The sequence below is a fragment of the Nuphar pumila genome, chromosome 16 (genome assembly GCF_984573655.1).
Source record: "Nuphar pumila chromosome 16, dmNupPumi1.hap1.1, whole genome shotgun sequence".
Classification (NCBI taxonomy): domain Eukaryota; kingdom Viridiplantae; phylum Streptophyta; class Magnoliopsida; order Nymphaeales; family Nymphaeaceae; genus Nuphar; species Nuphar pumila.
The window spans coordinates 25,909,013-25,981,101 of record NC_143264.1 but is presented as its reverse complement, the minus strand read 5'-3'; the positions used below and the strand labels follow the sequence as shown (position 1 = coordinate 25,981,101).

At 36.9% G+C, this 72,089-nt stretch overlaps 1 protein-coding gene across 1 annotated transcript; it reads left to right on the top strand.

Moving 5' to 3' along the window:
• The first annotated feature begins 23,446 nt into the window (after positions 1–23,446).
• ATSPO11-1 (Spo11/DNA topoisomerase VI, subunit A protein) lies at positions 23,447–69,532 on the top strand. Its single transcript, XM_089992490.1, has 15 exons — positions 23,447–23,501; positions 23,614–23,719; positions 33,068–33,138; positions 33,306–33,407; positions 58,669–58,742; positions 61,117–61,133; positions 67,209–67,278; positions 67,352–67,388; positions 68,096–68,143; positions 68,245–68,303; positions 68,382–68,413; positions 68,495–68,600; positions 68,915–69,035; positions 69,127–69,190; positions 69,395–69,532. Exons 1-15 carry the CDS (start codon positions 23,447–23,449, stop codon positions 69,519–69,521), a joined length of 1,089 nt encoding a protein of 362 aa, XP_089848616.1. The 3' UTR covers positions 69,522–69,532.
• Positions 69,533–72,089: the final 2,557 nt, after the last annotated feature.

Genomic DNA, 72,089 nt, shown 5'->3' with positions numbered 1-72,089 from the left:
AAAGAGTTAATCGAGGAGATGACACCAGTCACATTCTTTGTGAACATTGAGGACAACAACAATGGCAAAAGCAAAAGGGGTGGCAGAAAAAATCATACTGGCAAATCAGAAAACCCAAATCCAGACAAAGAGGACCACACAGGTCAAAGGGATAAAATGGACAAGCAGAATGCCTGACCTCTCAAGTCCAGTCCCCAGCATAAAGGGAAAGATCAGGAAAAACCAAAACATAAAGACTAGAGCACTGATCGAAAGTTCACCCCTTTGGATCAGAAGCTCAAGATTGTTTTAGAAAATTTGCTCGCAAAAGACATAGTTCATTTACCAAGAGTTGTCGATCCCTCGACAATCATGGGTAGATTCAAAGAACAATTTTGCAAGTTTCACCGTGCAATAGGACACAATACAGAAAATTGTCTTGTTCTCAAGAATGTCGTTCAGGATCGCATTTATAAGGATATTCTGGGGGGAAATAAAATAGCAGACCAACCGACTGTCCTAGCTAAACCCCTTTAATCCTGCTCACAGCAGAAAACAAGCATTCAAAAGAAGCCAAAGCATGAAGGTTGGGAGCGTGACCGCAGGCTCACTCCTCTAGATCAGCCCCTCGAAAAGGTCCCTGAATATATGTTGAGCAAAGGAATGGTTAAGCTTCCAAGAATTGTTAATCCTTTGGTCTCCCTAGGAAAATGAAAAGATCGCTTCTGCAAATTTCACCGAGCTACGGAGCATGATACTGAGCGATGCTTCATCTTTTAAAATATTGTTCAAGACTGTGTTGACAAGAATCTCCCTGTTAAAGAGGAAGACCAGTCAACCGTTTTGACCGAGCATTTTCCTGATCATTCATGAAGATGACAAATGTCAATGCTTTCTCATTTCTATCATTTCTGCTTTTGCTTCTTTGAATAAACGTAGTCCCCAATTGTTTTCTTTAAATTTGTCATCCTTCCTCCAAGACATAAATAAAACCATCAGTTTTCCTTATATTTGGATGTCATTTTTTTCATAATGTTATCCCATGCAATATGCCATTTGTGATGAATGTTTTTCCCTGAAAAAATTCTTCTTGTCATCTTTCTGAGATAATCTCTCAAGTTCACTGGGAAGCTCATTACCAATTATGCATTACTTTGTTATATTCCTTCAAAAAGGTCTTTTTCTTTGTGGTTAAACGACCTCGCCTAGGTAACAAGGCATATCTCGGTTGTTTATTTCCTCTCATGGAATAACAACGCAATTGTCGTGATCTCAGTGATAATCCAATCCCTAGTAAAGGGATATCCTTCAAATTGTCAACCTAATTTCAGATCTTCATCCATTATTTTCCTTCTATTGTCAAAGTTATTGCCTTCACGAATTTTTTCGTCACTCTGATTATCCCTTTGTCCTACAGTAAATTTTGGCATTGAAGAATGGTTTAGACCAGATCTGAGAAGAAAACAGCATCGCCTCAGCACCCTAGCAGTGGCAGAGAAGAAGAAATGGATTCGCCACGATCTGCCAGGAAACAAAATCAACAAGCCAATGATGATGTTGATTCTCAAATGTATGCCGTGTTTCAAAAGATGATGAATAAGATGATGGCAGAGCAAGCGAGGGCTAGTTTCAACAAGATTTTCTACCAAGAAAAAGGTCAAGGGTCGAACACCGAAAAAGCAAGTAAAAATATCTAAGAAGCGTATTCAACACGATAATACATCTGATGAAGCAGAATCAAGAAGTGATACCGATGAGGAGTGTGAGGCTCAACAAGCTTCTCAGAAGATGACTCAGGGGCAGGGGTCAGCCATTAAGTCCAAGGATCAGTTTGTCGATGACCCTGATCAGCCACAACTCAGAGACGTTGTCTAAATGGTTAAGGATCTGCAAGCCCGCGACAAGGGCAAAAGGATTTTCACAAGCGAAGATTTTTATGATGGTTTAGACGGGGATAACAACCTAGAGGATCTCCCCCAAAAATTTGTCAAAATTGATGGGACTGGTGATCTCAAGGCTCACCTGGCTATGTTCTTTGCGGAGTACAATTGATTCAAGAGAGACAATCATGCTTTGTTCATATGTTTTCCTCGCAGTCTGGAGGGCACCGCCGCAAAGTGGTACTCTGAGCATATCAATCCAATCGAGCTGAAAGAGTTCGACAAGGTGGTCAATCTGTTCATTGAATGATTCTTTTTCAACACCGAAGCGCTGTCAATGCTGAACCACCTCTATAATACAAAGCAAAGAGATAATAAGAAAGCTAGAAACTTTATCTGTAGATGGAGGGGCACTTGCAACAAAATGAGAAATCCCATCTCAGAGGAGCACACACTCCAGATTATTCTGAACAATTTCTCACAACCTTTGAGAGGTCTTATCTCCACCTCGCCTTCCAAATCTTTCATTAAGCTTATCGAATGTGCCAAGTGACTTGAGATGGGAATGAAGAATGGGGTTTATGATGGCATCACTCTCATCAAGAATAATCAAGATTCAAAGAAGAAGGCAAATTCCACATTCTCCGTCAATGCCAGCCACAGTAACTGCAAAGATAGCAAGGGCAACCATACAGGTCAGAAAGAAAAGTCTTCAAAGAAGAATGAAAAATTGAGTCAACAGAAAGAAAAGAAAAAACAGAATGGTTGGGGTGACGATCGTCAGTTTACTCCTCTTGAGCAGCCTCTCGATGAAATCCTTGAATATATGTTGACCAAAGAAATGGTAAAGCTCCCAAGAGCCACAGATATTCCCACGATCATGGAAAGATTCATGGACCAGTTCTGCAAATTCCATCGGGCAGTAGGACACGATACTGACCACTGTTTCGACTTCAAGAACATTGTTCATGACTGCATTGATAAGAATCTCCTCGTTGAAGATGAAATGAAGGACTAGTCATCCTGACTGACCTTTTTCCTCAAGAAGCTGATAGTGCCAATATTTTCCCATTTCTCATCTTGCTTTATCATTTTAAATGGATGATGTAATCCCATTTGTCTTTCCTTAATTTGTCATTTTTCCTTTAATGCGTCAATAAAATTATCAATTTTTTTCATAAGCTTGATGTCACATTTTTATTCTTCTCTGCAAAATGTTCTTTCATGAGAAATGACCCTTTTTAGAGTCTCTTCTAAATCAATTAAAAGTCAGTAGCTTTGTCACCTTAAGAGAGCATTCTTCGAACATCAATTATCTTTCTTTTATCCAAAATTTCCTTCCCCTACTACACTGGGGCAGTATTTTAAAATTTGTCTTCAAAACATCCTGTATGCAGATAGGATCAAACAAATCTCTCATTTTGCATGCATGTGCACCCATTTTGCATTCATTTGCATACATTTACATTTGTATGCATTCATTTGCATCAAATTCATTTTCTCCTTCAGGTTAAGGGATAAACCTGAGTTGTCCATTCAGGATAAGGGATAAATCCTGAGACTCCGACAGTCATCCCAGTCGTCGCGAGGGTGAAGATTGAAAATCTCTCATAGCGACCAACAAACACTTTTCAAAACCTAATTCGCACTGATCTAGTTTTCCTCCAGGATTTGAGTTCTGACTCGAATTTCTTTTTCTTCCAATTTGATCTAGTTTTTCTTCAGGATTCGAGTTCCGCCTCGAACTTCCTTTCCTTTAAATTCGAATGGGTCTAGTTTTCCTTCAAAGATTTGAGTTTTGACTCGAATTTTCTTTTTCTTCAAAACCAAACTTTCTAGTTCTCCTTTAAAGACTTGAGTTTCGAATCAAATTTTTCAGTTTACTTACAGAATCTGAGTTTCGACTCAGTCATTCCTTCAAAACCTACCTCTGAGTTGGACTTACCTTCAAAATCCATCATTGTGCTAGGACTTACCTTCAGAATTCCAATTTTGTATTGGATTTACCTTTAGAATTCAGGTTTGAGTTAGACTTTCATCAAGAATCCCACTAATGTGTCAACTCGGATATCAAGTAATTTCTTTCACCAAAGATTCCAAGAATATTTTGCCAATTTATCATAAAGTACAATTGTTGATCTCAAAACTTTATTGCATAAAGAATTACCTTAAAATTATCTTCATTATTACTTCCAAAAGGACAAAGCTTTTGCAAAAAAGGATTCAAAATTCAAAATTCAAAATCATTCTATGAGCCAACCAAAAGGATGAAGAATAAATCTCTGATATGGCCAACAAAGAATATTCAATGTTGTCTCAAAGCCACAAGTGATTGATATTGATCACATTCAATGGCACATCTTTAAAGACCATACTTGTGGGAAATGAGGCAGTGAAAATATCCTGAAGGATAAAAAAAAATCCACTCAATTTTCATATCTCCTTAATCATTTAAGCTGCAATTAAATATCTGCAAAAGGGATCTCTCAATCATTGTCAAGTTGAAGATTGGTAAATGAGTTAGACCCCCGGAGCCAAATAAGATTTGGATCATCTCCAAGATGAAGGAGTTTGTGATGGATCCTTCCAGGAAAAGTTCATATCACCGCCAAGTTGAAGGCGAATGCGATGAGCCTTCTGACAAACCCTAAAAGATATTTAATTCCTGCTATCATCAAAAGATTTCCTACAAAAGAGTCAATATCATCAGTATAATTCCTGAGACGAAGAAGGATCAAAACATCTCCAAGTTAAAGGAGTTTATGACATACCCTTCCAAAAAAAAGAGAAGAGAGAAAAAAAGTTAGGACATCTATAAAATGAAGGATGATGTAATAAACTCTTCAAAAAACCAAAAAGGCTCAATGTCACAAAAAGAATGCAAAAAGATCATCATAAGAAAAATCAAAGATATCAAACTGTAGAATCTGCCAAGAATCTTCTTTAATTTTGTGAAATTCTTTTATCAATATTCTTTCACCAATCGCTTTCACAATATCAATAATACTCTCCTTTCTGTTCATATCAAGGAAATTGATAGCTTTCTTGATGAAAGCCAATTGCAAGTAATTTGAATTTGAATTTAGATTCTACAGAGTTAGCCCAATTGGAAATAATACTTTGGGTAGAAAAGAGGAAATATTTTTATACCAATATACATTAGTTTCAAGTATTTTGAATCAGCAAACAATTTTTAATATTTTGGCAATATTTTCTAGTTATCCTGATGAAGTAAAAAGCTCGATGCCCATCTTGACATGTTCTGGCATCACCTTTTGCCTCCTTGAAAGGATAACCTTTGTCGTCTTTCGCGTTGTTGAAAGATTAGTCTTCTCTCTGAAAGGATAGCCTTTGTCATCTTTCGCGTTGTTGAAAGATTAGCCTTCTCTCTGAAAGGCTAGCCTTGGTCGTATTTTGCATTGTTGAAAGATTAACCTTGTCTCCAAAAGGATAGCCTTTGTTGTCTTTTGCGTTGTTGAAAGATTAGTCTTCTCTCCGAAAGGATAGCCTTTATCGTCTTTCGCGTTGTTGAAAGATTAATCTTCTCTCCGAAAGGATAGCCTTTGTCATCTTTCACGTTGTCAAAAGAATCGCCTTGCTCCTTCAGATTGCCTTTGTCATCTTTCGCGTTGTCAAAAGAATTCATCTTTTACGTTGTCGAAAGAATTGCCTTGCTTCATTGGATCACCTTATTCATCTTTCACGTTATCGAAAGAATTGCCTTGTTCTTTTGGATCGCCTTTGTCATCTTTCACGTTGTTGAAAGATTAGCCTCTCTCCGAAAGGATAGCCTTTGTCATCTTTCGCGTTGTTGGAAGATTAACCTCTCTCCGAAAGGATAGTCTTTGTCATCTTTCGCGTTGTTGAAAGATTAGCCTTCTCTCCGAAAGGATAGCATTTGTCGTCTTTTGCGTTGTTGAAAGATTAGCCTTCTCTCAGAAAGGATAGCCTTTATTGTCTTTCGTGTTGTTGAAAGATTAGCCTTCTCTCCGAAAGGATAGCCTTTGTCGTCTTTCATGTTATTGAAAGATTAGCCTTCTCTCTGAAAGGATAGCCTTTGTCGTCTTTCGCGTTGTTGAAAGATTAGCCTTCTCTCTGAAAGGATAGCCTTTGTCCTTTTTCGCGTTGTTGAAAGATTAGCCTTCTATCCGAAAGGATAACCTTTGTCGTCTTTCGCGTTGTTGAAAGATTAACCTTCTCTCCAAAAGGATAGCCTTTATCATCTTTCGCGTTGTTGAAAGATTAGCCTTTTCTCCGAAAGTATAGCCTTTATCGTCTTTCACGTTGTTGAAAGATTAGCCTTCTCTCCGAAAGGATAGCCTTTGTCATCTTTCACATTGCTGAAAGATTAGCCTTCTCTCCGAAAGGATAGCCTTTGTCGTCTTTCGCGTTGTTGAAACATTAGCCTTCTCTCCGAAAGGATAGCCTTAGTCATCCTTCGCGTTGTCGAAAGAATCACCATGTTCCTTTGGATCGCTTTTGTCATCTTTGGCGTTGTCGAAAGAATTCATCTTTCATGTTGTCGAAAGAATCACCCCGCTCCTTTGGATCGCCTTATTCATCTTTTGCGTTGTCGAAAGAATCGCCCTGCTTCTTTGGATCGCCTTTGTCATCTTTTGCATTGTCGAAAGAATTCATCTTTCGCGTTGTCGAAAGAATCGCTCCGCTTCTTTGGATCACCTTATTCATCTTTCACGTTGTTGAAAGAATTGCCTTGTTCCTTTGGATCACCTTTATCATATTTCGCGTTGTCGAAAGAATCACCCTGCTCCTTTGGATTGCCTTTGTCATCTTTCGCGTTGTCGAAAGAATCACCCTGCTCTTTTGGATCGCCTTTGTCATCTTTTGCGTTGTCGAAAGAATTCATCTTTCGCGTTGACGAAAGAATCGCCTTGACCCTTTGGGTCGCCTTTGTCATCTTTCGCGTTGTCGAAAGAATTCATCTTTCGCGTTGTCGATAGAATAGTCATGCTCCTTTGGATCGTCTTGTTCGTCTTTCACATTGTTGAAAGAGTTGCCTTATTTTTCTTCAAAAAAGTTGTCTTATTCGCCATCCAACTTATCATTCTCATTTCTTGATCAGGTTAAGAGATAAACCTGAGCCCCATTTGGATGAGGTATTTCATTTCCCGATCAGGTTAAGGGTCAAGTCTAAGCCTCGTTTCTATATGAGATATTTCTCGTCCCATCCATGTTAAGTGCAAAACCTGAACTTTATTTCTACAAAATGAATCTTTCTTCTTCATTCTCCATTCCATATCTACCATTTTCATTAGAGCAAATTCTTTCATACCCGGTTAGATTCTTCTAACTGGGGCATTTTTTTGTATATAGCCCAAATTTATTGTGTTTTCTTTGCCACTAAGCTTGGCCCTATATTGGCTTATTAGCAAAGAGGGGCATCTGTAAACACCCCAAAATTTTCACCCTCATCCAGTGTTTACATTTCATATATCACTGCATATCATTGCATGCATTCGACATATCATTTCATTGCATTGCATATCATTTTATCTTATTATCGAGATCCAGAATTCCCATTTTCAAAATATTAAATCCAGATTCAAGTTTTAAAAACCTTTCTTTCGAAATCAATTTCAAAACCTGGGTTTTAAATCAACATTTTTGCCAATTGCCAACCCCCAGAATCTTATATTTCGAAACATTTTTCTCAAAAAATAATATGGATTCATTTGAAACTCAATTTCAATTGATCTTAATTCATAGATGAGGCCCATTTAAGTGGTGTCACTTCTGGATTCTTTCATTCGTTAAAAATCTAAAAAAATTTAGAGTCCTAGTTAGATCAAGACTCTATCTTTTTATCTTTTTAAATCTTTTAAAAACTCCATTCTGATTTTTAACCAATTGTGGTCATATTTTAGCACATTTCTGTCATTTTTGTCAAAATTTTAGAGTCTTAGTTAGATTAGGACTCTTTTTTCAAAGTCCTAGTCCGATCAGAATTCTATCTTTTACTACCCTTTTTACCTGTTTTTGAGAAAACCGATCAAAATATTTTGTTTTGGCTGAAATCCCAGAGTCCTAGTTAGAGTAAAGCTCTTGTTCCAGAATCTCAGTCGGATTAGGACTCTTCTTTAGAGTTTCAGTCGGATTAGGACTCTATCTTTCGTTGTTATTTTTACTTGTTTTCAACCAAATCTTTCGAAATGAGTTAAAAACTCAGAGTTCTAGTTGAACCTGGACTCTATTCAGAGAGTCCTAGTTGGATCAGACTCTAACCCTGGTTTCAATTTTGAGAGAATCTTTCAAAAATCTTTCTATCTATCAAAATTGTTATACCTTTATCATGGAATTTCAAAATTCTGGGATTTTATCCCAGAGTCCTGATCAAATCAGGACTCTATCCAATGTTTGTTTTCTCACTTCATTTTCATTGGTTTTCAAAAGCTTTGTTTAAATCTCACCATTAACTTCTTAGAAAACCAAAAAAATTCAGAGTTCTAGTCGAATTAGGACTCCTCTTTAGAGTCCTAATCAGGTCAGGACTTTGAACCAGACTTCAATTTTATCTTATTTTAACCTATTTTTCAAAATCCTTTCATTTGTTTTCTCAGAAAATCTAAAATTCTGAGATTCCTAGTCTAATTAGGACTCTGTCACCAGAGTCCCAATTGGATCAGAACTTTGTTTTGATTTCAATACTTATTGCTATTTTTACTGTTTTCACAAATTCTTTCATCTGTTTTTCAGAAAATACCAAAAAAAAATCTAGAGTTTCAGTTCCATCAGGACTCTGTCCCAGAGTCCTAATCCAGTTAGAATTCTATTCTAAAGTTTATTTTTACTTCCATTTTTATCATTTCAATTTGTTTTTCAAAAATTAGGTAATTTTGTAGAGTCCCAATTGATTCAGAACTATTTTTCAGAGTTTCGACTAAGTTAGGACTCTAACTCTGACTGTATTTTCTGACTTATTTTTCCAGTTTTGATAAAATCTTTCAAAAACTCCTTCATTTGGGTTTTAAAATCTAAAACCTCAGAGTCCTAATTGGTTTAGGACTTTGGTCCAGAGTTTTAGTTCGCTTACAACTCCATTTTCAAACCTTTGAATTTCATCTGTTGATTTTAATCCCTTTTCAAAGCCATTTTCAGTCTTTAATTCAAAATTTTCAAAATCCTGTGCGGGGCCCACTCAGTTGGCACCACATCTGAAAGAGTTTTGATTCCGTCAAAACTCTATTTGGTTTAAAAACATTCAATTTCAATTTTATTTTTAACCTTATTTTGAAAACCTTTGTTTTTCAAGTTTTAAAATCGTTTTTGAACATTCAAGTGGGGCCCACTCTATGTGGTACCACATTTGATAAAGTCAGGGTTAGACTAAGGTTAGTCGGTGTCCTAGTTAGATTAGGGGTTTAGAAGAGTCAAAGTTGATTTTAAAAAAATACATCTTTGCTTTGGTTTTTAACTATTGATTTTTAAATGTTTTAAATTATAGTTTTAAAAACCAAATGTGGGTCCACACTAGGTGGTATCACATTTGGACTTTCTAGGATTTAAATATGTGTTAATTAGGGTTTAGTTAGTGTCCATTTAGGTTATAAGCCTCTAGGAAAATCATTGCCCCCTAGTGGATTTATTAGAAAGAGTTCTAAAAAAAAAGGAAACCTCTTAATTAACCCTAATTAAGTGACTTTTTGAAAACCTATAAAAGGGGGACTTCAAGAGGCTTTTAGAGGTTCTTTTTCTCTCCCAATTTTGTGGCCTCTCGCTCCTCTCCAGCACCTCCTCCTTCCTTCATTGCAGCTGCATCCCCCAAGGTAATTTTTTTATACTTTATTTTGTGTTTTTTTATTTTATTTTTTTATGATTTTTTAATAGATTTCACCATGGAAGCCTCTTGTTTCATGGATTTAACCATAGAATCCATCCAAGAATCTCAAAAATGACCTAAGAAGATGATCTAACTCTATTTAAGGGTGATTTCTAGGATTCTAATCCATTAGAATCGATGAGAGGTACGTCTTCTATGTTCTTAACCGACGAAAGATGCGATTTACCCATTAAAATGACTAAATCCATCCTTTCAAAGGGTAAATTAATTTCAACCATGGATTCCCTGTATTTTTTTTATTTTATTGTCATATTAATGTTAATTTCATGTATTCTATCATCAAAATAGATTTCGTTATGTTATTTAGATTATTCTTATTGTTTTCCATGTTTAAATCATTGTTTTTAATGTTTTCTTAGATTTTCGTATATTCTAATTTTAGATCTATAGAAATCATATTGTTTCGTATTTAAACCTTTGTTAGAAATTTCTGATTTTTTTATATGAGGTCTAAAGACGTGTCAGTGAGTTCCTGTAAAAAAATGAGAGGTTTTGGGATTCAGAAACCCTGTTAGAAAAATACAAAGTTGAATTGTGATTCCTGTTGGTTAAAATTGTTGCTAATATTCAAGTACAACTTGTAGTTGTATTATTTTTATCATCCGAGATCCGATTCAGGATCCGTCAATTGCAATAGCTTCATATTAAAGTCTATTATTTACTATAAAACTTTAAGAATTTTATATCATTTTTTGGTATTTTTTCTTTGTCAGAGAGTCAGATCAACTTTTTAGAACTTGTTATGCTTATTTCAAACCCTAATTCAACTTGTGTTGATCGTATTTCTCTAACTGGGGATCCGATCAATGATTTGTAAAAAGGTAAGTTCATTATCCATATGTTTGTTATTCACTACTGAAATTTTAGATTTTTTTGATATGTTTTGATATTTTACCCTGTATTTTCAACTAAAAGTATTTGTTTTGAAATATTTCATGTTCATTAAATTCAAGTCCAGATTGTCGGAACGATACCTTCCTCATTGAAGTGGATTTTTCGAATATATAAAAAGGATAATCTTTATTTTTCTACCTATTATGGCTCTATAAAATTTTATGAATTTTCATGGTGGACTGCCCCCTGATTCAGGTCTGACACTGAAACTGATTCATGCTCGCAGGTAAAAATAGCATATTAGAGGGTTTTAATGCAATTTTTGAATTGAAATAAGGTCAAAAATAGGTTTTCATGATTCCAATTTAATTTTAGGGTTATAAGAAGTTCATATGTTGATTTTTACTGATTTTGGATATCATTTGATTCTTGGATGAGTTAAATTGCAAAACAGGGTGCTAGCAGGATCCCGAAACACTGCCAAAATCATAATTTTCATGATATTTCTGATTTTTTGGGTATAAGTTCATGTTTTTAGGGTTTGTTCATGTTTAGAATCATGCTAGGGCACCTCATGTTCGATTTAGTTGTTATTTGATCTTATTTAAACCCTAAATCCCAAGTGTTTACCAAAATATTTTTTAAAAACCCTGATTTTAAGGCCATAGTCTTGGTATCAGGGACAATTTGGTCATTTGACCTTAATTTCAAAATTCCTAACTTGGATTTTCTTATTTTCAATCATATCATGTCATCTTGTGCTCGATTTATTGTCATTTAAATTTTAAAATTTGTATTTTACAAAATATCTTTCTGAAAACCCTGATTTCAAGGCCATAGTCTTGTTTTCAGGGGTATTTTTATCATTTTTCACAAAATTTTAAATTTCAAAGTTGTTTATCTTTATTATTTATTCTATTTTATTTCATATTTTATTATGTTTATCTTATAGAATCATGGAAAAAGGCTTATGTCTAGATAAATCCAGCAATTTTCATATATTGCTGGATAAATCTAGAAAAGCTGATATATATTCACTAACAAGCTTTTCTAGTTTTGCAGGGACATTCCAAGGCTGTATTTTTCTTTATTTTCCTGTATTTAAATTCAATTAGTGTTGTAAATTAATTACGTTTGGAATAAGAATTTCAATTCCTACTTAGAATAGGATGCATTGCATATAGTTTGCATTTACAATTTCAATATCTGATAAATGCATCATTCATGCACATATTACAAATCCACCATGGTCTACACGAATGACACGTGCACAATATCTTAGGGAGTTGGCAATCTCGGTGGAATTCGTATTCATGGTCGTAGTCAGAATACGAATGAGACCCATATTTGTGATCTTCGTATTAGCCACATTCAGCCTACACTCTTAGGCTAACTTCAAAATGCACTGCATTTCTAAAAAATACTAAAGAATTTTCTCAATTCTTCAAAAACAATGTCTTTCAAATCCATATTCATTTATTTTATTCAATTTGCAAATTCTAATTTCAATTCAGAGAAATCAATTTTCTCAAAATTTTCTAAGTCTTACTCAGAAATTGATTTTCTCAAAACTCTGAGCTTTCAAGTGATATTTCAAGTATTTCTCAACTTCAAATCACGATTTTCCAAGTCATAATATCTTCAATTTCAAAGTTTGAATTCAGAGAAATCAAGTTTTTCCAAAGTTATATAAAATTCCTCAAAAATCGATTTTCACAAAGGACTTGCGTTTCTTCATAAATGTTCTCACAACAAGGATCACGATTTTCAAAGTGTTATCTTTTCCAAGTATTTCAAATCTCAGAAGCATACATCATGTTTTCAATCTGCATTTTCAGAAAATTCATAACACATGCCTAATTCTTTGTGCATTTAAGAAATAGAACACAATTTAGACAAGTTGAACAAAGCTAAACACACTTTTGATCCTTGGTTCGATTACCCCTGGTAAAGGCGCCAGGAATGGTTGAACCTCGTACCAATAGACGAGTCCCATTCCTCATAATTATCTTGCATTTTAAAAACGGAGGTGAGTTATTTTCAAAATCTTTTTCAAAGGTCAGTTTGACTTGCAAAAGTAAAATTTTGTGATGATAACACTTGGTAAGTTTGATTCGCCAATCACTCTCTCTCAGGTATTTGTTGATTTATGTTATGATATATATCATATGTATTCTGAAAGTAATATCTGACCCTAGTCCTTAGTTTACAACTTCTGAGACACTTTATTGTTCACACACATCTTCTTGCGAATATCGTTGAATATATTATGATAACAATTTCTATATGTTACGGTATATATGTATTTGAGATTGTCGTTTGCGTCGAACAATGTCAAGGCTCTTGCTTTCTGTGTATTATATATGTAAGATTGTCATCACGTCGAACGATGTCAAGGATCATGCTTTCTGTAATTAACATTATACTTTTGATATTGTCGTTACATCAAACGATACCAAGGGTCATACTTTCTACAATTTACATTATGCTTTTAAGATTGTTATCATTTCAAATGATGCTAAGGCTCTTTCTTTCTACAATTTATATTATGCTTTTAAGATTATCGTTACGTCGAACTATGACAAGGCTCTTGCTTTCTGGAAATATATATGTATTTGTTTTCTGCAAGTTATTTAGTTCAGTTTTTTCTGCCTAACATTAAATATGTCTTCATTTATGTCACCGCACTATAAAGCACAGGCTTCTGCTTATATTACATATAGTGCACATAAATGAGTGTTCAAATGAAGATCAACACCAAATCGTCGATGTGATTTCATATGCCGCTCCTTGATCAAGATTTTACTTGATGAATGAAGCCCCTATTGGAAAGACTTTGCTTTTACGTAAAATCGTTTTTTTGTAAAAACCTAAGTCACTTATGCATGGCCTGGCTAAGGCTAAGGCCTAAGGTTCTAACGAACCTCGATGGATGTAAAGTATGCACAACAGTGTATATATTTTCCCGAGTTATATGTAGCATTCATCCGTCATAGAGAGGAAGTGTTGTTGAAATTTCTGAAAAGATGTTCACCAAGCTTTTAAAAAATGCACACTTTCTCTGTCAAAGAGAGGGAGTGCTGCCAAAATTTCTGAAGAAGCTCAAAAAAGAACGTAGCATGTTACTCCGTGATACAAAGGAGGTGCTATCGAATTTCTGTCAAGTACTTTCTATAAAATAGAAAGGGTCGTTATACTTCTGTCATCAAAGTAGGGAAAGTGTTGTCGAAATGGTTGATAAAAGAATTGCCTGAACCGGTTGAATGACACGAGGATGCCCTATTGTCGAAACGTTGCCAGAATGGCTTGTTCCCATGTTCGCTTGTAAGGGCACTTTACTCGTAAGGGTCAAAGAGCCAGAGTAATTGTTGTTCCTTGACTAGGCCAAGTGCTTGTTGCAGTGATATATGCTGAGCAGTCAATCCGTTGAGATCGTGTCATATACATGCTCATGGAAAATACTGTTGCACAACTAGACTCGTAAAGGCCAGAGAGCCAGAGTTTTATGTTCACCCAAAAAAGGTGAGGTGCTCATGATGGTCATAGATGTCGCGAGTAGAGTCAAGCATGCATATGAATAAAACTTAATGTCACGGGAACCCCATGGTTGGATCGTGCTTGAAAATATGGAATGGGGTCGGGTACATATTTCTTCAATGTGGGATGCGCTGGCTTGCCCGAACGGCATTTGAATATCCAACAAGTAATGGTTAGACCGTCAGACGCCTTCAGAACTATTTTTCATTATAAAAGACAGTGATGGTACAACCATGATTGACATATATTTATCATGAACCAAAGAGTTTAAGAGGCCTCCTATCACTCAGGAGGTTGTGGTTATCCTTAAATATCTAAAGATTGAACCCAACTACTGCAGTAGAGAATGCATCTAAAATGACTTGTTAGGGTTATCCCGGTATGAGTTCTACCATCCTATCATGAACAGGGTCAACAGGCCTCTATGGTATACTAGAACTTAATATTTTATTTGGAATATATTTATGTTACTCAAAAACTCCTTTTATAAAACTCTGAATTTCTAAAACAAAGCTAAGTTGAAAATTTCATGGATTTCTTCTATTTTTCTTTTGCAGTGAAACTTAGAAAAGGTTTTAGCAGCAAAAATAAACGACAATGAGTCATCAATTTTAGAAAACTCTGAGCAAGTCACAGGTATGTAGCAAAGCACTCATTGACCACAATGGCAGATCTAGTCATATTCACGAAATCAGACCTGAGCCATCCAATTAGAGTGAATCGATGCAAGTCGACGTTTGTGAACAGTTTATATATATATATATATATATATATATATATATATCAGCTGAGTGATCTGATTGATCGTCCATTGACCATATCAGATCACGTTGGTTTAGTTGGTCATGAGTTTTTGGAGGTTAACATGGTCTGGTACATTTACCAGTTCACATGTGTCAGCCAAATATCGCAGACCAGCGTGGGCTGATGCAGCCTGTCATACATTCGGACCCCAACTCGTGTAGTATGAAAATATTTTTTTGAAACCCGACGTGCTGTCAACCGAGTATACTATTCAACATTTATGTGCAAACTTGTTCGATCGACGCTCGCTTGACCCCAAGTTTGTTGAGCCAATAGAGGACCCCGAGTCTATTATTAGGAGAGCCCGTTGATCCAGTCCCATAGAAGAGGATCAACAGTTAACTTGTCCCATCCAGAAGCATTTCATTACCAATGAATACACTCCTACCTCTTGCATCACTAGACCCACTATAGGAGCGAACCAGCTCGAGATCAAGGCCAATATTATCCAGATGTTACCCTCATTTATTGCCTTAGTAACAAGGACCCCTAACGTCATCTCGATGAGTTTATCAAAATATGCTCTATAATGCGAATCAATAATTTTGAAGATAATGCATTGAGGTTAACCTTGTTTCCATTCTCTTTCAAGGATAAAGCCAAGCACTGACTTAAGTCTTTAGATACGGTTCAGATTACCGCTTGGAAACATATGTAAAGAGAGTTTCTCAAGAAATACTTCCCAATTGGTCAGATGAACTAGTTTTGAAAGACTATCACAAGTTTTTCTCATATTGAGGAAGCACAATTTCACGAGACCTAGGATAGGTTGAAAGACCTAATTATGAAGTGCCCCCATCACCAGGTGCCCGATGACAGCTGATGTAGTACTTTTATAATGGTCTGACTGAGAAAAATAGGTAAATGGTTGATTTTTTTTGTGAGAGCACATTCATGCTCAAGAGTGAGGATGAGGCATGAGCCTTATTCAAAATGTTGAGTGAAAACTCTATGCACCATGCCTTGTCCTCGATATTTGATATGACCATATTTGCTCCTAGTGGTCCTAAAAATGGAGAGACTTTTAATGTTGGGTCCAACTAAGAATTGCAAATCAAAGTAGACCAGTTGACTAGAAAAGTTGACCAACTGCTAGCCAACCAACTTCAATAAATCAAGTGAGTAAAGTGTGTAAGCTATATGCTAGCCTTGCACACTATGTCTCTGACTGGCTGACAGTATCGCTCTACCTTAATTCGTTTATGAGAAGTTGAATGCTGCCCAAAGTTTTGCCATATTGGTGCATGATTCGTGTGCACCTACTTATAACCCGAGATGACGAAATTACCCTAATTTTGCATAAAAAAATCCACACAACCCATCATCCATTCCATTCTTGCTACAAATTAGACGGGGTAACTTTCCAAAAAGTTACCCAATGCCCACATTCCCATAGGCCCCTTTCCATCTTAACTTGTCTCCTCCTCAAGAACCCATATCGTGTTAATCCTTTCAGGAGAAGCTTCTCGAGCCTTTTTTGACATAAAGGCCAACCTTAATTCTCATACTCAGTCAATAGCCAAGCTAGAGACTCAGATGTGACAGTTGACAGAGGCCTTGAGTAGGCATCATGAAGGGAGCCTTCCTAGTCAGCCTGTTGTCAACCCGAGGGACAAGGAACCCATGCATTCTGGTTTGCACATGACTAACTCACACCACAAGCAGATCCATGCTATTACTAACCTTAGGAGCGAGAAAGAATTCCATAGAACCAGAGAGACTACAAAATAAAAAGAGAGTGAGAGATTATTGAGCAATCAGTCCCTATTAAGACATCTTAGGAAAGTGAGAGGGCTCCTCCATCTGAGCCTTATAGATCATATATATCAAAGGCCCCCTTTCTTGAGGCTTTAAAGAGACCAACAATTTTTAGCAAGCAAGGAGCAAGAATGCAAGAAATGCTTGAGATATTCAAGCATATTCACAAAAACCTCCCTGTGCTCGACATCATCCAACAAGTACATTCCTATGCAAACTTCCTTAAAGAACTTTGCACCCAAAAAAAAAATCAAGATTGTTGCCTAAGAAGATCTTTCTAACTATGCAGATGAGCTCGATGTTTCGGCACTAAGCCCCACCTAAACTGAAGATCCAAGGGTACCAATCATCTTTTATATAATTGGAAACATGACCATTGAGCATACTTTACTCGATCTTGGGGCTAGTTTAGCATATTCTCGGGTTTCCTTTATGACATTTTTGAGATTGAGGACTTAAAACCTACAATGACCATCCTATAGTTGGCTGACAGGTCTACCAAGATTCCTCAAGGAATATTGAAAGATGTGTTAGTCAAGATTGAAGAATTTTATTTCTTTATTGATTTTCTTGTTCTAGATATGGAAGGTACTAATGTTGCTCATCGAACCCCCATCATTCTCAACAGACCATTCTTGGCCATTATCAATGCGTGTATTGACTATCGTACTAGGGAGATGGATGCTTCTTTTGGTTATAAGTGATTGCAGATAGACATATTTGATATTGCCATGAAAATGACAGGAAATAATGAATGCTATCATATAGAGGATATTCATCCTCAATGGAAGCAATCAGATCCATCACAGTTGGAGAGAAACATGGATAATACTTCGGTTAGTGGCTCATTATTTGAAAAGTGTCCCCACAAATGTCCAAAAGATTTTCAAATATGTGTGGAGGCTAATCTCGTTCATAGCAGAAAAAAACGCTATTTCAGGGTCCAGGAGGGTAGACTTTTAGGATACATATTGGACAGGGCAAAGACTGAAACCATATACCTCAGACCTCTCGATTGAGCATAACCTTCAATCTATTGATCTCATGAATGATAAAGGATAACCAGAGATCCGTTTGGCTGGGGATGTAAAATTTAGCGCTTTATAGGAGACATCCCATATTATTGTTGTAATTTTAGTAATCTAGTAGTTTTTGCTTTTTTTTTTATTTATTTTCTAAGCATGGATGATAGATCATATGTATATTTCATTCTTTTTTTTTTATGATTTATGAGTTACAGGTAATAGGACAACTTCCATAGCATGGAACAATGACTTCTACTCCTTTCCTTGCATGTCTTTGGTTTCATAATGTGTATTCATCTAGTTTCATGTAAGCATGAGAGAGTGTCATTAAGGACGATGTCATTCAAGCACGGAAGAGGGTGTAGTTTGCATACCCAAAATTTTTCTTTATGTTTGTATATTTGCATTGATAAAAACTCATAAAAATTAGGCTTTTAAGGAATGAGTTTTAACATATATGAATGCTTTACACAATCTAACATTTTAGAGAATTTTTTTAATCCTATAAAAAAATTATTTTGACACTAATCTAGAAAAACGTAGTTGCTTACATGAAATTCAAAGAAAAAATGGTAGATACATGTTAGAGTTTATTTTGAATCACAAGTATGAATATGCACGGGTTACTTTTAAAAACTAAGCAAATGAACAACATTGAAAATAAGAGCTCAAAAAATGAAAAAGAGCATATGTTTAGTTGTTTGATCTCTTTGTATTCCCTAGTAGCTGGGCTCCGACAGAAGTTGAAGTGTTTGATTTCTATGTCAAAAAGGATAATGAAAGAAATTACTTCTTTATCTAAGTTGATATATGTGGCCTATTTGGTTCAAGCGAGTAGAGTCTGAGGGGTGTTTACACCTAGTGCCATAAAGCCATCTAGTTTGAGAGCCACCAACCCAAAAGCCCGTTACAGGGACTTTGTAAAGAGCCTAATAGATGTTGACATTGCACATGATAAAGAAGAAAACTATATGTAAAATTATGAAAATTAAAGATCTACTGACTCGAGCAATTAAGTCTGAGGGATACTTTATATCTGATGCCCTAGGTTGTCTGGCCTGAGAGTCATTGACTCAAAGCTTGTTACATGGGTTCCGAAACCAGAAAAATTGATATAGTGTTCAACTAAAAGAAGAAAAAGTGTGGAAAATGAAAAATTAAAAAAATAAATAATTAAAAGAGAAAGAAAATCAAGAGCATAAAGATAAAGTTCACTGCTTAAGAATAATTTTTAAGAAACAAATGTAGAAAACATATAAGTAAAGACAAATAAATAATGACGTGTGTATTTGATTTTTTAAGAATAAAGCATAAATGATTATGGTTTTTCTTAGAAAAGTAAAAGAAAAAGAAAAAGTTTTACTCGGTGGTGGCATGTAAAAGGCTCTAATTATGTTTTGAAAATAATAATAGCATGAAGTATTTGTTTGAATAAACTCCTTGACGGCCTAATGCTTATTGAAGTTAAATCTTTATGTATGCATGACAGAGATGTTTGTGGGTAGCATCATTGCAAACCCTCATGTGACCTTACTAGTCCACTGGGGTAACTTAGGTGTTTAAAGAGCTTGTTGCATACACTAAATGCAATCGTGATTCCTACGAAAGTGAGTTAGGTTTTTGCTTTTGTTTTGTTATTCAAGATTAATTTGCTCAAGGACTAGCAAACGATAAGCATGAGATAATTTAATCATGCATAAATTATATATATATATATATACATGATCCATCAAAAGAATGCATTAAAAATTCATTCTTATCAATGTTTTTGATAAACTGTTTTGAAATTCAAAATAAAGATAAAATCACATATTTAAATCCTTCCTTGTGTTTTTTAGTATTTTAAGTAGTTTAGGACTTTTTAATTTGTAGTTTAATTAATTTAAGAATTGTCAACTAATATTTTAGTTGGTTTAGAAGTGTTCTTTTCTAGAAACACGTTTTTCTAAAAGTGCTCAATTAAAATTTTTGAAAATTAATTGGGGTTTTTAGGAAAAATCATGTAACCTAAATCTTTAGTATAAAAACTTAGTTTTCAGTAGAGAAGGGCGTCTCTCTCTTGAGAAAAAAATGCCAGCCTCCTCTCCCTCTTCCTCTTCTTTTTCGTTCCCAACCGATTCTCCCTTTTACTCTTCATCTTTCTCCCCCTTTGTTCTTCTCACTTTTAACCCATTCTGACACTAGTTTCTTTTTTTTCCCATCATTGGAGGCACGTGCAACTCAGAGGAAATATCACTTCTTCTTCTCAACCCCTTTGTCGAAAGTGGATCATGAGGTTTGCTTTTTGTCTCCTGTGTCTCTCTATAATTTATTATTTAAATTAGCTTTTATTTATTTTGTAGAATACATGCATAATGTTTCATTATGGCATATAACATAGTTTAATCTTCGTATATTTGTTGCATTTAGTTTAGATCGTTTGCTCTTATTTATTAGAAAAAAAATATATATCGTGTTTAACATAGCATAGAATTAATTGTGTTCATATTTATTCTTTATTTTGTTTTTGTTATTTTTTTTAGGATGCACGATACACTGCGGTTCACATATATATTTTTATACCAAACCTCTCATCATTGACAAATCTAGTCATATTCACGAAATCAGACCCGAGCCATTCAATTAGAGTGAATCAGTGCAGGTCGACCGATGTGAACAAATTTTTTTTTATATATATATATCAGTTGAGTGATCTGATCGGTCATCCATTGACCAGATTAGATAACGTTAGTTTAGTTGGTCATAAGTTTTTGGAGGATAACATGGTCTGGTACATTTACCAGTTCATGTGTGTCAGCCAAATATCGCAGACCAGCGTGGGCTGCTGCAGTCGATCATACATTCGGACCCCAGCTCATGTAGTATGAAAATATTTTTTTGAAACCCGACTTGCTGCTAGCCAAGTACTCTATTCAATGTTTATGTGCAGACTTGGTCGGCCGACCCTATTCAGCCAGCTGTGTGGATCATTATTTTTATTGATTTAAACTTTTTGTTTTAGAGTAATGTTGTGTTACAATTAGTTAGCCATATTTTAAGTTGCAATTCCTTTTATGTATTAGTTAGTCATTTAGTTAATTTAACATTAGGCTAATCAGTTTTGTTAACATCATGTGTTTTTAGTTTAATCAATTAAGTTAGATTCATTTACTTTATAGTTTTGATTGATAGTTTTTAAGTTCACATTTTTTCTTGAATCAAAATTAGTTAGTTTGTTTTAGTTTGTGCCAAGATTAGTTAGTTATAGTTTGTTGCATGTCAAGTTGTTTGTTTTGAATCAATTAGTTTTATATTTATTGCAGAGTAGTTAGTTTGTTATTTAGTTAGTTTGTTACACATTAGTTATTTGTTACAAGTTTATTATAGTTGTTAGATTAGTTTGTTAGAGTCTTGTTTTAGCAATTTTTCATCAAACTAACCTTAGATTCTGGCATTGTTTTTTTGGTTTTTGTTTTTGTCATTTTGTTTTACAGAGAAGCGGTTATGTGTGTGACAGACCCTCAAAAGTATCTTTGAAGAGCCCTCTGAGGTCCCCTAAAAAGGCCCTTCGAGCCCCTCAGAATAAAATATTAGTAGCTTTTATAATCTTGTTGGTCAAAAGGGAAGCAGTGAAGATCAAAAGGACTAGAGCGCAAGCAACTGAAACCCCTTTTTTTTTTAGTTTAGGTTTACTTATTCATTTTTTGATTTGAGTTTGTAACAAGACCATTTATTATTTTTGAGCCTTCTGCAAGAGGGTAATTCATTGTAATAGTTAGTTACTTTTATTTATTTATTTTTAAGGCAATAAAACTTGCAATTTGTGTGGAATACAAAGTTTATTATTTTGTTCCCTGAGTTCAACCTGGATTTCACCCTAGTGTGAGCCAATTATTATTATTTGGTGTCTGCCTTTCACAAAATATTTTTATCAAAAACATATCTTTAAAATTTTATTTCATAAAACTTACACCATAGTAGATTTGGTATTTGTCAAGGTATCGCTTATCAAGAGTGTATTTTGATTCGAAAATAAAAGAAATTTGAGTATTTAATTTGTCGGTCTCTTTGAAATCCTGAAGCGAATTGGTAAAGAAATGTGTGTGGCATTACCTCTTCAATACATACAAATTCACAATGTCTGCCATATATTAATATTGAGAAAATACATTCATGATCCGTCACATGTCATTCAATACGAGGATGCAGATATTTTGGAAGACCTGATAATGGAGGAGAAGCCAAAGAAGATTATTGAGAGAAGAAAATAGTTGTTGAGATACAAGACCATTCATCTCATCAAGCTTCATTGGCAACATTATGGTATTGATGAATGTACATGGGAGTTTGAGGTTAGTATGAAAGAGAAATACCTCAGTTTGCTTGAGTAGTATTTGTATTGAATTTTGAAGACAAAATTATTTTAAGAGGAGAAATATGTAACTTTTGAGATTTTTCGACAATTTTATAAGGAATAAAGACAAAATTCATGTTTCAATTTATTTTTTAAATTTTAATTTGAATAGTTGCAATTTAGAACCTGAATCTAGAAATAGATCTCAAATAGTGTAACTAGGACTCAGGGGTGAGACAACCCATTAGATGTAGATCCACTTGGAATAAGAGTCCAAGATAAGTAGGACTCAAGCCAAGTCAAATTCCCACCCAAGCTGGGACGTCCCTATCTTCCTTTCTCTCATACTTAGCTTATTTAATTATCTAGATTATTTTCTTAATTAATGAGAAATCCTAATTAGCTAGGATTGATAGATTGTTTTCTTATTCAATTAGAAGTCCTAATTAACAGGGTTTCCTTATTAAATTAAGGGTCTTCTTGAGAAATGTTATTTAGAGATAAGCTATTTCCTTCTCTCCTACAAGTTTTTCCCTCTCACATGCCCCTCTCTCTTCTTCTCTCTCCTACATGTTTTTTCTCTTCTTCCTCCCTCGTGCCCCTCTTTGAGAAAAATCCCTCATAAATGCCTGAGAGGGTGTAGCTGCATCTCCATTGATTGTGTAATTGTGGAAAGAAAGAAGTTGATCAACAAAGACAAATTTTGGGAAGTGTTCGTAGGATCCAATGATCGGATGTAGGTTCACCAAAACTTTATACTTATGTATGATGCTAAGGATACAAGAGCATGTCGTGGAATGATCCTTGGATACATATCAATATACATGTTAGCCAACATTCACATAGGAATTGATATTGTTTTATGCTTAAAAAATTTAAAACCAGGACTTTTTTTTATAAAAAAAATATTTTTATTAATAGTATAAAGCAAACGTGTTTTTGTTTTGAAAAATACTTGATTTTGGGTTAAAATTTTGGTTCTCATTGCTGTTTTATAAGTAGTATAAATACAAATATTAGCTGTTTGGAAGGTGATAGTTGTTAAGGAGATGCCAACTCTAACCAGTTGCTAAATACTCGGCTTCGAAAGTGTTGACAAATCCCAAGGCTCTCAATTCATAGATTTTGGATATCCAGGAGTTGGCGTTTCAATGCGTTTCAATGATATCCAGGATACCCAAACGCGAGGATGTGCAAAAATGGATGAAAATCACGAGCATTTTGACTAATTAAAGGTATAAGTGGATAGTTTTAGGACCCGTCTTTGAAACATAAGAGGGGGGGGGGGGGGGGGGGGCTATTGTAACAATCAAAATGTTGAACATATTTTTGTTAATTACTGATAAGTTAGGCAGTTTTTTGTAATTTACCCAAGAAACAGCGAGCACTCTAAATACCGCTCGTTTCGTTGCAGGAAAAGGAGGGAAGAGGAAGAGAGATGGAGGAAAGAGCTCCAAATTCAAATCGCTCCAGATTCCTTCGTGATATCAAAGGTTCGATCTCCCCTCACGCTCTTCGGATTCTTCGTTCCGATTTCATTCTGTTAGCGACTCTAGATGTTTTCGATCTTCATATTATCTCGTATCCTCTTCGTTTTCTCTCCAGAATTCACCCGGAATCTGGTGGAAAACCTCAGCGGAGGAAGTCTTCCCGTGGTTGCCCTAGATCGCTACCGGAGCTACTGCAATCTAACTGATCCTACGGATTCCTGGTATGAATCTGGACGAGTTCACTTTTTTCCCTTTTTTTTTGTAATGATCGTGAATTTTCGTCCCGTAAAAAATAATTCTGTAAAATTTATCGTATCCGAGGAAGAGGAATTTAGGAGTATTGTTTTTGGAAAATCGTGATGGGATTGATTTAGAAAATTTGATTTCTTTCAGTTTTTTTGTTTGTTTCGGTGAGCCTTCATTTTTCTAATTTCTTCCTGTTATAGTGGAAATGCTTGAATTATTTCAGTTTCGCTTGTTGATTTACGATGTTGAACAATGGAAACCAACTTATGATGATTAAATGCGTATTATCCCTATCATCCACCATAGAATTAACTAATTCGATATGCAATTCGCTGAAAATTTGAAATTCGTGATATACATCGAGTGTGGATGGCTTATTGTTAAAGACAAGCTTTGACTGTATAAAATATCTGCAACGATGAGACAAAACTTTGATCTTGACGTGGGTTCCTTGAGAACTGGTTGCATCATGTTAGTTCGAAAAGAAGTGGGCTCTTTTAGGATGAGTTTGAATCCCTCGGATCTTATATTCGAGTCGTTGGATTTGGTGTGGGCACAAGGCCAAATCCAAGTGATTAAAATGCTGAATCTCATATTACTCATTGTTCGAGAATCTGATACTCGCTTTTTAGTGTAAATTCAGAAATCTCAGGTAAAGTACTTGATGATGTGGTGGTACATGTTCCTGAATGATTTCAGGGCATGTTATACTGCTCAGTAGCAAAGCTTCAATTATCCATTATAGATAATCTGTGTGCCTGGTGATTGATCAAACAAAGATCTTAAACGACTGCAATTTTAGAGAGCTTGCCAACAAACTGGACCAATACCCTGCCCTTCTTCTGAAAATCATTCCTTCATCAACCTTTTCCCTTTGAGTCCTGCTGCATTTAGAAACATGTATATTAGGAGTTATTAAAAAAGAAAAGAGAGACAAAAACACTTGGTATTGTTGTATATGGCTTTGGGAGCATAGACAAGGTGTTTGTTGAAGTTTATTGAGCCTAAGTAGGGATGGCAGTGGTGTAATGAAATATGCGGAAAAGCAAAGAGTGCACTAAGCACTTACAACATCTACTAATGAACAAACAAAGAAGGGCTAATACCCAAACCCACAAGAGACAACACAACATAAAAATATAAATGTCTCTTATTGAAAGAGAGAGAGCTCTCAAGAGTGAGGAATACAAGAGGGGTTCACCCCTATTTATACACAAGAGAAGGAGAGGGAGAGGGCCAAGAGGCCTTAAAAGGAGAGCCACCTAGGGGGCTCCCCATGTAGTCGTTGGGAGCCCCCAACGGTCACAAATGTGACCATTGGGGGCCCCATCGACTACATGGTGGGGCCCCTTTTGTGTGAGCAAAAAACAAAAAACAAAAAATAGATTTTACAAAAAATAAAGAGAAAAAATAAAATAAGAAAAACAAGTACCCCTATCGGGTACTTGTGAAATGACAAAAATACCCCTATCGGGTATTTTATATATATATATATATATATATGAATTACATATATTTTAACACCCTCCCTCAAGCTTTACGGGGATATAACCGAAAGCTTGTTAAGGAGAAACAAAAACTGAGGAGCCGCAAGAGCCTTAGTGAAGAAGTCCGCCAACTGGTACTCTGATGTGACGTAAGGTAGTGCTATAGTTCCTCTTAGGTATTCATCCCGAACGTAATGGCAGTCCATCTCAATATGTTTGGTACGCTCATGGAAGGTGTGATTGCTTGCAATATAGATTGCGCTTTTGTTGTCACAACACATCTTCGAAGGAGTAGAGATGACAATGCCCATATCACTGAGGAGGCTTCTTAGCCACACAAGTTCCATGGTTGTAGTGGCCATAGCACGATATTCTGCTTCCGTCGAGGACAATGATACTTTGTGTTGCTTCTTGCATCTCCACGAAATCATAGAGTCACCTAAGAAAACACAAAAACCGGTAGTTGAGACTCGGTCATTGGGATTTCCTCCCCAATTTGCATCAGTATAAGCAATTAAGTCAAGTGACGAGGCAGAAGAAATAAAAACTCCCTTAGTTATGGTATTTTTGATATATCTGACGATCCTTAAGACTGCACTCATGTGCACAGTTGTAGGTGCATGTTGAAACTGACTGACAGAGTGGACGGCATGAGCTATGTCTGGCCGTGTGATGGATAGGTAGGTTAGAGACCCAACAAGTTGCCGGTAGGGAGTAGGATCCTCGAGAGGTGTTCCATCTTCCAACCTTAATTTTGCATTGATGACTTCTGGGGTTTCTGTCTTCTTATCATCGGAGATACCCGATTTGGAACAGATGTCAGCAGCAAGTTTCATCTGAGAGAGAATGTACCCTCGAGGAGAGTACGCCACTTCAATTCCTAAAAAATATCTTAAGAAACCAAGGTCAGACATATCAAAATTTTCTTTCAAAACCTTTTTAATATCCTTAATGCCTTGCTCATCACTTCCTGTGATGATCATATCATCAACATAAAGTAGTAAAATAACTACTGAAGACCCTGCACTTTTCACAAATAAAGCAGTGTCAGTATGACATGAACGAAAATTTAAACTTGTCATTACATTACTAAATCTATCATGCCAAGCCTTTGGAGCTTGTTTTAAACCATATAATGCCTTTTTAAGTTTAAGAATTTTATTTTTACCAATACATACTCCTGGTGGGGGATCCATGTAAACTTCTTCATTTAATTCGCCATTTAGAAATGCATTCTTAACATCGAGTTGATAGATAGGCCATTTCTTCACAGACGCAATAGCAATAAGAGTCCTAACACTAGTCATTCTAGCAACAGGTGCGAAGGTTTCTTCATAATCTATACCATATTCCTGAGCATATCCTTTAGCTACTAACCGTGCTTTATAACGTTCTAATGAACCATCACTCTTGGTTTTAATTTTGAAGACCCATCTACATCCTATTGATTTCTTTCCAATGGGTAACGAAGTTATTTCCCAAGTTTTAGCTTTTTCAAGGGCACTAAGCTCTAAGTTCATGGCTTCAACCCATTGGGGAGTATTTTTGGCCTCATTATAGTGTGAAGGTTCATGAAATGAATGCAACGCAATTAGACATGCTCTATATCTAGGAGTTAGGGACTCATAGGAAACAAACCTATTTGGAGGATTGGAGATCCGACTGGATCTCCTTAAAGATGTTTCTTCAATGTCGGATCCTTGAGAGTATTTTTCTAAGGCACTTATCTGAGTTTGTTGACCACGCCTAACATATGTTTGGATTGGTCTATTATTCTCATCTATAGCATTATCAAGAGGAATTTCCTCTAGGTCATTCAAAGACTCATTAGAGATTTCCTCTTCTTGAGGAGTCTCATCTTCTTGAGATAGAAGATCAAATAAAAAAGTATATTCACTTTCGTCAATATCTTTAGTTTTCACAAAACCATTTTCATTTTCCAAAAATGTTACATCTTTGGATACATAGAGTTTGTTATTTTTCAAGTCAAAACATCTAAAACCCTTTTGATTTTCTCCATAACCCAAGAAAACACATTCAATAGCTTTAGGAGATAATTTGTCCCGTTTATGAGTAAGGACAAAACATTTACATCCAAAAACTCTTAATCTATTGAAGTCTGATGTTCTTTCAAATAGTTTTTCGTATGAAGATGTATTTTGTAAGGAAGAAGATATCATTCTATTTATTAAATAAGTTGAGGTTAAGGCCGCTTCGGCCCAAAAATTCTTTGGAATTTCTTTGGAAATAAGGAGTGTCCTAGTGGTTTCCATGATATGTCTATGCTTTCTTTCGGCCAAGCCGTTTTGTTGGGGAGTCCTAGGAAACGATCTTTGATGACAAATTCCATTTACTTCTAAATAGTTTTGAAATTCATTTGATAAATATTCTCCACCCGAATCGGATCTAAGAGTAGAGATATTACTTGAAAATTGATTTTTAACTATCATATGAAATTTTTTGAAAAAATCAAAGACTTCAGATTTTAAATTGAGAAAGTAGATCCATACATACCTAGTGTAGTCATCGATGAAAGTGACATAATAGGAGTACCCTCCTTTAGACATGACAGGGGAAGGACCCCAAACATCCGAATGGACTAACTCAAAAGGTCTTTTGGACACAAAAGTTCGGTTTGGAAAAGGAGTAGATTTCATTTTGCCAAAAATACAATTCTTACAAACAAAATGTTTCTCATTACAAAATTTCTTTCCAAATGGAAAGGAGTACATTTTTGAGAAACTTGGATGTCCAAGTCTTTGATGCCAAATATCAATATTTTTATCTTGGACATGGTTACAAAAAGAGTTAATGGGGAGTTTCAAGTTGCTCATGTAATAGAGATCTCCCCTTCTATGGCCTTGCTCAATCAGCTTCCCGGACCGGAGATCCTGTATAGAGCAATCCTTAGTTGAGAAGGAGATTTTACATCCATGATCGCATATTTGAGCAACAGAGAGGAGATTTAAATTAAGTTGAGGTACAACTCTCACGTTTGGCACAAAGAAGTCTTTTGAAAAGTTTAAGGTTCCAAAATTTTTTACTTGTAAAGATGTACCATCGGCAGTTGAAACATAGGAGTTTTTATAATTATTACATAAATCGGAAAGCTCATTTTCAAGGGGGGTCATATGAAAGGAAGCTCCAGAGTCAAGGATCCAAGACGACATACCTGGAGGAGAGGAGGAAGCTACGGCGGCACCCGAAGTTGATGGAATCTTGAGTAGAGTTTGTAGTGCCTCCGATAGTTGAGCAAGAGAAAAAGAGTCCGTTCCTTTGATTGCTTCCTCTTTCTTTTGAGTAGCTTCTTCAACGGAAGCAACTTTATTTTTTGGTGCTTCATTCAACTTAGGGCAATTAGCTCTTATATGACCCGGTTCTTGACAATGATGGCAAATGACTTTTCTATAGTTGCCATTATAGTTATTTTGCCTTCCAAAATGTGGAGGTTTGTAGGTTTTCATATGGTTGCCGGGTTTTGATACGGCCAAGACATCATTTCCTCCTTTAATCATGCCAAGACGGGTTTCTTCTTGGCATATTTCGGCTATGGCATCTTCCAAGGGAAGAGGCTTTGATCTATGTAGGAGGGAGGATCTAACTTGTTCATATTCGGGCCTAAGCCCATGTAAAAATTGGAAAAAGTGTTCTTTTTCCATTTGTTCTCTCCTTAATTCCACATCTATACTAGAAACCCATTTTGGTTCTAGTAAGGATAGCTCATCCCATAGAGGGCCAAGAGTGCTAAAGTAGTCCCTAACACTCATTTCTCCTTGCTTGATAGTCCGGATTTTTTCTTGAAAAAAGAATTGACGAGCAAGGTCTTTTTGTGTAAATATACCTTTCATGAAGAACCATGCTTCATTTGCCATCCGAAATTTGGCAATGTTGGCGCAAATCTTGAGCTCCACATTGTTCATGAACCAAGCAAGAATCTTGGCATGCTTACTTTCCCAATCTTCTATTTTAGATTGGTGATCTTCAATGGCCTTCATGCGGGCATCTCCTTCAAGAGCTTTTTCTTGATCGCCTTCCATCTTAGTTAGTTGGAGTTGTGGTTTCGGAATGGTGCCCATAACGTATCCCCAAAGCTTTTTCCCTTTGAGGTTGTTTTCCATGGCGGCGGCCCACATCATGTAGTTGGAGCCATTGAGCTTGAAGGAGAGATCAATCTTTTGTTCTCCTTCCATAATAACCACTCACAAGAGGATACCAAGGAGAGAGAAAAACAAAAAAAAAACAAATATAGCTACACCACTAGCTATATTAAGAAGAAGAGCATACACAAGGCTCTGATACCATGTAATGAAATATGCGGAAAAGCAAAGAGTGCACTAAGCACTTACAACATCTACTAATGAACAAACAAAGAAGGGCTAATACCCAAACCCACAAGAGACAACACAACATAAAAATATAAATGTCTCTTATTGAAAGAGAGAGAGAGCTCTCAAGAGTGAGGAATACAAGAGGGGTTTACCCCTATTTATACACAAGAGAAGGAGAGGGAGAGGGCCAAGAGGCCTTAAAAGGAGAGCCACCTAGGGGGCTCCCCATGTAGTCGTTGGGAGCCCCCAACGGTCACAAATGTGACCGTTGGGGGCCCCATCGACTACATGGTGGGGCCCCTTTTGTGTGAGCAAAAAACAAAAAATAAAAAAATAGATTTTACAAAAAATAAAGAGAAAAAATAAAATAAGAAAAACAAGTACCCCTATCGGGTACTTGTGAAATGACAAAAATACCCCTATCGGGTATTATATATAATATATATATATATATATATATATATATATATATATATATATATATATATATATGAATTACATATATTTTAACAAGTGGACCGGGGGAAAGCGGGGCCCCGCCCCGCCTCGCCCCGTTTGGACTGGGGATGAAGGGTATGAAACGGGGATGGAGGCGGGGGTGGAGGATAAAATCCATCCCCGCCGCGGAGGCGGGGCGGGGGTGAACGTGCACTTTTCCCCGCCCCGTCCCCGCCACGATCCCCGCCTCATCCCCGCCCCAACCCCGCCCCGACCACTTTTCCCTGCAATATCCCCGCCCCGCCTTATCCCCGTTTGGACCGGGGATGAAGGGTATGAAACGGGGATGGAGGCGGGGGTGGAGGATAAAATCCATCCCCGCCGCGGAGGCGGGGCGGGGGTGGAGGATAAAATTTTGAGGCGGGGCGGGGGTGGAAACCTTGTCCCCCGCCCCGCCCCACTGCCATCCCTAAGCCTAAGCAAAGTGAGATTGAACAGGGGATCTTGACTCTTTCTGCTTGTCGTCACCTTTATACATGGACAAAAGAATCAATAATTCAAATGGAAGACATTATTTTCCGAAATAATAAAGAAAATTCCAATTTGTAATAGTGCACATCATATCAAAACTGAAGTAGCAATAAAATGGCCAGACAATGCTTAGAGAGCAGATCAAGTGATCTGCCAAATCACTTTAAGAAAAGTGATTTGGCATCCTCACCGTCCACAATGTAATCAAGGACCATGAGGTCCTTGTGGGATGAAGCAATGGACGGTGAAGATGTCAAATCACTTTCTTAAAGTGATTTGACAGATCGCCTGATCTGCTCTCCAGTGCTTAGCTGATCTTGGACTATATTCAGATTAATTAAAGAACCAAATAATATGGAGTCCCTTATTTGCATACTGTTTTCAGATTTTCCAAGTCAGAGAGCAGTCAGAAAAAAACCCTCCAGGTTTGACAACAATCATGTGCAAGTACATCATTTATACTTCATAACAGTGTTCTTAGCAAAAATAGCATATCAAGCAATGTTGTAAGTATTGTACCGTATTGTACGATACAGTACTATACATATCATTACTCAAGGCAAAAGTGATACCATACACACTCCTATCGCGATACAAGTGTGTATCATATCTGTATCATATGTATCGTATGATACAACCCTGAATCGTGCCGTATCGTACGATATACGCCTTTGACGCACTTTAAAAATGTCTGAAACTTTATTTTTTATTTTTTTGAGTTTTAAAGACCTCTCGAGAGCCGACTTCCTCATTTGTGTAGAGGCCATTAGAGGGATATCCACGCACTCTAGGAGCCGTGAGAGTGATTTGGTTGCCGATCTGTGCACAACATAGAGTGATTTTGCTGTTTGCTCAAGGGTACATTTACACCATTTTTTCACTCAAGGAAGTGGGTTAAGGTAAAATATCTCTATTATGAGTAAAATTATAAAACTACCCTATTTTTTTTTTGTAGAAATTAGGGATATATATCAAGGTAGAAATTAAACTCCACACTCCAACAAATATGACATCATATGATCCAGCATGGCAATGGGGCACTCAAGTAATGAGTGAAAATCGAGTGCAACTATTGACATAATATTTTTGTTTATGTAATATGAACGTATGAGTGTTATGGTATGTTCTTAATTGCAAGATATTTAATATTTTGCATTGTTCTTGTGAGGTAGTTGATGTTTGATGATGTCTTATGCAGATTATAGAGACATAAATGCTTCATATGTGATTTTATGGTTGTATTTTGTGCAATTCATCATTGTTTCATGTGTTATGATTTTTTTAGAATTTTTGCTAATTTTTTCTGATTTGCCATATTTTTTTTGGTTTTTTTTATTAAAAAATTATGATTTTTTATGATACGATACGATATGTATCTTATTTTGGACCCAACCGATATGGGTAATGATACAATACTTACAACCTTGATATCAAAAAATGGTGCCAAATTACCATAATGAAAATTTTCTCAGACATTTGAATAAGTAAAATATGCTGAAAGCTGCCATATAGAAGCATAGTCACAAATATCGGTATCGGCTATTTCTCACAATATTATAGGTTTGGTGATAAATCTTGGAAAATTCTCATGCTTAAACAAATAAAAGATATATAAAAATACAAAAATAAGTAAGAAAGTATCATGTTTAGATGATAAAATACATATATAATGAAAGAAATAAGTAAAAAATGCAAAATAAAGAAGAAAAACACATTTAAGATGTAGAAAATAAATAAAAACAGTAACAATAATTGATAATATCACAATATTATCATGAGAATATCGTGATAATATTACGATATTATCAAATTGACAATATTTTTAAAACATCACGTTATTTTACCTATAATATCATTTGCAGAAAATACAGCAATAATATCGTGATATTTTGAAAATATCACCGATATCTGTGACTGTATAAAAGTAATGATAGCCCCAGAAGATCAAATACAAAGTGGAAAGGAAATATTCAGTGACCAAAAATGATGAAACTTGATATGAATTGGAAGTTGACAATGCTTTGCAGGATATCATGTCATGCAAAAAGTTGACATTTTGTAAGGCAGATTACACAAATCCATAACAGTTTAGGTAAATTGATCACTTCAAATCCCAATCCTTATTTAATGTTACTACAAGTTGATGAATCCAAACAAAAACTTCTTTAGATGTTTATATGGCTTCATTGAGCAATACAAAGTTGCGAGTAATAGAACTGATAGCAATTAAACAGAAAATAATGATCAAAGGTCAAGCAGAACATGAGATGATATGTACTCGCGGCAAATGGATTTTTTGTCAGGATCTAATCAAGGGGCTCTGTGTGGGTTCAAAGACATAAAACCATGCACATGAAGTACTTTGACTAATTCGAAAGGTGTATTATTTACAGTATGGAGTATTGCACGCCTAATATTCTTCTTTCTTTCCTGTGCATGTAATGCATATTTAGAAAATATGATGGTCTATGATGTAAGAATGTGCCCTTGGCTATTTTTGAGGTCTAATCTTTTCTGTTTTTGTTTTTTTGCCATAAAGCTGTTGCTCTAGCTTGATTGCTAATAAAGAAATAATTTCTATGGAAAGAGAAAGCCATGCACGCAGACTTGGTAAGAACCATCTTGGTTACATAGTGAAACTTTCTCATGTTGTAGTACTTCTTTCTAAAATACTCTCTCTCTCTCTCTACACTATGTTATGCCTTAGCATGTGCGTGACATTTGTTTTGGTACAAGTGTTTCTGTTCACATTTGAATGTTGAGATATGGATTGCCAGATGTGCTGTTAAGAATCCTTTTGATTATTCAACAATTGCTACAAGAAAACAAGCATGCACCAAAGAGGGATATTTACTACATGCACCCATCCATTTTTACAGGTAATTCATCATGAGGTTATCTTTGTTTCTTGAATTTCATCCCTTGCTTTTAGGGATTTTGTGGTACTTTCTTTTATTCGTTATTTATTGGTAGATCTGGCTTAATTCTCATTCACTGGCTTATGGATGAAAATTTGTTGTTTGTTCTTATTGCTTTTATGAGTATCATTTATTTCATTATTCTTCATCTGTTGGTTATGAATTGTTTGCATATCTGGAGAATATATTATCATCTAGTGGAATAACCAATTTAACTTTAACTCCAGTCATGAAAGGACTTGCATAATCACACATCTTTCCTATTTAATCCATCACTCATTATTTTATTGTTATTCTTGGGCGCTCTGTAAAACTTGACTGAACTTGCCTAGAGTTCTGCCCAACCATGATTTACTCAGAGATGCGGTTAAAATATTTAATCTAAAGAAATCATAAATACCATATTAAGTGTTAATTTTAAGCAATTCTAAACCATTGTAGTTATAGATAATTGCAGAACAGTGGCAGCCACCTAGATCTGAGGTGCTTCAAGTGCGATTTGTTTCTTGGGATTATGCTGAAGCTGTCAAGTGTGCTATTTATAAATGTAGAGGAGAGTTGTTACTTATTGGAGGCAAGTTCTCTAAGTGACAGGGATATGCTAATGCCAATGGTTCTTTGTATGGATGAAATCAATGGAGCATTAGAGGGCAGTCATGCAGATTTAGGAGTGTTTGCCAACAGGAAAAGATGGATTGGAGAAACGAAGGTTGTGTGGGAGGGCAGGGAGCCCACACCCATAATATTGCAAATTCCATTTTTTTGCAAGAGGGGTTGCAAATATCTAAAAGGTTCTTGTGAGTCTTTATGTTACATGTGTTTCATGGATAGGAGACTCCATGTACCGGAAAAAGAATGCCTCCATGTTGGAGACAATCTTCTGACCCGAGCATGCGTAATGTTTGTAATGCTTATACCTGAGAAATGAAATAACATGGTAGGGGGCTGAATCCCCCAACATGCTATAAAAAAAGAAAAACTCCGAGTTGAAAATTGAAATCGAATGTAATCTATTACAGATAAAATGAAAGTGTAAATACAACATAAATAATCAAGATCCTAAAAGAAATAGATGAAGTTAGGATCATGGTTTCAAGTTCTTGTAAAGAAATGGAAGCCACCAACAAGATCCACCACAATGCTGAAGTGAACACACCAAAAGCCATAAATGGGCTCACTCACAGAGCACACCAAAAGCCACAAATGGGCTCAATCACAAAATCCACACAAGGGGCAAAACAACAAGCTAAAATAAATAATATTTGATTGATAACCTTTATGCAAGATGCATACAAGAGTGAGGGGAGTCATTCCCCATTTATACACAGCAAGCAATCTCCATAGAGACATTGGGAGAGGCCCAACGGCTCTATTTAGACCCGTTGGGGCCTCTCCCAATGTCTCTATGGTTTGAATGTTGACTGTTAGAAAGTGACTTGGAATACATTGGGTTCAATAATGAACCCATACTTATGCAGGTGGAGTGCAAATATACCCATTAAAGGGAAACAACATAAGCACATAATGTGCTAACACATAAAACCCATAAAAAGGAAAAAATATGACATAAAGTCATAAGTTGCATATCATTGAAGAGTAATGGAGAAGGGGTAAAAACCCCATTACAATGGAGCATAAGCTCCCTCAAGAATGCGAAATACAAAGGGGAAATCCCCTATTTATAAGCATGAAAAGGGACCACCTTGGGGGTTCCCAAAGGGGACGTTGGAGATCCCCCAACGGTCACATTTGTGACCGTTGGGGGCTCCCAACGTCACTTTTGGGAGGCCCCCAATGTGGTACGAAATCCAAAAATATAAAAAACAAAAAATAAAAATAAAACAAAAATTACAATGCATATTCCAATTGGAATATGCGTAAAATGCTAATTTACAAGAATACCCTTGAGGGTATTTTAGGAAGATAAAATATATATATTTATATATATATATAAATAGAGATATGTATACATATATATATATACGTATCTTTATATATATATATATAAATATATATATGTACATTTAAGGATCAACATATTTTAACACCCCCCCTCAATCTTTGCGGGGAAACGAAAAGATTGAACAAAGGGCAAGACTCCAAGAGGCTCCGGCAAGGATGCAATGGAACTTGAAAAGGCCTTCCTCCTATTGTCTTCAAATTTCCCGAACTATCCAGGGTACTTCTCTTTGTCTTATCTCCAAGATCCTGTGAAATAACAACAAAGAAACAAGTAAAACAAATCTTTGTACTTTTATTCAAATGGAACATTTCTAACTAGCACAGGTTAGAAGAGATGCAAATTATGCAAAAATGACACCAAAGTTTCAAAATCATATATCATGTTTAAAACAAAATGAGCGGAAGCAAATTATGCAGAAATAAATTGCAAGAATGCATAATGCATTCATAAGGTCCAACGTTGGACAAATATAACCCCATAATGGGGAATAACAAAATGGTCCACTAAGGGACACCACAATAAGCCTACGAAGAGGCATGATATACATAAACATTATTGAATGAGGGCCAAAAAAGGCCATAAAGAGCATATGCATATACTTATCATGAAATGAATTAATACTCAAAGAACTCATTAATGAACATGCTTCAAACATATAATGAAGTGCCAAACAAGAGAAACAAAGTCTCCAAGCATACTTTAGGCAAAATAAACCCAAGAGTTCACAAGGTTTTAAAATCATTTATGAAAGACATACTTAATACACATTTTGCATATAAGGGTGGCAAAAACCATAAGCACTTAATATATAGATTAAATGCTAAGAAATCAACTTGATATGCATATCAAAAATATGATTTGCTTGAAAAACACAAGTCATGAATGAAATTTTGCAAATTTCAACAATAGTTTATCCATTACAAACATCTTCCTCATTAGTCCTCCAAAACCCATAAATTAAGTGTATAAGCTACTAGATCAAGAATATAAAGCCATTAAAGGCCAAAGACACACACAAAGGTGTGTAAAAGAACCTCTTGTCTACATATAATAATACTTGAAATAAGTGCATCTACGACAAGAACAAGAGAATACATGCCAACATGGACTAAAAAGTATCTTTTGTCTACGTAAAAAATACACTTAAAACCAAGTATGTTCAGCTAGTAGAACAAGAGTAATAAGCCAACCATGGGCTTAAAACATAATACATCTCTTGTCTACATATGATAGCATTTGAAATGAGTGAAATAAGCCAACCATGGGCATACATCTTAAGCGACTAGAACAAGGACACAAACGCCAACATAGGCTAAAAATCACACACCATGGTGTGAATCAACGTGCCTTGTCTAATATAAAAACACTCAAGACAAGTGTGTTTAGCTACTAGACCAACAGAGCAAAAGCCAACAAAGGGCTAAAAACACACGAAGGTGTAATAAAATTCTTGTCTACATATGATGACACTTAGATAATGGGCATAAAAGGAAAAGACTTTTGAGGCAATAAACTTGTAATGAAAATAAACCTCGAATAAAACAATACTCCTTTTAAAATGAATTCTCATAACAATAACATGCATGTAAAAAATATCTTCAACAAGATACTATAATCGATAAAATAAAATTCTTGAGAACATACAAATGTGTGAACATACACACACCAAGAACACTTAGAATACTTGTGCAAAATCACAAGAACACAAAATCATAAATGTGCAAATGCACTCATAAGATTCATAAACAAGAAAAGGTTGGGCAATAATCCCAAAACCCTTGATTTTTAATATACCTTAAAACATTTAATGTTTTAAAACATCATATGTCCATCACATTTACATAGAAGCATCCATAATATCAATGGCCACAAGAGAAAAAATGAGTGACACACTCATAATTAGAGATCATACAACAAATCATTTTAGAGTCCCAAGGTGCCCATAACTCACCTCAACAACCATCTATAATATGGAAGGTGGACAAACTAAAATGATATAACACGAGGTGCCCATAACTCACCTCAACAAACATCTCTAATATAACAATAATAAGGCCAAATAAAATATACATTAAATAACATGTGATGGACAAATATAAATGCCACAAAAAGGCAATAAACACTTAAGGAATCATTTTTCAAAGAAAAGAGGACCGATTAAAAAATTGAATCAAAAGGTCCAATAATCAATAATGTGCTTTATAACAACAATTTTGCATAAACACAAATTATGCTTAATCTTCAAACAAGTCATTTATACCAAAAAGGACGCAAAAGATGAACTTATAGGTCAATCATGAGATAGTTCGATAAACACAAATTATATATTTGAACAACAAACGAGTTCACCAAATTTGAGGGAGATAATTTTAAAATATACGAGCACACGAAATGTGAAAAGACATAATTCAACTATCATAACCATTAAACGAACAAACTATATGCAAGAAACATATTTTCAAATGCATAATACTTTAAGAAAAGGGATACATACCGAATAACTTCAAAGCAAAAAGGAAGAGCAATGAATACTTCACCATTTCTTGAGCGACACGCTTTCCGTTGCACCAAAGGACAACCCCATCGTGACCTCACTTTGATACCATGTTAGAAAGTGACTTGGAATACATTGGGTTCAATAATGAACCCATACTTATGCACGTGGAGTGCAAATATACCCATTAAAGGGAAACAACATAAGCACATAATGTTCTAACACATAAAACCCATAAAAAAGGAAAAATATGACATAAAGTCATAAGTTGCATATCATTGAAGAGTAATGGAGAAGGGGTAAAAACCCCATTACAATGGAGCATAAGCTCCCTCAAGAATGCGAAATACAAAGGGGAAATCCCCTATTTATAAGCATGAAAAGGGACCACCTTGGGGGCTCCAAAAGGGGACGTTGAAGAGCCCCCAACGGTCACATTTGTGACCGTTGGGGGCTCCCAACGTCACTTTTGGGAGGCCCCCAATGTGGTACGAAATCCAAAAATATAAAAAACAAAAAATGAAAATAAAACAAAAATTACAATGCATATTCCAATTGGAATATGCGTAAAATGCTAATTTACAAGAATACCCTTGAGGGTATTTTAGGAAGATAAAATATATATATTTATATATATAAATAGAGATATGTATACATATATATATATGTATACGTATCTTTATATATATATAAATATATATATGTACATTTAAGGATCAACATATTTTAACATTGACTAGTCCACTTTGTTGACTAGTTAGCTTTTAACTAAAAGGACTAACCTAACTAAAAACTAACCTAGTTACATATATATATGTACATTTATGTATGTATATTGTTAAAACAAAGAAAGAGAAAAATATATATTTATATGGATATATATAAATATATATGTACAATTTTAACACTCCCCCTCAAACTTACGGTACAATAACCGAAAGTTTGTCTAATAGAAAGTGAAAACATGGAGCAACAAGTGGTTTGGTGAAGAAATCTTCTAATTGGTATTCTGATATAATATAAGGCAAATAGATGGTCCTATGTAGATACTCCTCTCTAACATAGTGACAATCCATTTCGATATTTTAGTACGTTCATGAAAAGTACGATTACTGGCAATATAGATCACACTCTTATTGTCTCAACATATGCGAGAGGCTCCTGTCACTTGAACTCCCATATCAACCAACAACCTTCTGAGTCAGACTACCTCTATCATTATAGTTGCCTGTTAAAAGAAAACTATCATTTGTAATCTCATAGCTTATCTCATATGTAATACATCCCTCATATGTAATCTTTTTTTAGTTTAGTTACATAGTCTAGGTAGGGTTAGGATACTTATCTTTTATTTTTTAGTTTCTTTTTAGACATTTTTAGCCTTTATGCTTTTTGACCAAAGTGAAAAAACACAAAGAAGAGTGAGTCGTTGAGCTAGGGGTGGCAATTTCTGACACGACCCGCCAACCCGACTCTTAGGCGGGTTCGGGTTGGGCTTAAGCCAACCCGTTTAATAAACGGGTCGACCCGTGTAACCCGTTTATTAAACAGGTTGGGTTCGGGTTGGGGGTATGCCAACCCGCCAACCCGGCTGACCCGTTTAATAAACGGGTTAGGCGGGTGGGTCAACCCGCCAACCCCTCTGCCCGACCCGCCAACCCGACCTGCCTACCTGCCAACCCGATCCGTCAACCCGCCAACCCGACCTGCCAACCTGACCCGCGAACCTAAAAACCCGTTTACCCGACCCAACCCATTTATTAAATGGGTTGGCGGGTCGTGTCGGGTTACCCGTTTATTAAACGGGTCGGGTTCGTGTTTGCCACAACTGACCCGTTTAATAAACGGGTCGGGTTCAGGTTGAGGTATGCTGACACGCCAACCCGCCAACCCGACCCGATTGCCACCCCTACGTTGAGCTCCCAATAGAGCCGTTGGGAGCCCAACGAGTCCCTCTTCCCTCTCATTCTCTTGTATTATAAATAGAAGATTCTCCCCTCTTATTTTGTATTCTTGAGTGTGGGTTTCTCCCACTTGAATGAAAGTCTTTCTTATTCCCTTTTGCTTTGCATACTCTTTTTGAGTTTGGTGTATGAACCCTAGTGGTTCTTGTGAGTGTGCTATTTGTGAACCTTCGTGGTTCTTTTGTGAGATTGGTTGTGTGCATCATTTGAAGATCCAATTGTTGACTTTATTTCCTTACATGGTATCAGAGCCATTCAAGTGATCAAGATAAGGTTTCTCGGTGCATTGAGAAGTGTGGCATTCTATTTTTTTTTGAAAGAAAGAGCTCAAATTCTTTATAAGTGGTGATCGTGTGAAAGCTTGGGAGATTGGAGGAATTCTTGTGCACATCATCTGTGGTGGAGTAACTGTCTTTGGTCCTCTCTTTTCCCATCTTCTTTTTTACTCTTCTCCTAGTCATTTAATGCTCGTAAAATGGATGACAACGATAATGTCACCATTAAGCCCATCAAACTAAAGGACTCAAACTGTGTTACATGGGCTTCTATCATGAAGCATCTTATATGGGAAAAGTGTAACGCCCCAAAATTTCAAACTTGCGAACCTTTCAGAAAACAAACAAGAGACTAGAAAAATCTCTTTCCTTCAGAGTTTGTTTATGAAATCAGCGGAAGACTATTATTTTGTTAATTCAGAAGGCAAGCTGACAACTTTGGGCACGTTAGTTAAAAGAACCAAAACTCACAAAATTCGGATATCCCAAGGAAAATCCGTTACAAACCCAAAACGTCTAGGACGCGAGTTAAGAGCAGAAAGAAGAAGTCTTGAAGCCATCTTGTCATCGCGCCATCGCCCGTGGTGTACCTAATCATCACCTGTACCCATTTAATGGGTTAGTTTCGCGAAAAACTAGTAGGTGCACAAGAGAAACTATAGGAAACCGAATTAAGTACATTTAATTCAGTATGCTAAGCAGTTTAAAGCAGATATACAGTTAAACAGGTAAGCAGTGCAAACAGGTAAGTAGTGCAAGCGAGTAAGTAGTGTAAACGGGTATGTAGTGCAAGCAGGTAAGCGGTGCAAGCAGGTAAGCAGTTCAAACAGGTAAGTAGTGCAAGCGGTGCAAGCAGGTAAGCAGTTCAAACGGGTAAGTAGTGCAAGCGGGTAAGCGGTGCAAGCAGGTAAGTAGTTCAAACGGTAAGCAGTTCAAAGCAAGTAAGCAACACAACTGTCAAAACGTAGCAAGACGATTCATTTGATCGTAAGCTATGAACTACCACGCTGCAAGCTTGTTCTCGTTCCTAGAACGGGGTTTATGTATCTAATCATTATCAGGTCATTGTTTGTCGCTCTCACTACTTCTCACAAACGCTTTGTCTTGAACCACCTTAAACTATTCCCATCTCCCAAGGCCTTACGCTGTAACGCCCCAAAATTTCGACTTGTGATTTCGAAAACCTTATCGAAACACCTTTCAAAGATTTAAAGTTTTAACTTTTAAAAACGTCAGCGGAAGACATTTAGAAAGGAACACAAGTCAACAATCCTGGGTACGTTAGCTGAAAAACCATCATTCACATGTACAACCACTTAAAGGAATTGAAGAAATAAGGCAATAGATTAAAAATCTGCAGTTTATTACAAAATGAGCATTTTGTTCCAAAGTTTAATAAATCTAAAGAAAACTTCAAAAAGACCCAGAGCCAAGCCGTCAGCAGAAAGAAGATAAATCTTGATCCATATTGCACCACGCCATCGGCCGCGATTTCGAAAACCTTATCGAAACACCTTTCAAAGATTTAAAGTTTTAACTTTTAAAAACGTCAGCGGAAGACATTTAGAAAGGAACACAAGTCAACAATCCTGGGTACGTTAGCTGAAAAACCATCATTCACATGTACAACCACTTAAAGGAATTGAAGAAATAAGGCAATAGATTAAAAATCTGCAGTTTATTACAAAATGAGCATTTTGTTCCAAAGTTCAATAAATCTAAAGAAAACTTCAAAAAGATCCAGAGCCAAGCCGTCAGCAGAAAGAAGATAAATCTTGATCCATATTGCACCACGCCATCGGCCGCCAGTGAAGTCCTACTCCTCACCTGCCCATGAAATGGGTCAGTTTCATAACAAACCAGTAGGTGCACGAACAGATAAGTAGAATAAAAATAAAACAGGACATTCATGAGATAAGCAGTTATGATATTTAAGAAATCACTACAATTGTAATCTATTCTAACAAGTGTAATATGTGCAAAGAGTTGTTAGTTGAAGCATTTCAAGCAGTGTAAGTTTCAATCCTCTACAACTATCCATGAAGACATTCTTTAAGTTCTGATATTAACTGGCCTGTGGGTACGCACAGACGCGAAACGTAGAAACAACCGAGATCGATCCGGGGGTTTATTATGTCAGATGTTTTCATTAACCCGGATGGCTCACTGAGTCCGCTCCTAAGGGGACGGTCAGTGACCAAGAGAGTAAATCCCCAAAGGCATTCGTGGCCCATGGATGCATCCAACTTCTGCAGAAGTACCTGGAAGTTTCCACCTAGAATAATTTATGGAAATCCCGATTCCCCTAACTCCGATGACTGGGGAAGCCGAGTCTTTTGCCCGTGGGGTGGTCGTTAACAACCTGTCCATCGGAGTTTTTGTACCATCCATCCTCTTCCTTGATGAACCGCGAAGGTCGAATGGGTACGACGAGGGTTTCTTAACCGCCGCCCCATCCTACATGCTCTGGTCTATTAGACCCACTCGAGCATCTTGCCTGTGAAGGCAGATGGTCACCATTTATATGATCTCAACATTGTGCTAAATGCACGTATCGAGGTTGCTACTGTAAAAGTATCTTCAACAAGATACTTTAGTTGATAACACAATAACCTTGAAAATAAATGTGTGAACATACACACTCAAGAACACTTGTGCACAACAAGCACAACACACCGAATCACAAATGTGCAATTGCACTCATAAGATTCATAAACAACTAAAGAGGTTGGGCTATAATCCCAAATCCCTTGTGAAAATACAAGAGGAGCTGCCCATATATATAGGGCTTTGGAGGAGGCCTTGGGAGGGGCTCCACCTAGTCGTTGGAGCCCCTCCAACGGTCACAAATGTGACAGTTGGAGGGGTCCAACGACTAGTGGGTTGGGCCCCTCCCAATGCATGTACAATGCATTAAATGCAAAAGCAAAAATAAATAAAGAAAAAGAAAAAAAAGAAAATACAAAAAACATATTCTCGAAAAAGAATATGTGTAAAATTCCTAAACTACCCTTACTATGACTATATATATTTTATATATATAATTGGTAAATACATATACATATATTATATATATGTATATGTATTACCTTATATATATAAAATATATATACGAAATTACAAGTTTGATTACATAATTTAACACCCCCCCTCAAACTTAGGGCAAGATGACCGATAGTTTGCCAAGAAGGAAGTTGAACCGCGGAGCGCACAAGGCTTTAGTAAAGAAATCTGCCAACTGATATTCGGACGTGACATAAGGAAGATCGATAACTCCTCGGAGATATGCTTCACGAACATAGTGACAGTCCATTTCGATGTGTTTAGTCCGCTCATGAAAGGTGTGGTTCTTTGCAATGTAAATTGCACTTTTGTTGTCGCAGCATAGCTTGGTGGGTCCTTCAATTTTGATCCCCATGTCTTCTAGCAGTTGGTGAATCCAAACAATCTCCATGGTAGTAGTGGCCATGGCACGATATTCAGCTTCAGTTGAGGAGAGCGACACCTTTTGTTGCTTCTTGCATCTCCACGAAATTAGTGAGTCTCCTAAGAACACACAAAAACCAGTGGTGGAGTGACGGTTATTTGGGTCACCTCCCCAATTTGAGTCAGTATAAGCCATCAATTTTAAGTCAGAGGAAGAGGACAGAAAAACTCCCTTATTTAGAGTACCCTTTATGTATCTTACGACCCGTAAGATGACACTCATGTGAACGGATGTAGGCGCATGCTGAAACTGACTTGCAGTATGGACTGCATGGGATATATCTGGTCTGGTAATACTCAGATACATCAGAGATCCTACAAGCTGTCTGTAGGGTGTAGGATCCAACAGGGGAACTCCATCATCAATTTTCATCTTTGCTCCTACTACCGCAGGAGTTTCACACAGCTTCTCATCTGTAATACCTGACTTGTCAATGATCTCAGAAGCAAGCTTAGTTTGAGATAAGAAATATCCTCTAAGAGAGTATGCCACTTCAATTCCCAAAAAATAAGTTAAAAAACCCAAGTCAGACATTTCAAATTTATCTTTAAGATAGATTTTATACTTTTAACCCCGTTAGAATCACTCCAGTGATGAGCATGTCATCAACATACAGAAGTAAAATTACAATCCCTGCATTGGATTTTCTAACAAATAGAGCAGTGTCAGTAAAACAAGAGGAAAAATCAATTCTCAATCATAACAGAGTTAAATCTATCATACCAAGCCTTGGGAGCTTGTTTTAGGCCATAGAGTGCTTTCTGAAGACGAAGCACCTTTCCCTTAGGAGTCTCCATTCCAGGAGGAGCATCCATGTAGACTTCTTCGCTTAAATCGCCATTTAAAAAGGCATTTTTCACATCCATTTGATAGATGTTCCATTTGTTGATAGAGGCAACGGTTATAAGACATCGAACAGTGACCATACGAGCTACAGGAGCAAAAGTTTCTTCATAGTCAATACCATATTCTTGACTATATCCTTTTGCAACCAAGCGAGCTTTATACCTTTCAAGGGATCCATCACTTTTAGTTTTTACTTTGAAAACCCATCTGCACCCTATTGTTTTCTTGCCTTTAGGAAGATTTTGGAATTCCCAGGTTTTGGCTCTTCTCAGAGCCTCAAGTTCATTGTCCATGGCATTAATCCATTCAGGGCATTTACGTGCTTCTTCAAAATTTCTAGGTTCTATATAAGAGTGTATGGCACTAAGGCAGGCTCTATATCTTGGTGAGAAAGAGTCATAGGAAATGAACCTAGAAGGAGGCCTTCTACTTCTCTCAGTTCTACGAGGGATCACTTCATTCTGAGAGGCACTGGGACTGGCATCATTATATCTGTCAAGAGCACTCCTAAAGTTGTTTTGATCTCTATGAGAGTAGGTGATAGGGTCTCTAGGTAATTCAATAGGTTGATGTGACGAAGGAGACAAGGAGATGTTTTCCTCGGTTTCAAGTTCATTTGGGTTACTTTGATCTGACTCATTATCACTAGTATCATCGTCCTTATTCAATAAATCAAATAAAAAAGAATAATCCATATTTTCATTATGGGGGTCACAACGTTCAAATCCACTAACATTTTCCAAAAAACTCACGTTTCTGGAAACATACAATTTATCACTTTTGATATCATAACAACGAAACCCCTTTTGGGTTTCAGAATAGCCAAGAAAGGCATAAGGAATGGCTTTTGGAGAAAGTTTGTCATTCTTATCAGTAAGAACAAAACACTTACACCCAAAGACCCTTAACCTGCTATAATCAGGTTCCTTATCATACAGTTTTTCAAAGGGAGAAATTTTGTTTAAATTTTTTGATGGAAGTCGGTTTATGAGATAGACAGAGGTAAGGGCTGCCTCAGCCCAAAGATTTTTTGGAATGTTTTGAGAAATGAGCAAAGTCCTAGTTGTTTTAATGATGTGCCTGTGCTTTCGTTCGGCTAACCCATTTTGTTGAGGGGTTTTCGGACATGATTTTTGGTGAAGAATTCCAAAATTTTCAAGATAACTCTTAAATTCATTTGAGAGGTATTCTCCTCCAGAGTCAGACCTAAAGATTTTTAAACATCTATTGAATTGATTTGAAATCATCATGTGAAAACTTTTAAAGGTTGAAAAAACTTCATGTTTATGTTTAAGGAAATAGATCCAACAAAACCTAGTATAGTCATCCACAAAAATCACATAATATGAAAAACCTCCTTTTGACATTACCGGAGCCGGTCCCCATACATCGGAATGGACAATTTCAAATGGTTTTGTCGTAAACATGGATCTTTGAGGAAAAGGCAAACATTTCATTTTCCCAAGAATTCATTCATTACACAAAAAGTCACTTTTACAAAGATGTTTAATAAAAGGCAAATACGAGATTTTAACAATATTGGGATGACCCAATCTCTTATGCCATACATGAATGTCTTTGTTTTGGACGACGTTGCAAAATTGACTCTTGGGAACTTGAAGAAAATCTACGTAGTAGAGGTCTCCTCTTCTAGAGCCTTCCCCAATCAATCTCTCGGACTGGCGATCCTGTATCCAACATTTATTAGAAGAAAATTTTATATCGCAACCATGGTCCGAGAGTTGGGAAACGGAAAGAAGATTTAGGTTAAGGTTTGGGATAAAACGAATTTTTGGAACAAAGAAGTCTTGTTTTTCAAGATTACCTATTCCTTTAATCTCAAGAGATGTACCGTCCGCGGTTGATACAAAGGATGAAAAAGCATTTTTAGAAAAATTTGAAAGAGTGCAATAACTAGGGGTCATGTGAAAGGATGCCCCGGAATCTAAAAGCCAAGATGTCTTACCGGGGGAAGAGGATGACATAGCGGCTCCGGAAGTACCTCCCTTGAGAAGAGGTTGTAGGGCTTCCACGATTTGTTGAAGAGAAAGAGACTCACTTGATAAAGAGGGTCGTTCTTCAACTTGAGATGCCATTGCCGTTGCAATCAATTTCTTCCATTTGGGACACAAGGGTTTGATATGTCCGGGTTCTTTACAATGATAGCAAGTTACTTTGCTATAGTCTCTTTTGCCATACCGATCATTTCCTCCTTGACCTTGATTCTTGAAATGAGGAGGTCTATAGGTCCTCATGTTATTTCCCGGTCTTGACACGGCATTAGCCATTTCACCATCTTCTTGAGTAGAGGAAGTAACAAGAATGCTAGGATTATTTTTGCCAATCCCCATACGGGTTTCTTCACCACTTAGCTTGGTGATAACATCTTCGAGTGAGGGGGATGTGAAGGCGGAGAGAAGAGAGGACCGAACTTGTTCAAATTCGGGTCTAAGGCCATTTAAAAAATTGAAGAACCGGTCTTCTTCAAGTTGTTTGTGCCTTAATTCGATTGCCTCACCACTCCATTTAGGTTCAAGGATTGCGAGCTCGTCCCAAATAGAGGATAATTCGGCAAAGTACTCCCGAATGGTCATGTCATTTTGTTGGAGAGTCAAAGCCCTTTTTTGGAGAAAGTACTTCTGGGATAGATCTCTTGAGGTGTACATTTTCTCAAGATATACCCAAGCTTCGGAAGCCCTTTTAAATTTGATGATGTTGGCATTTATCTTGGTCTCAACGGATGAGAAAATCCAAGATAAGATCTTGAAGTTCTTCATTTCCCAATCATCATGTTTCTTAGAGTACTCTTCAAGGGCCTTTTGTCTTTCATCCCCTTCAAGGATCTTAATATCCCCTCCTTCAACAATGGTAATTTTGGGTTCCGGTTCCGGTATGGATCCATAAACGTAACCCCAAAGCCCCTTTCCTTTAATATGGGCTTCCATATTACCGGCCGAAACATGATAGTTTGAGCCATTAAGCTTAAACCCAAGAGAGAAATGGGAGTCTTTTTCGCCCATTAGAGAGGAAAGAATGCAAGAGATAGTATGTACCTTAATTACTTTTTGCGTCTTTCTTGACAAAAGAAGCTCCTAAAATATTGCTCGAAGAAGATGATCCTCTTTGATTTCGAAAAACTTGAAGGCACGCTTCCCGAGGAATGCAAAAGAAGGCGACTCGCAATTCTTCTTCTTCAACAAGGCTCTGATACCATGTAAAAGTATCTTCAACAAGATACTTTAGTCGATAACGCAACAACCTTAAGAATAAATGTGTGAACATACACACCCAAGAACACTTGTGCACAACAATCACAACACACCGAATCACAAATGTGCACTTGCACCCATAAGTTTCATAAACACTAAAGAGGTTGGGCTATAATCCCAAATCCCTTGAAGAAATACAAGAGGAGCTGCCCATATATATAGGGCTTTGGAGGAGGCCTTGGGAGGGGCTCCACATAGTCGTTGGAGCCCCTCCAACGGTCACAAATGTGACCGTTGGAGGGGTCCAACGACTAGTGGGTTGGGCCCCTCCCAATGCATGTACAATGCATTAAATGAAAAAGCAAAAATAAATAAAGAAAAAGAAAAAAGAAAAATACAAAAAACATATTCTTGAAAAAGAATATGTGTAAAATTCCTAAACTACCCTTACTATGACTATATATATTTTATATATATAAGGTAATACATATACATATATATATAATTGGTAAATACATATACATATATTATATATATGTATATGTATTACCTTATATATATAAAATATATATACGAAATTACAAGTTTGATTACATAATTTAACAAAGGTATCTCCCACAAAGAGCGTATTCCGGTTTGGAAAAAAGGGAAAGCTAAGCCCTAGATTTGTCAGACCGTTCGAAATCCTGGATCGGATTGGTAAAGCAGCTTACCGTGTGGCTTTACCCCCTCAGTACGCTCAGATCCATAATGTTTTTCATGTATCCATGCTTCGGAAATACATTCATGACCCATCACACATCATCCATTATGATGATGTAGACATTTAGAAGGATTTGTCTTTCGAGGAAAGACCTGTCGAGATCGTCGAGATCAAGTGCTTAGATCAAAGACGATATCTCTTGTAAAGGTGCGTTGGAAGCACCATGGGATAGAGGAATGTACTTGGGAGCCTGATTCTGATATAAGGGAAAAGTACCCTGACTTGTACTTTAAGGAATAAAATTAATCAAATTTCGAGGACGAAATTTTTTAAGGAGGGTAGGATATAACCCTCCTCCCCCCAAAAAAGGACCAAGGTCGGGTGTGGACCTGACCCGGATCCAGACCCGGGTCCCAGCCCATTGGCGGGGGCTTACGGGGGGTTTCAAGGGGCGACACACAGGGGGTGCCCGTCCCCTGTGTTTCTTTTATAAAGGGCAAAGGGGGGGAAAGGGAGAGGCATTCGAAACCCCTCCCCCCGACTCTCGTTTTCTCCTCTCTCTCTCGGCTCCGACCCTCCCCAGCGCCTCCCTCCTCTTCGACGAGCTCCCATTCCGGCGACCCTCACCCGTCGGCTCTCTCTCCCCCTCTGCCATCTCTCATCTCCCCTCTCCCTCTGTGTCTCTCGCTCGGCTCCCCCTCTTCGACGAGCTCCCATCTCGGCAACCACAGCCCGACGACCTCCCACCTCCCCGACGACCTCCCTCCTCTCCAGTAGCCTCAGGTGAGTCCCCTCCCTCTCGCTGCCTCCTTTCCCGTTAGCTGCTGGCGGGGGCCAAAGGGCCCCTGCTTTGTTTTTCCAAAGCATCGACAGGGGCCACTGGCCCCTGCCCCGATGACTGTCGAGGTCGACATGGGCCATTGGCCCCTGCCCCCTCCTCTTTTAAGTCCAGCAGGGGCCGATGGCCCCTGCCCTTTTTCTCAATGACCGACAGGGGCCATTGGCCCCTGCCTCCACTCTTGAAAGCCGCAGGGGGCCTTTGGCCCCTGCGCTCCCTCTCTTCCTTTTCCTATGTCCAGTAGGGGGCCATCGGCCCCTGCCCCTCTCCTTGGTTTTCGGCAGTGACCGACACCCCTGCCCCTCTCCTTGGTTTTCGGCAGGGACCGACACCCCTGCCCCTCTTTTTATTCCGGCAAGGGCAAGCCCTTGCCCCTCCTCTTTTACGAGCTAGTAGGAGCCATCAGCTCTTGCCCCGTTCTGTTTCAAGTCAGCAGGGACTGTTGGCCCTGCCTTGTATTTCGAAGAAGCAGAGTCTTCTTTCTGTCCTTACTTAGTCGTTTAAGTGCATGCTAACAACGTACTTTTGCAGTCTGCACAACATAGCCCGTTCGCGCCCCGCGAACCGAACCAACAATCACCTACGCTCGAAGACGACTTCTTCCTCGCAATACCCCAAGGTAGGGAAAATTACACAACGAATTAAATAATTAAATTGAGCTTAAATAATTAAAGATCGAAAGGACTTAATTACATATTTATATACATATACGTATATAAGTACACATTTAATTCAAGGACACGGTTTCACGATCCTTGTCCTTTGCTTTCACATTTTCTGTTTCTTTTTGTCGTTGCGCTTTGCTCCCAGGCTTTTGCTTTCGTATTTACTATTTACTGTCTTTTGCTCAAGGACGCGGTTTCGCGATCCTTGTCCTTTTCTTTCGCATTTCCTGTTTCTGTTTGCCGCCGCGCTTTGCGCCCAGGCTTTTGCTTTCACATTTACTGCTTTCTGTCTTTTGCTCAAGGACGCGGTTTCGCGATCCTTGTCCTTTTCTTTCACACTTCCTATTTCTGTCATTTTGCTTTGCTGTCGCGCTTCGCGCCCACACTCTTGCTTTTCACATTATTGTCTTTCGTTTTTGCCTTGACATCGCAGATGCTTTTCCCTATTGCATTCTTCACGTAGAATTCCATGGTTTTGACCTCATGGAATGTGCTTCGGCCTCCACCACTCTCTCTCTCGCAACCATGGTGGATTTGAGGCTTAAACAACGCAACCTCGAAGTTAATTGGGTCCTTTGCGAGGTTCCCAGTTCTTCGATTGCGCAGTTCTGTCGGTAAAGTTTGAGCCCCCCCCTTTTTTTGAGTGATGCGCTATTGCATCTAAGCCTCCTCGACTCAGCGTATTCGGGAGGAGTACCCTTTCTACTATTTTCGTATACTCGATATGTTTCGGGAAAATCCTTGATCTCGGGCAAGATCAAGCTGTTGGGCGATGGGTTCTTTTGCGAAGCCCATTTACCGAGACCAGTGTCGAGACTTGCGTAGCATCTAGACACTGCGTTATCGGATGCGAGATTCGAGAAAATCGCATGCCATATGTAGGCAAGTTGTTGATTGTTTCGAAAGATTTAGAATGTTAAAATAACTTTCTAAAATATTATATCTTTGCGAAACACACTGCTGAGGCTCCTATTGAGGACCTATATCCCTTTCTTCGTAGTGTACTCTTGAACATGAGAGGCATATTAGTACTACGATGATTGGATGAGATGGTCTTATGACCTCGATTAGTGCTTTGTGCACGTTGAAAACACATAAAAATGAGATCGACTTCACAGGCAAGATGCTCGTTTGGTCTAATGGACCAGAGCATAAAGAATAAGGCAATGGCTAAGAAACCCCATCACATTCGATTCAAGCGGGCTTCGCCAAGAGAGGGGACGAAGGGTACCAACTCCGATAGACAGGTTATTAATGGCTATTTACGGGCAAAAGACCCGGCTTCCCCAGTCATCAGAGGTTAGGGGATAGGGGCTACCTAAAGATAGCCCTATGAATGCATCCCTATCAGGCCTTGGGGGCTTACTCTCTCGACCACCGGTCGTCCCATTAGAAATAGAATTCAGTCAGACAACCGAGGTATCTTAAAATACATAGCATAATGAACTCTCGGCTTGAGTCTCGGGTGTTTCGACTCACGTGCTATGTATGTACCCGCATGGTCGGTTAACAAGAAATAACTAAATTGAGCATGCTCACCTTTCAGTTTGTTACACACTCAGCTTTCTAGCTTTTAGCTCGCGTGGAGTTCAGCTTATGTGTTAGCTCATGTGTTAGCTTTCATGCTTGACTTAGTTGCTTAGCTTGCTTCTTCAGTTTATTTGCTTAGCTTGCTTATGCAAATTGCTTGTTTCAGCTTTCTTAATCAACATATTTGCTTGACTTGCTTAAGTAGGATCACTTAGCTTATTTGCTTAGTTTGCTCATTCCACTTACTGTTTAGTTACTACTTGCTGCATTAATTATTTATGCCTTATTTAGTTCTTTCTGTTCTTGTGCTCACCTACTAGTTTTTCGCGAAACTAACCCATTTCATGGGTACGAGTGATGAATAGGTGCGCAACAGGCGATGATGCCACTACGAGATGGCCTTAGGATCCACTGTTTCTGCTCGTAGTTCTTCTCCTAGACATTTTGGGTTTTTGTTACGGTTTCCTTAGAGGAATCTAGATTTTATACAAACTTGACATTTTCTTTTTATAGAAGAAATGGTTTCCTATGTAAATTGCAGATCGTCCATGGTAAATCCTTGTTCCCTCGCTAACGTGCCCAAAGTTGTCAAACTTGTCATTTTTCTTTTAAAGAAATCGTTTCCGCTGATTTTAGAAATAAACTCTGTAAAGAAAAGGAATTTTCCAACTATTTCAAATGGTTTATAAAGTTTGAATTTTTGGGGCGTTACATGAACTGAGTTCATATTCGACCCCAGCAACACAATCGTTGCTTATTCTATTAAATTAAGTTTGTTACATCATTCTATTCACATCACGACAAAAACCATTTACAACACACCATTCGGCACAACGAACAAGACTTCATATTTCTAGCATGGTTACCGAGGCACGAACAATATTATAACCTATGCTCGTAATCGTTAGAGATTCAGACCATCTCCGAGGTAGGGGAAAGTTACTTGCAAGAACGATGACATAACACTTCTAATATATATATGTATCATATTTATGTTATATATATACATATGCTTTTAACTCAATGACGCAGTTTTGTGTATTCTTGTCCATTTTTAATTAGTCGTTTAAGTGCATGCTAACAACGTACTTTTGCAGTCTGCACAACATAGCCCGTTCGCGCCCCGCGAACCGAACCAACAATCACCTACGCTCGAAGACGACTTCTTCCTCGCAATACCCCAAGGTAGGGAAAATTACACAACGAATTAAATAATTAAATTGAGCTTAAATAATTAAAGATCGAAAGGACTTAATTACATATTTATATACATATACGTATATAAGTACACATTTAATTCAAGGACACGGTTTCACGATCCTTGTCCTTTGCTTTCACATTTTCTGTTTCTTTTTGTCGTTGCGCTTTGCTCCCAGGCTTTTGCTTTCGTATTTACTATTTACTGTCTTTTGCTCAAGGACGCGGTTTCGCGATCCTTGTCCTTTTCTTTCGCATTTCCTGTTTCTGTTTGCCGCCGCGCTTTGCGCCCAGGCTTTTGCTTTCACATTTACTGCTTTCTGTCTTTTGCTCAAGGACGCGGTTTCGCGATCCTTGTCCTTTTCTTTCACACTTCCTATTTCTGTCATTTTGCTTTGCTGTCGCGCTTCGCGCCCACACTCTTGCTTTTCACATTATTGTCTTTCGTTTTTGCCTTGACATCGCAGATGCTTTTCCCTATTGCATTCTTCACGTAGAATTCCATGGTTTTGACCTCATGGAATGTGCTTCGGCCTCCACCACTCTCTCTCTCGCAACCATGGTGGATTTGAGGCTTAAACAACGCAACCTCGAAGTTAATTGGGTCCTTTGCGAGGTTCCCAGTTCTTCGATTGCGCAGTTCTGTCGGTAAAGTTTGAGCCCCCCCCTTTTTTTGAGTGATGCGCTATTGCATCTAAGCCTCCTCGACTCAGCGTATTCGGGAGGAGTACCCTTTCTACTATTTTCGTATACTCGATATGTTTCGGGAAAATCCTTGATCTCGGGCAAGATCAAGCTGTTGGGCGATGGGTTCTTTTGCGAAGCCCATTTACCGAGACCAGTGTCGAGACTTGCGTAGCATCTAGACACTGCGTTATCGGATGCGAGATTCGAGAAAATCGCATGCCATATGTAGGCAAGTTGTTGATTGTTTCGAAAGATTTAGAATGTTAAAATAACTTTCTAAAATATTATATCTTTGCGAAACACACTGCTGAGGCTCCTATTGAGGACCTATATCCCTTTCTTCGTAGTGTACTCTTGAACATGAGAGGCATATTAGTACTACGATGATTGGATGAGATGGTCTTATGACCTCGATTAGTGCTTTGTGCACGTTGAAAACACATAAAAATGAGATCGACTTCACAGGCAAGATGCTCGTTTGGTCTAATGGACCAGAGCATAAAGAATAAGGCAATGGCTAAGAAACCCCATCACATTCGATTCAAGCGGGCTTCGCCAAGAGAGGGGACGAAGGGTACCAACTCCGATAGACAGGTTATTAATGGCTATTTACGGGCAAAAGACCCGGCTTCCCCAGTCATCAGAGGTTAGGGGATAGGGGCTACCTAAAGATAGCCCTATGAATGCATCCCTATCAGGCCTTGGGGGCTTACTCTCTCGACCACCGGTCGTCCCATTAGAAATAGAATTCAGTCAGACAACCGAGGTATCTTAAAATACATAGCATAATGAACTCTCGGCTTGAGTCTCGGGTGTTTCGACTCACGTGCTATGTATGTACCCGCATGGTCGGTTAACAAGAAATAACTAAATTGAGCATGCTCACCTTTCAGTTTGTTACACACTCAGCTTTCTAGCTTTTAGCTCGCGTGGAGTTCAGCTTATGTGTTAGCTCATGTGTTAGCTTTCATGCTTGACTTAGTTGCTTAGCTTGCTTCTTCAGTTTATTTGCTTAGCTTGCTTATGCAAATTGCTTGTTTCAGCTTTCTTAATCAACATATTTGCTTGACTTGCTTAAGTAGGATCACTTAGCTTATTTGCTTAGTTTGCTCATTCCACTTACTGTTTAGTTACTACTTGCTGCATTAATTATTTATGCCTTATTTAGTTCTTTCTGTTCTTGTGCTCACCTACTAGTTTTTCGCGAAACTAACCCATTTCATGGGTACGAGTGATGAATAGGTGCGCAACAGGCGATGATGCCACTACGAGATGGCCTTAGGATCCACTGTTTCTGCTCGTAGTTCTTCTCCTAGACATTTTGGGTTTTTGTTACGGTTTCCTTAGAGGAATCTAGATTTTATACAAACTTGACATTTTCTTTTTATAGAAGAAATGGTTTCCTATGTAAATTGCAGATCGTCCATGGTAAATCCTTGTTCCCTCGCTAACGTGCCCAAAGTTGTCAAACTTGTCATTTTTCTTTTAAAGAAATCGTTTCCGCTGATTTTAGAAATAAACTCTGTAAAGAAAAGGAATTTTCCAACTATTTCAAATGGTTTATAAAGTTTGAATTTTTGGGGCGTTACATGAACTGAGTTCATATTCGACCCCAGCAACACAATCGTTGCTTATTCTATTAAATTAAGTTTGTTACATCATTCTATTCACATCACGACAAAAACCATTTACAACACACCATTCGGCACAACGAACAAGACTTCATATTTCTAGCATGGTTACCGAGGCACGAACAATATTATAACCTATGCTCGTAATCGTTAGAGATTCGGACCATCTCCGAGGTAGGGGAAAGTTACTTGCAAGAACGATGACATAACACTTCTAATATATATATGTATCATATTTATGTTATATATATACATATGCTTTTAACTCAATGACGCAGTTTTGTGTATTCTTGTCCATTTTTAATTATGTCATTTACTTTGCCGTCGCGTTGTAATGTGCACAAGCTTCAACTTTCTAAAATTTATTTAGCTTGATATATGGTTTCACACATCGGGCCCTGCTTTATGTTATTTACTTTGCCGTCGCGTTGTAATGTACACAAGCTCCAACTTTCTGAAATTTATTTAGCTCGATGTGTGATTTTACACATCGGGCCCTGCTTTATGTTATTTACTTTGTTGTCTCACTGTAATGTGCACAAACTCCTGCTTTACGCAATTTACTTAGCCCGATGTATGGTTTCGTACACCGGGTCTCGCTTACACAATTTATTTAGCTCAATATGTCGTTTTATATATCGGGCCCTGCTTTACGCCATTTACTTTGTGGCCGCGCTCTAATGTGAATAGACTTATGCTTTAATATATATGTATTCTATATACATATATAATTTTATAAAGTACGCAGTTTTTGCGTACTCGTGCTTGATTTAAATTATGCTTGTATGTATTTAAAGACGTAGATTTGCGAATCCTCATCGAAATTCGGTTTTCGAAAGAAGCCACATGTGAGATTTCAAGCTCGCATTCCTCGATGTCTCAAAAAACAAAACAAGTCTTTTGCGTTTGCATATTCGCAACATCTAGCAATTTCATTTATAGCTTATCCCAAGTATAAAGCAAAACTCCCTTGTATGTATCAATGATGTCACGTCCGTGCTTACTGGATAAACTCCTTAGCATTAAAAGGTTCTTCTAAACACATTTCCAACCTGTTCGAACTTTAAAATGAGCTAAGATTGACATGACTTAGGAATTTACAACCGAGTTTTCTCTTTAAACAAACATAACAAAAAGGCTTCGACTACGTAGCTCCCGGTGGTATGTATGTCAGGTTCTTTTCGATATCCAGAATAACTCGGCTATTCCTTGACCTAAGTCGCGGGATATCATGATTTTCAATATTATGTTTAGGGTTTCTTTCTGAGAAACCTATATCTTTTCCATCGTACTTAGTACTATTAGACATGCACGACATGTTAGTATAACGATAAATGGACTAGAGGTTTATGATAACCTCAAAGTGCGATATAACACCTTGCTAAAAAAAATTACATAAATGAAAATAATCGCCTTCACAGGCAAGATGCTTGATTTGGTTTAAAAGACCAGAGCATGTTGAATGAGTCGTCAGTTAATATAAGACCTAACGTACTCATTCATCCTTTGGTTCTGTCAAGGGAGATGATAGGATGATAAAAAACTCCAGTGGATAAGTTGTTAACAACTATGCTTCTCGAGTAGCAATGATTCGGTGTCCCTGGTCATCGGAGTTAGAGGACTAAGCTACTAAATATTATCCTAGATGGTAGATCCCATTGACTTTTGTAGAAGTTCGGATGCATCCGCTGTCGTTTATGCCTCTAGAGAATTTTCTCTCGGTCAATAGGTCGTTTCCTTTGGAGCAGACTCAGTCAATCGTTCGAGGTATCAAAATATATAGAATAATAAACCCCCGAACAGTCTCATTTGTTTCTACGTATTATCCTGTGCGTACCCACAGGTCGTTAATTATCAAAACAAGATTTTCATGCTCATTTTACTTATTCTGAAACTGCATGTTATGAAATAATGCATATGTTAGTTTTGTTTTGACATTTGATATCGATGCACCTAACAGACTTTCATAAGTCTGACCCATTTTATGGGATAAAGGTGATGATTAGGTTGATGCGGCAGACACTGACTCGATGACGTGATTGACTCGATGACGTGATGATATTAAGAACCCACTCTCTCTCTGTTGTTTCACTGCTGAGCACGTTTTGTAATTTTGTATAAGGGTTTCTTTTATAATATCTTATTTTATGTAAACTTTATTTATCAAAAACCTTATTTTAAATATATGTGCTTTCAATAAATGTATGGAGATACAAATCTATTGTGTAAAGGAAAGTTCACCTGTAATGCACCTAAGATCTATTGACTTGTTCTTTTCAAACTTTGTCTTTCGCATCTCTAAAAAATAATTGATTGTAAAAATTTCAAAATTTTTCCTAAAATTTATAAGTCTGGGATTTTGGGGCATTTACATAGAGGGGGTTGTTAATATCAATGTCTCTTTTGTGTGTGTGTATATATATATATATATATATATATATATATATATATATATATATATATATATATATATATATATATATATATATATATATATATATATATATATATATATATATATATATATATATATATAGGAGACTAAGTCAAACAAGTTGACTTAGTGTTTGACTAGGTCTCAACAGCTAGAATTTGGGAGGACTCTTCCTTTGGTTATTTGAGAGGGATTCTTCACTCTCTTCCACTACTCCTTTCTCTCCTTCTCTATAAAATGGGATGTGTGTGCATATGTAAGGGTGAGAGAGTCATGGGTGGTATTATGTATTTTATGTGTGTTTTCAGAGTTATGTATTGAGAAACTTATGCAATTTTTTCTTTTGTATCTCTAGTGTCCATTATGACTAGTTATTTGATGGAATTTTCCTTTTGTATTTTTAGTGTCCATTATGAATAGAATTGATCATTCACTTTTTTATGTAACCCTTTAGCTCTCATGTTTTTATCCAAATGTTTTATGTCCTTGGAGACTATTATGGAGTGTGTTTGGATCCGTGCCATTTCTTTACATCATGTTGGCTATACCAGTCCTATTGTAATGCAAACTCTAGCTACATCAGTCCTATTGTAAAACTGACTCTTGTACATCTCATTCTTATAAATAGAAACATAAGGGTGTCTCCTCACATATGAAATAGAGAGAGAGGAACTTCCCATATTTTCTCCTCTCCTTTCTTCACTACCCAAGTTTCTCAAGGGCTGAGCCTCCGCCAAACCTGACAAGCTGAAGACCCATGATATACACATGGATGTAGGTGGTAGTTTCAACATAAGATATGCACGAATGTGCACTAAGCAAACAGTCTACCACAAAGAAGGCTTTGAATCTCATTTTCGTTATTCCTTTTTATAATCTTCTTGCTCTTTCTTCCAAAAGAAAGTGTAAAAAACTTTTTCTATTCAAAATTATTCTTGAGATTGGACAAAATGGGAAATTGGAGCTTAGCCTGATTCTAGACATGGTGACCATTGTGGTTGGTTTAAATTTTTTGATGTATCATGTAACCACACATGAGATGCTGCAGTTGCAACTGTGCTTCAAAGCTTTACCTGCTTGCTTCTTGATTTTTATTGTTTTCTCTGGTTTCTTTGGTTTAGACTGGTAAAAAAGGAAATGATTTGGTGAGCATTTGAATGAAACAGTTAAATAAAGCGCAACCATGGTAACCTTAAATATCTTTATAACCGTGAAAGTTTTTTATACTTGCTTCTATTGAATGAAAAGTAGTTATTGGTAGAACATCTGATTTGAATCATAATCTTCCTTGCACTGCAGACCAAGGAGTTGTAGATCGGGCCATCAATGATGTCTGCTCCCTTTTCAGATGCAGTCGTCATGATTTAAATGTGGTGTGTCTCACTCCAGTGCTAAAGCATCATTAGAATTTTTCCCTAAACTTATGGCATTTTACATTCATAGGAAGCATTGTAAAATGTCATCTAAAATTTTGATCCTGCATATTAATTCTCCATTTTTGCAGCAGAGCGCTGAAGTCAGAAGTGTCTTTTTGTTGCCTCAAAGCCTTATGCTTCTATGGTTTCTTCTGTTAGAAAAAAAAAACACTCCTTTTGGTCCCAATTTACTGGGAATGCTTTATTTGTCATAACATGGACAAAGTTAAATCAATAAAATTGATTGGGCACAGGAAATAGTGATTTACTTCGACAGACTAGTGTCAACATCTCTTTATCCTCTTCCTATTTTTTCTAAATTTGCTTTTATAAGGAACTCCATTCCTTTTTCTCATTTCTATTCCAGGGCTGCAGTTTGGATATTGTTTCTATTGTACCTAAAGGCTCATTCTTTTGATTTTTTACTCATTCTATTCGATTGTACAAGATATTTTTAAGAAAAAGCACCACAAGTAGATGAAATAGTGTAATTCCAATCAACAATCTTTAATTTCTGTACCAAAAAACTGACAGAGTGCACAAGTTTTATTATGATGTCTTCACATGCAAACATGCAACCAAAGTTCTAATGTATTACATTCATCAAATTTACCTGAGTTAAGGCCTTGTAAGAGTCTCAAAACTCAAACAAAGCTCACAGCTTGCATGTTGATTTAACCCCTTGACTGTCCTATTGCCGGGTTATATCACATATGAATATCACTAGTTTTTTTTTGTCCCTTGTGTATCATGTACTACTTCCTGTTGTCCATAGATGTGTGCTACTTGTATTATATATAGATATTTTGGTATTTTAAGCTAATTCAGGTTTACATGTAATTATAATACAAGGACATGTGCGTAAATGCTGCATTTCTTACAGAAGCAATATAATATAAGGTGTCCATTTTTTTCTTTGGATGTCCTCTTGGCTGCAACTCCATCATTTTTTGCTTGTTGTACACAAGTTCACATTGTCAACTGGACCCGAATTAAGTTTTTTGGACTGCTATTTCCTCTCTAGCTACCATGTTTAGTTCACTGTATCTTTCTTGCATTTGTCTCCTTTTTTCTTTTCATCTAGTGTATCTTGCTTTGATTCCCATTTTTTGTTTCTAGTTTTGTCAAGCTGCATTAAAACAAATAATTTCTCATAACCGAAGGGCTTTTTTGAAGGGGCGTTCTATCCAGGAAAGCATTTTGATAGCTCATGAGATGGTCAATTCCCTTGAAGCAAGTTCTAGACAAACCATCTTATTTAAATCTGACTTGGCTAAGGCCTATGACAGGATTGATTGTGATTTTCTACAAAATTCTTTAGTATTTTTTAGCTTTGGGCAGTCATGGGTTGATCGTATTATGACATGCTTCACCACCACGTTCTTTGCAATTTTGGTAAATCGAGAACCTTGTGATGTTTTCTTTGCTTCTAGAGGTACCTTTTCCTTATGGAAAGGCTCACTTGAAGGCTTCAATTGGCAGAATTTCACAACGAAATCATTCCTGCATCTATCAAATTTCTGTTGGAGTCATCGGAAAATGACAGTACTGTATGGGTAATTTAACGCGATTGCCTAAAAACCCTACAATTTCCGATATTCTCCCGATGTCCAAAATCGCAAATATCCGACATCGTTAGGACACTTATACCCTTTGCAACTGCGAATTTAGGCATTTTTGCGATAAAATTGTACCTGTCGAATATGTCCAACACCCACTTAAATCCAGAATAGTTTCTAGAAGATGTAGAGAAGTACCATGGAGAAGTATCTCCTAAGCTATGTTACACACTCAACCTCCACACGGATTTGAAATTGCGAGTTTGTAACAACCCAGATGTGTAGTCTTCCACTTCTATCTTTCTGCTATCCTCTATGCATAGATTATAGATTTATCTAAAATTATCAGATGCTACTAGGGTGCCAAGAAAAAGTAGATACAAATGCGAATGGATCAGATCATGGGCATGTTATTTGTCTCAGGAAATCTGGGCTTTATCTTTCTAATGTTAGATTCAAATCTATATTAATATTTTGTACAAGGCTAGGCAGTCAAATTTTTGCACTGAACTTTCATCTGAATGCTTTTATGCAAAGTCTGATTGGTGACAGATACAGCAACTTAGCAAAGGAACATTGGCTTCAATTTACACTCCTACCATTTGAGTCAATCTTTCCTGCCTGGACTCTGTTGGCCTTTGTGGCTTGGTGGTGCATGTTAATAGTGATCTTGATTAACCATGGTTCTAAAGTTTCTCATGGCATGCGTGGCATTGAATTTCAAATCAACAGATTTTAACATGGTAATATCTTGTTTGCTTTGGCTTTTGCAGGTGTCAGCCAGCAATGGGTAAATTTCCTATTGTCAACAATGCAAACTCTATAAGTTACTGTTGCTGCTTTATTATTAAAATTGCTTTGAAATGTGCTTGATGGGATTATAACTGCTCATAGTCTATTATTTATATGCATAGCCAGATTTTATGCTGGGTTGAGAAAAATGTGTCATCTTGGTTTGATGTGCTCTTTTATGCTGCCAAACTTATAAATTTTCAGTCACACATGTGAGCACACACAAACATTGTAATACCCGTGAATTTTATCAGATAAGTAAACTCAAAATTTATATCCTTACGTTGGTACAAGGATATATGCAATGATGTCAACATGCCCCCAAATGCATTTAAAATAAATAAAGAGGAGCAAACCCAAAGCTCGAGGCCCACCAGGCCCACGATGATTCATTTCGATCATCGATGCACTATATGCAAAAATCATAACAACGTGCATTATATGCAATGATGTCAACATGCCTCCAAATGCACATTCATATATACCAATTTAGCCAATTAACTATGTACATGAGATGTAACATTCGCATGCATGTGTTCACCATATAAGTACATGTTCTTTTATGAAACCATTCCATAAACATGCTTTCATTTACGAATCACCTCAATTTAGACAAGTGAACACTCATGTATTTGTGTACATGTGCAACACACATCAATAACAAGTATACACATGCACTTGAAAGTTACAGTTTTAACTGTTCACATACTCATGTATATGAATGTTAACTTCTTTTGCATAAACTGCCTACTTGTTTAGACATGTTGAGAATCACCTTTGACACCCACATCACATGCTAGATTCATGACATACCTGCATTAAAAGTTACAGTTTTCCTACTTAGACGTAGTAGTCTAATTCCTATAATTTTTCACCATTTTCAGGTAAACGAGTAGACTTATGAGCGGTTGCGGGATGAGACATTGAATCAAGATTGTTGATTTACTGTTTCAGTGATTCCTTGGGTTTATGGTAATTTAAATGTTTATATCATAATGAAATGAAATGCGTGTTTTGGGTTTTCTCTCAAATGTAATGTTCCGAAATGCTTAACCCTATATTGGTTATTCTTTCCGCTGTTATAAAAAAAAATCCACATAAATCTGGGTTAAAATTTCGGGGCATTACATTTAATATTAAATTACAAATAAATTTCTGAAAATTTTCAAAAATTACCAAATTAATAGGGGAGTCTTATTAACATAAATAAACCCCAATTTAAAGGTTTTAGACGAATTTAAAGTTGGAAAAATCGTTAGGCTTGGATTTGGATTCGGATCCGGATCCAAGATCCAAACCCATACCCAAAACGAAAATGGATCAAGACCTGAATCAAGTCCAGATTTAAGTAGGACCTAAATAGAACCCAAACCCATAGAAATTCGGATCCTATGCCTTGGATCCAATCCGATTCAATCTCGGATCCGTTTCGACAAACTGCTTCTTTTTCATAAAAACGCAATTTTCGGGCCAACGATAGTTCGAAACAAGGAAAATAAAGTACCGTTGCGCTCAGAATTTTGAGACACATCCAACGGTATATAACACATATAAATTTCTGATTTTCGTCCAAAATTATCCCGAATTTTGCTCGAATTTCGCTTGAATTTAAAGGTTGAAAATAAAACTCTCTACTACGTTTTGATTGGTTTGCCTCGGCCTTGTCGATGAGACCTGGGTCAAACCCGGACTCAAAGGCATCAGTCTAAAAATCGAGCCTCAAACGATTTTTCTCCTAGACTTAGACAAATTTTTAAAAATCTCAAGAAATGTCTAAGTACCAAAATACGAGATCTTACATCTTCAAATGTAGGTAACTCTTGTAGGCACAATGAGGAAGCAACGATCATGTGATATTCAGACCCCAGCCCACTCAGAGTTTGCTGCACCATGTCTTTGTCGCTGACTGCACAACCCATGATGGCTAGTTGATCTGTAATAGTCTTTATTTTATTTAGGTATTCCATGATGGTCATGGAATCTTTTTTCAACATTTGAAATTCTTTCTTCAAAAACATTATCCTGGCCTGAAAAACCTGTGAATATGTCTGAACTAGTCTGTCCCATAACTGCATAGACAATCATCTGGAATAGCCATGAGCACCTCTTGTGATAGCGTAGAAGTAATGTAAGCAACCAATGCTTGATCTCGCTTCATCTAGGTTACATACTCTGGATTTCTGACATACGTAACAAAAGATTCTCCCGTACCATTCTTGTCTCTCTTGAAATTCCACTAGAGGGGGGGTGAATAGTGAAATACGATATAGATCGATAAAATAAAATAATCAGGCAATAAGGCACAACACATAAAACACAGAATTTATACTGGTTCGGTCAGTATCCAGACCTACATCCAGTCCCCAAGCAAACCACTTGAGCTTTCCACTATAACATCCGAGTCACCGGATAAATAGTACAACACCCTCTTCCTCAGAGGTCTTCTTCTCTCAACAGAGAAGGACAACACCCTCTTTCACAGAGGTCTTCTTCTCTCAACAGAGAAGGGTAACACCCTCTTTCACAGAGGTCTACTTCTTTCAACAAAGAAGGAAAGCAGTGAATAACAGAGTTACAATACTTCCTATAGAACCTTCAGAATGATATGAATGCACAAATGAATGATTCTCAGAATGTTCTGTTTGTCACTCAGAGGATGCTCTTTGTCAAAGAGCTGGACTTGACTTTTTCTCTTTTCTTTCTTTTCTTTTTCTCTTTCTTTTTCAAGGCTCTCTTTTCAAATATCGAATAGGAATTTTTCTCGTTGTAAGCTCACACGTCTATTCCATCTCATTATTGAATAGTTTATTTGAGTGTGTTTATATAGCTTTAAAAAGTAGTCGTTACATTTTGAAATCGTAGCCTTTTTGAAATGTGAAATGTTATGTCATTTCAAAAATATCTTTTAGAGAAATTCGAGAATGCTTTTTTCCATAAAAGTAAAATATAGGGTACACTAGTCGTTGTAATATTTTAGGTAATACATATTTTATGTAAAAAGTCTATTTCTTACAATAGTACATTGAACGTTGGGTTGTAGTTTTGTCTTTATTCTAATTAATGATTTGAGGTACATAAGTACTTCTTTACTTTAAATGAGTGTAAGTACAATGAGTGCTTTGAGATATTTATTTGTACATAGTCATGTCAAGTGTTTTCTTTATGTTGTGTTTTTCAAAGTCTTCAGAGAGAATGAGGACTAAAAGAAGGTCGACATTCTTTGAGAAGGATATTAACAAGGATTTGTTACAGGAGGTATTTAATGCTTTGTACAAAAGAGAATGATGACTTCAAGTAAGTCAACATTCTATGGTTTTGTAAAAAGGTAACTAGAGTCCTTTCAAAAACATATTATATTTGTTTTTCTTTTGTGTAGCCGATTTTGTATTCTTAAAAACATTTCTTTAAAGAAGGTAACTAGAGTCTTTTCAAAAACATATTATATTTGTTTTTCTATGTGGTCGATTTTATGTTTTTGTCTTTTTCTTATATTAAAAACATTTCTCTAGAGTCTTTTCAAAAACATATTATATTTGTTTTTCCCTATGTAGCCGATTTTATGCTTTTGTCTTTTTCCTACATTTCTTTTTCATGTTGTCTTGTATATAGTGTAAGGTACAATTATTACATGACAAAATATCTTTTTTATAAAAGGGTTGTAAGAAGGTACAATTATTGGTTTTCAAAAAGGAGCTTTTTGAAACTATCGTATACTTTTATGATATAGTTTTTATGAATGAGTATGTACTATGCAATATGCATGCTTCTGAAGGTTCTGTTACATATGACTCTAAAGAAGAAAAATACAATCTTCAATCTTGAGGTAGCCGGACTTTTTGGATGCTCTTTAGTAATGCATGGCTCATCAAGCTTTTCTTCAAGGAGTATGATTGCACCATAGTTGTACTTGAACAGGAGAACTCCATTGGGTGAGATATCCTTGCATCAAATACTCGTTAGATTTATGGCAAAACATATCCAGTCATAATATAACATTTTTCAAGAAGGCATATTATCATATTATATAGAATCAAATGAGACAGTGTATCATATTATGTGACATCAAAACAGAGTTTCTCAACATCCCTGTGATATGAATTCTGAAGGAATTGGAATAGAGCTATCCAGATGCCCAGAAAGATCCTGATTTCTTATGAACGGGATGATTTGCCTCTTCCAGGTTAAGAAGTTAGAGTTGTTCAGCTTTTCGGACACAAGCTAACTAAGAAAACTTAAGGAAAGGCAGGGAACAAATCCATACTCCAAGAAGAATAATGAATCAAAAATCAAGAATGGATGAAACCAAAGAAAGAAACAAAAATTTTAATTGCAGCCAAATCTGTTGAATTCAGAACAAAAATAAAATTTGCTGCCCCTTTTTTTTTAATGTCGATCTGTAAATCAGAGGCAGTAAACCAGACCTTGCTGTAGAATCTGATCTGAACGAAATTCAACAAAAATTGAACATGTCATTTAAAATAAGACATTACAATTTATGAATCTAACGTGTTCCTTCTTTTTTTGTTTTGTTTTGGAATGACGTCTTAATCATGAATATAGAATAAGAAGAAAGAAATCTGCTGAAGAAGGATTTGATTAGGAAACAAGATTAGGGCTAGATGAAATCACGATTTTTAGAAAATAGCGTGAGACCCAAAGGAAATAACAAAAAAGGGATAGGAGTAAGAAATCACATTTTATTTATTTATTTTTTTTTACTAAAAAGAAAACATGAAGAGACATGAGATTTGAAGATAGCCTTATCAAGGTCTGATTTGAAATCAAAAGAATAATGAAAAGAAGGATTTGATCTAGGCAAACAATATAAGAATAAAAGGAAGAATTAGAGATTGAAAAGTAGGGAGAAGATGATAAAAAATCGATTTACCTTAAGAAGAGACGAAAATTTTGATTTGAATGTTCACGAAGAAGTCACAATCTCCAAGACTGGATCTGTTGCTCTGATACCATGTTAGAAATAAAAGAATCCAACCACACGAAGAGAGATTGAGAATGGGAGAGAGGAAGAATGAGAGAGAGAGAGTCGGCTGCTTTAGAAAGCCAAATTCCTCACCTAGGAATTGGCGCACAGGCTGTTTCAATATATTATGCTGAATACAATAATTAGGGTACCAAAATACCCTTTTACAACATGGCTAAAATACGTACTAGCCATTAATGAGAAAATATGAACAATAAACAGATTAGATCTGGATCTCGGGTTTAGACCCAAAAGGTAAAACATTACTTCTTTTCAAAAACCCTTTCTCGAATCTCTCCTCTCTCTTTCCTCTAACGAGATGTGCGAGCTCCCATTTCTCTCCTCTCCTTCCTCTAACAACGGAAGATGGCAGTGGCGAAAGGACCGGGGAAACAGGGCCCCACCCTGCCTCACTCCGTTTGGACCGGGGATGGAGGACATGAAACGAGGAATGGACCAAGGATGGAGGTTAAAATCAAAACCCGTGCGGGGATGGAGGCTGGGATGAAGGGCAAAATTTTGAGATGGGGCGGAGGTGGCGACCTTGTCCCCTTGCCCCCGCCGCGGTCCACTGCCATCCCTACGAATGAGCCAATTTCCAAAGCCTTTCATATTGTAGTGCTGAGCCTATATTAATCGAACTTATATCATGGATTTTTACTCCACATAATATACCATAATATTTATAAATTAGTTAATTATCCAAAAAATATTTATAAATTAGTTGATAGATTTTTATTTGTGATTATAGGTCATAAACTTGCACTAGTGCAAATCTGAATGTTTTTCTGCATGTGCTGAATTCCATTAACATGCTAAATTTGTCTTTTATTATAGCATTCAGGTTTAATATATCACATCATATAGGTGGCATCACAGAATGTTATTTCACAATGAGTTTAAATTATTATGTAATAATTTATGTATTGTGCTGGTTCATGTTCATGATATGCACACACATACCGTCCATATATTTGTTGAAATGATTATGCTATACCTGATTTTATTTAATTTTAGATTTGCGAGATTCATTAAGTATGACATCCATGAAGTTTTTATTCCATAATCTGATGTTTGCTTATCTTGTCCCAGGTTAGTTATGGGATGGCTGAGATTTGTGGAAGCTGGACAGAAATTTGACTGTGCAACATATCCCAGCACTGTAAGCATTCCAGTTACATTTTTAGAGCATCTTTATGCAGATGAGACCCTTAGATGTGCCACATGAATTGCAGGGGTATCCTATTCCAGTGCAAGTTGAAAAAGTTGAAAGTATCCTTCTATAATGAACATAAGATTGAACCCTTTCTGTTTAAGCCTCCGATGATGATGTACAGTGACAAGATTCTCCTCGTCTAGGTGTATATTTTTGTATCCCTTTTCTGGAAACTTCTAAATGGGGTTCAGTGGCTGACACCATTTTTAGTGAGCATGGCCAGCTTGAACTAGCAAAACGGAAATCATCATAATTGACATATTAAATCTCATGATAATGGAACTTAGTGTTGGCTGTCAAATAGTTGTTCATTTTAGAAATGATGATGTTACATATGAGATAGGTCAAAGACTCCAAACTGTAGAATCATGCATACTGTCCTGTGAGCACAGTCACCAAATATCATGGTGTTTTCAATTTATTGTGTTTTGATGGTGTTTTCTCCACAAAAAAAAAATGCTTAACACTGCAACAGTCGAAAATGGCACTAATTTAGCTGTATTGAAATAAAAAACATGTTATTTATATGAGAAATTCATTTAAACAAATACTTGTCAAAATTTCATCTATTTTTTGTTTTGTCTTTACATCTCTGATATTTCCTGAGGAAATTCACTATTTTAGAAATATCCTGAGAGAAATTTTGCTTAGAAAAATAATGATGACTGCTCAGTATTTAAGCCTAATGACTGCTTGTTTAGTACACATAAATATGCAGACAGAAATGATTGAAAATATCATATCCTTAACTCAGATTATTTAGGTATCATTAGTACTGCCAGGTATATATTAGTTGTTGAGAAGGAGACAGGTACATTCTCTTGTTGCTACCTAGAGTATGTTGTTTTATTATGTTAGCCTTCATATTGTCCACTCCTGTTTCAAATTTAATAAATTAGATTTCTTTTGCAGTATTCCAGAGGTTAGCAGATGACAGATTTTGTGAATCAAATCGTTGTATAATTCTCACAGTGAGCTAATACTCTTTCTTTTTTACTGATTAAGCCATCCACGGTTGACTATGATCCTTATTTTAAATTTCCTTATAGGGAAGAGGTTATCCTGATGTTTCCACCAGAAGGTGCCCATTCACATTTATAAATTTATCTGATTGTTGTGTTCCCATTGTACATTTCTGATGATATGAATATGGTATTATCAGATTTTTGCGGCTTCTTATTGATGAACTACACTTGCCTGCCTACTGCCTGGTAGATTGTGATCCTTATGGTTTTGAGATATTGATGACATATCGCTTTGGTTCAATGGTAAAATTTCATCCAAGCTCATGTTTTATCAGCATTTTATTGAAGAAAACATGCATCACAGATTACTGTGAAATTTGTCACCATCACACATATATTTACATTTTCTACAGTCTATTCTTGCCGGTCATTTGTAATTTACTGCTCAGAACTTGTCCCCAACATTGTTTGATCACCACTATTAGTTTAGATTTAAATAGTGGTTGAAAAGGTACTGATCAGTTGAGAATGCCAGCTTAGTGAACCTTAAAGTTATCCAAGTTTTGGTTTTTCTATTCAAGATGATAATGCTCATAAATGTTATCATATTAGTGCAGCAAATGGCATTTGATGCAAAATCACTGTGTATACCGGAGTTGCGTGCCATAGGAGCTTTTCCTTCTGACCTTGGAATGTACCATCTTCCAGAACGATGTCTACTACCACTTACACCAAGGGGTAAGGCAGGAAAGTTTAATGGTTATTTTGTCTTTGCTTTTGTTAATTTTTACTTGTTATAACAGTAAACAGTAATGCTAAACTATCCTAGATAAGAAGAAAGCAGAATCCATGTTGCAAAGGTGTTACTTGCATCAACAGGCACCACAATGGAGGTTAGCTTCAGTAAAGATTACAATACTTACATTTGCGGTTCTTGAACAAGGGTTGATCTCGATTTGAGAAGAGTACATTGTATCATCACTTCACTTCTGCAATGGACAAAAGCCACCATGATCTAGGCCCAAATATTGGTGTTGAACTTTTTTTTAACCCATTATCATCATTTTGACTTTGATTTACATTGGTATTTTGAATAGGTCTGAACTGCAGGCTATGCTGCAAGGAGGAGTTAAGTTTGAGATTGAAGCATTATCTGTGACTTCCTTTTCTACTTTGTCAGAAACATATATTCCATCTAAAATTGAAGGTGGGATGTGCATCTAACTTTATCTGTACAATGAACATTAGCGATCCAATTCTTGCTCCCTACTTACTAATATTTGCATAATCTTTTGTGTGGAATAGTTCAATGCATAGTTATCAGAAGTGCTTCCCTAAGGGGTAAAGCGTGCTTCGGAAGCGGAGAGTGCCAGACTTCCTCTTTTCTTCTCAAATTGCTTCCCCTTGCTTCCATTTTGTTTCCTGCTCCTTTCCCTTTTGATTCACTCACTTCTCCCTTGCATCCCCCTTGTTTTTGTATTTTTCATATTATTATTATTATTTTCTTTTTAGGTTTCTCCTTGCTTCCCCCTTGATTCCCACTTGTTTCCTTCACATTTCTTTTCACTTCTCATATGCTTCCACAATCGCTTCCAAAACAAATCCTGCTTCACGCTTCATACTATTTTATCCATTTTTCTTTCTGGTAACTATGGTTCAACGCATAGTTTGCAGGCCCTAGGGTCCTGTGTGCCCCACATCAAACAAAAGAGCCATCAACACTTGAATTGACTACTGATTTTGGCTGAAGCACATATAGACTCAACCATTTAAGTTGATCCTGGGCCCATGAATGATTTGGAGAAAACGTCTCTAGTTAGGTCAGAGTGATATGCCTCAGAATGTTGCCCAGTCCTAACTTGATTGGTTCATCCAATAGACATCAACAGAAAGACAGGATTTGATAGATAGGCTGGAAAACAGATAATAGAAAAACCAATGACCCAACATTTAGCTGGAAGACCGAGCGTCCCCATGAAAGGGGATCTGCCTGAAGTTCAAAAACATGACAACCCGTAGAGAAACAAACCCCACACGAGTGAGGGAAGTGGACAGGCCTGATTAAACGGGAGGAGATGTTGCGTACTCAAAGTGACTGCATCAAATTTTGGCAAAGGTGGTAACAGTGGTGCTTCTCAGAGTCTGGTAACTTGAGATGTTGAAGCCTGGGGTTTTGTGAGGATCTATGTTTCAAAAAATAGAAACAGTGGCAAAACAAATTGAAATTTGAGGGATGTGACCCTTCTATCCCCCTGAGCTTTTGGACATGAGACCCAAAGCTGTGATGCTTTCATATTATATAGCGTGCAACAAGCATATGGGCATGAGCTCTGTTGTGTGAGGTCTTGATGGGAGGTTGAGTTTTCCATAACCCTTCCAGCCAAATTTGGAGGATTCCATCTTATTCTCTATTATCCCCTGACTTGACAAAACCAGGTCAATGGAGAAAAAACCCTACTGAGGCAGTAAAAAACGAGAACGAGTAACAAAGGAAAACACACAAAGGCGGCAGAAAAGATCAAAAACCATTTTACTGGTGACTCAGCTAATTTTGGGTTTTTAACGGGAATTATTTGGGTATTTTATGGATAATTAGTTGATGATTAATTATCGATAATATCTCAGTATTTAATTAAGATTATTTGATATTTGATTTTATGAAAATGGGTGAATTTTAGATATTTGGCAATTATGTTTATTTAAATACTTAAATAGGAATTTATGTAGTGGAAGTGGCATGATCTGAATTTAAGTGGAGATCCAATGTGTTCAAGATTGGACTCAATTGGTAGACCCAATCCAAAGTAAAATTGTTGAGTTTGGACCTGAGAGAGAATCTAAAGTCAAACAAATCGATTCGACACATCCACACTATTTGAATCTCTGAATGAGTTAGTCAACCTAAATGGATTTGGGTAGGGTTTAGGCCCATATTAAGTTTAAATTAGATCCAAAAAAAATTGGATCTATTTAAGATCCAAATAGATCTCTCTTTAAAGTCGAGAGTGTTTTGGATCTATTTAGAGAATCAAATAGATCTTACTAAGTAAAATGAGTTTTTGGATCCTTTTAAGACATAAATGAATTTCATTAAGCAAAATAAGATTTGGATTCGTTTGAAAATTCAAATGGATCTCACTAAGCAAAGTAAGTTTTTGATTTATTTTAAGATCCAAATGGATTTGAGTAAGAAAATAATATATTGGATCTTACTAGGGGTGGCAATTGGGTCGGGTTGGCGGGTCGACCCGACGGGTTGGTGGGTCAACATACTTCAACCCGAACCCGACCCGTTTATTAAACGGGTCAGTTGTGGCAAACATGAACCCAACCTGTTTATTAAATGGGTAACCCGATACGACCCGCCAACCCGTTTAATAAACGGATTGGGTCGGGTAAACGGGTCGGGTTGGCGGACGGGTTGGTGGGTTGACCCGTCCGCCTAACCCGTTTATTAAACGGGTTGGCATACCCCTAACACGAACCCGACCCATTTAATAAACGGGTTGACCCGTTTATTAAACGGGTTAGTTTAAGCCCAACCCGAACCCACCTAAGAGGCGGGTTGGCGGGTCATGTCAGGTTTTGCCACCCCTAAATCTTACTAACAAATAAGATATTGGAATAATTTGAAAGACTCAAATAGATCCCACAAAAAAGTATTTTAGATCTATTTGGAGAGGCCTAAATGAATTTCACTAAAAATTAATATTTTAGATCCATTTGAAACCCAAATGAATCTCATTAAAGTAAAATAATTGTTTGGATTCATCCAGAACCTCGAATTTCTTT

What these genes read in the sequence shown, in the direction of transcription:
- ATSPO11-1 (XM_089992490.1), top strand. Translation starts at nt 23,447, where the DNA reads ATGGAGGAAAGAGCTCCAAATTCAAATCGCTCCAGATTCCTTCGTGAT. An exon ending in GCACCCATCCATTTTTACAG is followed by an intron (nt 33,408 to 58,668) that starts GTAATTCATCAT and finishes CTTGCACTGCAG; the next exon opens with ACCAAGGAGTTGTAGATCGG. An exon ending in GCAAGTTGAAAAAGTTGAAA is followed by an intron (nt 67,389 to 68,095) that starts GTATCCTTCTAT and finishes CAGATTATTTAG; the next exon opens with GTATCATTAGTACTGCCAGG.